The sequence below is a fragment of the Phyllostomus discolor genome, chromosome 13, assembly GCF_004126475.2.
Source record: "Phyllostomus discolor isolate MPI-MPIP mPhyDis1 chromosome 13, mPhyDis1.pri.v3, whole genome shotgun sequence".
In the NCBI taxonomy this organism is placed as follows: Eukaryota; Metazoa; Chordata; class Mammalia; order Chiroptera; family Phyllostomidae; genus Phyllostomus; species Phyllostomus discolor.
This window is the reverse complement of record NC_040915.2, coordinates 14,637,425-14,708,693: the sequence shown is the minus strand read 5'-3', so window position 1 is coordinate 14,708,693 and position 71,269 is coordinate 14,637,425. Positions and strand designations below refer to the sequence as shown.

Here is a 71,269-nt window from a genome sequence, read left to right as displayed (position 1 = left end):
AGTTTACATTTCCAGTGACATAGATACTAGTAACAGTATCATCACGCTTACTACCCAGGAACCCAGGTTCCTGAGGGAATTAACACATCAGCAAGGTCACGCAGCTCCGAAGTGCACCGCATGGCTCTCTCTCAAGGACACTGCTCTTGTCGTGAATACTAAGCACAGCTAACCAGGCGCACTGTGGCTCCCGTGGAGCTGAAGCTTCAGAGCCCTCACTTGCACCGGCCCCTTGCAAAGCCCTGGGAAGGGGCCTGGAGAGAAACGTGGTCTCGGGTTTGTCTAAGCTTGGCTGAAGTCAAGTCTTGACCACACCTGGAAAGACCACAGTCTCTCCCCACTCCGGTTTTCCCCCCTCACTCCTGCCCTCCCATTGTGTGATGTTAGGGTGGCCTGGGGCACTCGGGGAACGCCCAAGTGGGAGTCGATTTGGTGGGACACTGAGCTTGAGTCCAGTGGGATGCATTTATGTGGTCCACAGTCACCTCCACATCCAGTGACTGGCCGTTACCCCTCCAGTGCAGGCTCAGCTCCCAGGACGAGCCCGTACCCAGTGCCACCACCCAGTCCCTGCGGCCACAGCAGCAGCTGAGTCACCACACGAACGTGGCCCACGATGCCCAGCACTGAAGTGTGCGGGAGAGAAGGAGGGGAGAGTTTTAAAATGGACAGGGTCAGGCGCCAGCCTGTGAGAAAGGCTCCCAATTCCTGGGCCCGCAAAACTGTAAGTAGAAGATTCAGTTCCTCTAGTCAAAATGGAAGTTCTCTTCTGTCAGAAATATACTGGATGCGTATAATCATAATGGACCATGGTTTCTTTTTCATTTTTGATGGGAATAGTACAGAATAGTATTTACCAAAATTCCTCTGTTTATGGAACATGAACATGGAGTTAATACTGCAAACAGTGTGTGTGACTGTGTGAATTTGCTCATTTTCTGCACGTAAGCCGTCCATAGTAATGAAAAACAAATGTTGATCAACCATACCAGAGAAAAAGCTGAGTTTCTTTTATTCTCTCTATTAAAGTTATTTGAGAAAACCATTATTATAGCAAGCAACGATCAAAGAGTATGAAGCCAGAAAACGTAGGGATAAAAAATACGATACAGGTGGGTCAGGCAATTAAAAAAATGTTCTATTATTCTCCTGGATTTTATAGTGTTTGAGTTATTTGTTGGCTTTTCAGACGTATACATTGTTGGAGTACTTTTCTCCCTCTAAATAAACATTCACTTACACTCCTAATATTTGGATTTATAATTCTGTAGTATTTCTCTTAAAGACGGTCCTCAAATGCACAAGCCTCGGGCCTCCACAAACCCTTCACCGTCCCGGCAGCCGCCGTCTCCCGCGCAGTGGAGACGTCCCAGGAGCTCTGAAAAGTCCCTCCACGTGGGTTATCTAACCCCCAGCCAACTCCCCGAGGTGAACGAAAGCTCGCAGCATGTGTTCCACGCAGTAAGGACAGCTCCTTCTGCAGAGCGGCAGCAACGATACAAAACCGCACAGTGCTCGGGCAGCGCCCTCCACTTAGAATGAGAACTAGTATTCCTGCCTGCTGCATTTCCTCCGCCAGCCCAGGTTCCCTCTACTTAAAGCTGAAGGGGTAAAGACGATGGAAATATTTGTACAGGCACAGGGGGCATCAGTGAAGACACACGGAGCGCTGGCAATGGTGGCTGGCTCTGTGCAGGGGCACTGGAGGCAAGAGGAGGAGGCATACCCCTCCTGTACCCTCACATTTTTAAACAAGTTAATATATGAAAAGTATTTGGCAAGGTGCCTGGCACGTGGTAAGTGCCATTCAATAAATGTTATTTTGTTATTGTTATTGTCAATTACTTAAATAAATTAGTTTAAAACGAAAGGGGTAGGCCCTGATGTCTTAAGTTCCTTCCAGCTGGGTTTTGTTTACTTTAGATAATAGTTCCTACAATTTAGCAGTGCCCAGGGCTCTAATCAACTACTGCATTTAACACTCCCTGCCTCTCTGTGAGGTAAGGACTATTCCCATCCCTGTCTTGCAAATATGGAAACAGAGGCACAGAGAAGTTAAATAACAAACCCCAGGTTACATACCCAATGTAGCAGAGGCTAGGATGAACATTCAGGCCAGATGGCTCTAAAGACCAAATATAGCCCTGGCTGGTATGGCTCAGTGGACTGAGTGCTGGCCTGTGAACCCAAAAGTCACAGGTTCAATTCCCAGTCAGGGCGCACGCCTGGGTTATGGACCAGTTCCCTAGCTGGGGGCATGCAAGAGGCAACTGATTGATGCATCTCTCGCACATTTGTGTTTCTTTCCCCATCTTTCTCCCTCCCTCCCCACTTTCTAAAGGTAAATAAATAAAATCTTTAAAAAAGAGAGAGAGAGAAACTGAACACAGAATAGCCTCACTGGACCCCCTCCTGGTAGGTTGCAGTGCAGCCCCCACATTTTTTCCTTCTCAACGTGCCCACCTCCAGGGAGCTTCACAGATGGCAGGGCAGCCGCCAGGAAGCCCAGTGCGGGGAAGGGAAAGGCTGTCACTGCAGATGTGCGGACAGCGGGAAGCTCCACGGGGCTTATTAACCAGCGAGGAATTCAGAAGGAGGGGAGGCAAAGAGAGATGAGGAAGGAAAGAAACACATCAATCAGCTACTCTACGTCTGAGAGTGGGCTTGGCCATTTCTCCCCTAACGTCCCCAAACTGGGAGGGAGGCGGTATTCCCTGGATGGCACTTCCCAGCCACGCAGACGAGCAGACAAGCAGACGGACTGTGAGAATTCACGAAGCTCACGAAGCTCACCGATCGTAGGTTCTGGAAAACAGAGGCCTAGGTCTCACTGCTCTCTAAGAACAAACAGCAAGCAAGTTCCAGCCCTCCCCCTCCCGCCGCCCTTCCAGAACTTCCTTGGTGGGTGCAGCCTAAACCAAATGTTTGTATTTAAGCACAGCTCGGCTCTAGGTGGCCTCTGTCCTACCGCAAAATCTCTGGGCATGGGAGGTCTCCTGAGTCAGTTTGCCAAAGCAGGGATCCTTCCCCACGGGGAAGGGTGGATGAGCCCGTGAGTTCTGCACGGAAGGCCTAGGACCCAGAAGCCTACGAGTATCTTTCAGGGATACGACTGTTTTGGAATCCCCACGCAGTCCAGAAGCACTAGGTACAGCCTCCGTGTGACCTTTAAGGGCAGCCTTGACCTTCACCTGCCTGGCATGTAGGAATGACGGGGTCCACATAAGTGTCTCAGGCTGCTGAGGACTTCCAGCAACGGCCACCTCGTAAGTCTTATCATGTCAGAGCTGTATGACCTTGAGTTAGTCACTTGACCTCTTTGAGCACAGATTTCTTATCTATAACATGAAGATTACAGATTTAACACGTTTCTGCACAATAAATGATGGCCCCAGCCCACCATAGATGGCAGGTACCTTGAAGAGAGGGAACAGTCTGACTCATCTTGGCATCTTCTTCGATGTGCCTTCATCATATAATAGAACGCCTCACTCCAGAGAAGGGGCTCAGCACAGATTTGCTAATCTAAGGCTGGATTCAAACCAAGTTCCTGCTGGGGAACCTTTAGAGCTTGGTTGTCACTCATAACTGCACCTCCAGGGTCCCCATGTTATAGAACTCCAGGGGAGCTGTTTGTATAGTGCATTCATGCAATGAGGCACACAAGAGCCCTGACTGTTTCAGAGAGGGGTGGTGGGGGTTCAAGGCCACAGTGAGTACAAGGTGGGCCAGCACAGGCTTGGCTCAGAGCAAGGGCAGAGTCTAGGAAAGGCATAAATGAAAAGGAGATGCTCAGCTAATGCAACAGTATACTAAGTCCACAACACACTATTTGAAAGCTTCAAGAAGTTGCTAATATGCAGAGATAATACCACAAGTTTGTATTTTCAGGGACTCATTTTCTGGTTGTTACAGAAGAGGTTTTATGAGCCTTGGTTTTTGGGGTGTATGTGTGTGTTCCATTGTGAATGTGGAAATGGCTCCATTAGCAAAGATATATGAATTCTTAACAACCCACCCCAAAAAAGTCTATTCGCAAAATGAATCTTAATCTTCATTTTATAGTGATAAGCTACAGAGCTGATATAAACAATGTTTCAGTTTGTTTTATCTATTTATTTATTTTTAACTGTCTTGTCATTCTAAGAACTGGATGCTGTTTGCAGATGTCCTTTTAAGGGACTCAGGTCTTTCTACTGGGAAAGAAAGCTGTGCAGCGCCTACTGCTTGGGCTTGGAGAGGTGGTTCTGGCAGCACTGCCCTTCCCCAGGCACAGGCCGAGTGGCCTCTACATCGTGAAGATCTGAAGGAAAACACTTCAGCCGCCACGTCCCTCCTGGGCCAACAAGACAAAGGTAACCCACTTTCTACTAGAGAAGTTCTTAGGAAAGAAGCTCTGGTTTTCTTTGCCAACCACCCCTCCCTTCTTTAGCAAAGGGCTTGACTGCCCTGCTGTAACATCTGTACTGAGTCTGCATTCACACCTATGTGGTTTATTTGGGGGGGCGTCCCCATGTATCAAAAAGAAAAGTAATCTGGGTGAGATGAACCAGAGGGGGAGAAACAAGCATAGGCTGATGGAAGAGAAAGGCACCCAGAGTTAGAATGCCCATGCTCAGTTCTTCATCTGGCCACTTTAGAGCTGGGCTCTGGCAAGTCTCTTGAACTCCCCAAGATTCAGTTTCCTGATCTGTAAAGGGGATATAAAAACCCCTCTTCTGTGTACCTCGAAGGGAGGGATCCTTCCCTGCCACCCTCACCCACACCAAGTCACACAGCTGAAATACTGGCCAAGCGGCACAGGACTACAAACCCGACGCCTAACGTAAAAGCAAGGAAGGTGGGAGCAGCTCAGTGTGCTCCTCGCAGCTGCAGCGTGCCCCTGCTTCCAGCGGCCCAGACCTCCCACACTCCCACGCTGTGCCCCTTTACTGCCGCCACTACTCGGCAGCCCTAAGCCAGTGCCTTGTCCACTGAAGCCCCAAAGGAGAAAATGGTTGCATGATGATGTGTTCAGGGAATCTTTTGTCCCGTTCTTAAAAAGTAATGAGGGACTTCCGGTCAAGATGGAGGTGTAGGTAGACATGCCTCCCCTGCTCACACAATCACAAAAAGAATTACAACTAGATCCCAAAACAAGTAACACCCAGAACCAACAGAAAATCAAGCTGTATGGAAGTCACAGGATTTAAAGAAGCCACAGTCATCCAGGCAGGTAGTACCGGAGGAGTCATGGAGATGTGGTATGGCGGGGTGAGCCATTGGCACCGGAACAGACAGTCCCACATTCACATATGGTGGATAAAAACTGGGAGGGATACCTTGGGAGCAAGAGATCCCAGCCTTAGGCCAGACTGAACAGCCCAGGGTTCCAGTGCTGGGAAGATAAATCCCCATAACTTTTGGCTGTAAAAAACAGTGGAGGCTGGGGCAGCGAAAGAACCTGCTAGATTTTCAGGAGACTCCACTTAAAGGAGTTAGAAATGTGCGCAAACTTAGCTATTCTGGGATTCAGCACCAGAGCAACATCTGGAAAGGTACCAGCAGCACACGCGGAGTAAGTGAAGTGACTGGCAATGGGGCAAGTGCCAGGCAAACCTCGATAGGCCACGCAGCATCATGGTCCCTTCTCTGAGCCCTCCTCCTCCATAGAGCCACAAAGGGGTGAGGTGGGTTGCCCCACCCTGGCGATTCCCTAAGGTTCCACACCACACAATTTATAGGTGCCTTTTCTACAATAGACCATGCTACTGAGGCAGGAGTCAAAGCAGCTCTACGTAATACACAGAAACAAACACAGGGAGGCTGCCAAAAGGAGGAGACAAAAAAAATATGGCCCAAATGAAAGAGCAGAACAAAACCCCAGAAAAAGAACTAAATGAAATGGAGATAAGCAGGTACAAAGTTCAAAACACTGGTGATCAAGATGCTCCAAGAACTAACTGAGTACGGCAACAACATAAGGGAAGAAATGAAGGATACACTAAGTGAAATAAAGAAAAATCAGGGGCTGAAACGGGAGTAGGGGGCAGAAAACTGTACTTGAACAATGATTGAAATAAAAAAAAAATAAAAAAAATAAAGAAAAATCTACAGGGAACCATCAGCAGAGGGGAGGAAGCCGAAATTCAAATCAAAGATTTGGAACATAAAGAAGAAATAAGCATTCAACCAGAACAGCAAAAAGAAACAAGAACTCAAAAAAATGAGGATAGTATAAGAACCTTCTGGGATCTTACATCAATTGTACCAACATCCAAATCATAGAGACATCGGAAGGAGAAGAGGAAGAGCAAGAAATCAAAAACTTATTTGAAAAAATAATGAAAGAAACCTTCCCTAACTTGATGAAGGAAATAGATATACAAGTTCAGGAAGCACCAAGTCCCAAACAAGTTGAACCCAAAGAGGACTATACCAAGATACATCATAATTAAAATGTCAAAGGTTAAAGGTTAAAGATGAAGAGAGAATTTTTTAAAATAATTTTATTTATTTAATTTTTAGAGAGGGGAAGGGAGAGAGATAGAGAGGGAGAGAAACATCAATGAATGGTTGCCTTGTGTGCGCCCCCTAGTGAGAACCTGGCCTGCAACCCAGGCATGTGCCCTGAGTGGGAATGGAACCAACAGCCCTTTGGTTCAAAGGCCAGCTCTCAATCCACTGAGCCACACGAGCCAGGGCAGATAAAGAGAGATCTTAAAAACAGCAAGAGAAAGGCAGACAGTTACCTACAAAGGAGTTCCCATAAGACTATCAGCTAATTTCTCAAAAGAAATTTTGCCATCTAGGAGACATTGGCAAGAAGTATTCAAAGTGATGAAAAGCAAGGACCTACAACCCAAATTACTCTATCTGGCAAAGCTATCATTTAGAATGGAAGGGCAGATAAAGTGCTTCCCAGACAAGGTAAAGCTAAAGGAGTTCATCATTGCCCTGCTATTATTACATGAAATGTTAATGGGACTTATTTCAGAAAAAGAAGATAAAAACTATGAACATTAAAATGGCAACAAATTCACAATAATCAACAACGGAATCTAAAAAAAACAAACTAAGCAATCAACCAGAACAGGAACAGAATGATAGATATGGAGATCATTTGGAGGGTTATCAGTTGGGAGGGGGAAGAGGAAGAGTGGGGGAAAAGGTGCAGGGATTAAGAAGCAAAATTGGTAGGTATAAAATAGACGGGAATGTTAAGAACAGTATACGAAATGGAGAAGCCAACAAACTTATGTGTACGACCCATGGACATGAACTAAGCGGGGGCATAGCTAGAGGGAAGTGGGGTACCAGCTAGAAGGGGACAAAGGGGAGAAAAATGAGACAATTGTAATAGCATAATCAACAGCATTTATTTTTTAAATAAATAAATAAAAATTTAAGAACTAATTAGCAGGACTACAAAAAAACATGGAGGAATGTCTGTAATACTGTGGAAAACATCACAAAAATCGTATCTATCGCTAAGTTTTCAGACTTTGGATGGAGTCAAACCCGGGCTGGAATCTCAGTCCTGCCAACTATGGCCATATGACCCTTCAGAACCTCAGTCTCCTCATCAGAGAAGTGGGGATAATAATTCCTTCCTTCTAGAATTCGTACAAAAATTAGGTGAAAAATATGTAAAAGCTTCAGCACAATCCAGGCCCTGGTAAGAGAACTCACGATATATGTGCCAGTGTGTCTATGTGCAAGGACAAAAATGAAAATGAAGTCCAGGCAAAGGGGCAGGTCCTTTTAGGGATAAGAAAATAGTGTTTTAGTTTTGGGTTTTTGGGGTTTTTTTACCTATTTAAGATTGTTATAATAACTTAACAAAATATGCAAACTTAATCATTCTTTGAACTAGAATAATACAATTAAATAAGGTTCCTCTAAAGCATAACCCTGCCCTTCTTGTTCATGCTGGGAGATGCTGTTCTTATGAGGTCTGCTCTTTAGACAATTTATATAAAAATCAGAAAAACGTGGAGTCTCTGTAGCTTCCACACACCCCCTTTCCCAAGCCCATGCAACTCTTCAGCCCCATCTGTTACCTGTTTCCTTAATGAAAACCTACACCCAACAGGGACAGGGCGTGGCAGTGAAGTGGGGCTGGAGGATAAAGGGTGATTCATAATTGGAGAACATCAGTAACGCCTGGGTAAGTGTTTTGAGGTGCTCTCAGAGCTTCTGTACCTTGATCCAGAACCTTTAGGATGTCAGCCACCCTCAGAACTGCGTCTAGCTTGTGGGCTCCCACTGCCTGGGGTCAGAAACCAGGCTCCAGCAGGGCTGTTTGCAGCAGGCATGGTGTGTTCAGTCAGAGGCAGGGGACTGGGGTGGGGCAGTTATCAGTGGAGATAGGCTCAATTACTCTCTTTCTGTGGAGTCAACAGAGACAGGATGAATAATGGGTCTGAGCCAGAGGAGCAAAAGTGAGGAGGGGAGAGGGAACTGAGGGGGGACCCTCCCAGGCACCATGCCCACTGAACCACGGTGCCAGGGAGGGTGAGCAAGGATGGGAAGACACCAGGTGCTGGTCTGCTCCTGCTCCGCCGGTCCTAGCCTGAACTCCTGCAGTGCTGACATTGCACTGTGTGGCTGACTTTAGATGCCTTGAATGGAGAGCGTAATCAAGACCTCATCTCAATGGGCCAGCATGGGGAGAGGTACAGTAACCTGAGGACCCTCTCACCCTGACTCTTTCACCCAGCATAGCCCCCTTTTCTTCTCCAATAATAGCAGGTCACATGACTAAGGGCTGCCTACTGCCAGACGCAAGAGAAACTTCTGCTCTCCCCAACATTTAACCACCTAGAAGAATTTGAATAAGGAGCCTTACCCATAAGAAATTCAAGATAACCTTTTTCCCCCCTTATCTGTAGAGCAGGGTGAACTTCTAATTACTGGACATCTGTTCTTCTTACTGTCCTGCAATGACCTTCCCGCGCTCTGAAGCCCCAAGGTGATCCTTAGCTCAGAATGTCCCATGTCCTCCTTTTCCCTGTCTGAACCTCTGGTGCACGTCAGGTCCCCGTTATTAGACCTGTTGAAAGAATTTTGAGAAGAGAGGAAAGTTTCTTCCTCCTCCACATTACAAATGAGGAAACTGAGGCTCAGAGAGGGTCGCTGAGGTTCGCCCAAGCTGGTTAAGCAGCAGAGCCACACCAAACCGAGATCTGTGTGACCCGAGTCCAAGTTCTCAACCACTGTACACTCTCTTTCCTTCTCCTTTCTGTCTCCTCTGTTTATGCCAAAGGCTTTCTCTTACGCTCTCCCTCAGCCCCTATCAGACCCAGAATCTTCGGTGGGGTGAGGGGCTGGGGGCTACTCAGGAGACTGACCTTGGAAGAACAAGGCCCCTCAGGTGGGAAAGTTACTGTTTCTAAGACTTCTCAAGAACAGGAAACTTCCCGGGCTGCCTGCAGTAAATTCAAGCCTTCCTTCCTTTGTGATTTCACCCCGGGAGCAACACTCCAGGATGACTCATCTCCAGACCGGCAGGAGATCTCCTCTGGAGACTGGAGGTGACCTTGGCCAGGCGCTCACATCCTGTGCCTGGTTTCCTGATTTGTCGAGTGGGCAGCCCCCAGCCTCCCTGCCAGGCTTGTTGTGGAATACAACAAAAGGGTGAACACAAAGCAGGTCGAAAATAATTTTTGAAAAGAGAATGCAAAATACTGACAATCCTCTAACTCCCACCCACGTCCCACATACCAAGCCATTATCTAAATCCTCTCCGATCTTAATTCTGGCTTCAAGAATGCACCGGCACTCCTGCTTCCTCCTGGGTGTGGGCAAACTGTGATCACTGGAGAAAGGAAAGGTGGCGGGGATAACAACCCTTTTTTCCATCGGTGATGGGTCACCCCTTCAGCTCCCCGTCACCCTCCTAGAACGATGTAATTAATACTAATAACAGCTAACAGTCACGGAGCCCTCATTAAACATGTGTTTTATATATTTTTTCCTCACAGAATCCCTTTGTGTCTGTGACTAGCCCCACTTTACAGATGAGTAGAATGAAATTCAGACCAGTTGATAACATAAATGTAAAGGTCACACAGCTAGTAGAGGTCGAAGCCCAGATTCCAAACCAGATCTGCCCACCTCCACCATGCTGCGGCGCCTTCACTGACTTCATTGTATTTCTACTGTTTTTTTTTTATTATTTTTTCTTCTCTCACTGACTTCACTTTAAAATGACAAGCCCCAGCACTCTCTCACTTAATTTTTCTCCATAGTTCTTACACTCTTTAGCAATGATTTCATTGCCTGCCCCTCCACCATCCAGGTGGACTATAAATCCATGTAGGTAAGGATTTGAGGGGTGTCTTGTCACTTGTGTCCCCTCAGTGCTTACAATGCCTGACACAACGTAGGTACTCAATGCGTGTTTGTCACACAATGAATTTAGCCAAAAAATTCTCATCACTGATTTCCGCCTGCCCTGTCTACCACATTGTAAATTTTGGCAACATTTTGTGCACCTCAGTCCCCCCAGAACCTGTCACCCCCTTCAGAGTCTAGAATGACACTCAGAATATAGTAAAATATTCCATCAATATTTGGGAACAGGATTTAACTCTCTCTATGAGGTTTTGGAATGTGCACTGGGGGGAGTCTGCTGTTTGGGGGATTCGCTCTCTGCTCCCCACAAAAAGGAGGGTGGTTAGAGGAAAACTGAGGAGAGCTGGGAAGCAGGGAGCTTCCTCCCTGTGGCCCTGGATTTGGCCCTCCCTGTCCTGCGCCGAAATGCTGACGGACAGGTGGGTTCCCAGCCTTATGCAAAGGTTTCTGCATTTGGTTGGTCATGCTTCTCTGACTCATCTTCCCTGGGCCATGGGGAGGGTTCAGTATGTGGCTGCACAAACTCTGCTGAGCAACAGGCTTAGTGGGCATTGGAAACGTGTGGGGGGAGGGGGCAAAGGATCTAATTAAGCAGAGTAGGTGACAGTGTCAGGAAGAAAAAGCAAGCAAATGGCAATTTGGATATCTGCCGGAAAATTAAAGAGATGACTGTCGTTTTCTCCTCTGGCTCCTGTTTGCCCTATAAATCTCAGTTCACTAATCCAAGTGTTTTAATTATCGCTGTATAATACAACATGCTGTGTTGGGCCCATCCAGGGGAAATTAAAAGGGAGGAGGGAGGCAGAGGGATTCAGGCTACCCCATTCTTCCATCTCGCTTGTTTACATCAGTCTGAAGGTGTTTTTCCCCCTTCTGCCATAAACACAACATGGGGCTTTCCAGCATCAAACATATTACCTTTCTCAGCTCACCAAAAGGAACTTCTGGCTCAGAGCTTTCTCCCCAAAATTAGGCAACTCATGGACCAGGAGTTACCTTGGCCACCACTGACAATCCACAAAAAATAGAAAGAACCAAATTATGAATTAAACACCAAAAGGAGAGTTCCTCGATGGGAAGCAGCATGATCATTAAGGCTAGCATTCGAATTTCACCTCCTCTACCTGCTAGCTGTGTGGCCTTGGACAAATCACTTAACTTCTCTGAGCCTTGGCTTCTAAAATCAAATACAGCAATAACAATTAAACACGTAACACTTAGCACAGTGTCTGACACACTGTACGTGCTACACAACACATTTCCCTCTCCTAGCCTTGATCTTCGTCATTCCAACTGCCTAAAGGAACTTCCAGAAAGCCATGTGGCTCACTCTTTCCCTTCCTTCTCAAATGCCACCTTATCAGCAAGCCTTCCCTTACCTCCCTAAATAAAATGCTAGCTACCCTGTGCGCACGCATGTACGCACGCGTGCACACACATACTGCTTCCCCCCTACATCCTTTGTTCTTGTCCAAAGCTAGAAGCACTACTTCACATTTTACGTATACATACTTGTTTCAATTTTTTGTCCCCTTCATCTAAAAAGTAAATTCCAAGAAGTTTGTTTTGTTGACTGCTGTATATCCAGCACCTATACAAAAGTGCCTAGCATTTAGTGGTTGTTTAATAAATATTAACTGGATGAATAAACAGAAGCTATTCTCTCTTTTTTTAAAAGATTTTATTCATTTTTAGAGAGAGGAAAAAGGAAGGAAAAAGAGAGGGAAAGAAACATCAATGTGTGGTTGCCTTTTGCGCCCCCCATACTGGGGACCTAGCCCACAACCCAGGCATGTGCCTGACTGAGAATCAAACCCACGACCCTTTGCTTCGTGCAGCCCAAAGTCAACCCACTGAGCCACACCAGCCAGGGCACAGAAGCCATTCTAAAGATGATTGAAAGGCCCATTTGATACCACACAAGCCAAAGTTCCTCATAGGCTAGGAAACTGAGGCAGAGAGACATCAGAGGACACACCCTCTGGTTCCTGCTTCCCCAGAACTATGTGGCGGTGGAGGCTGGGGGCCCCCGACTCCTGCTATCTAACTCAGCCAGGCCAGACCAACAGCTCAGCATGTTGGTCCCCTGTGCTCCTCATCTGGGGAATGGAAACAATCAAGCAGATGGCTTTCCCTCCCAAATGTTTGGGACCTGGATGCCCCAGTGACTGACAATCTATAAAAGCGAAAAGGACAGGTGGAGATACCGCAGCCGCTCTGGAAATCCATCAACAAATGTGCTCACAGATGAGGAAATGCAGACAGCTGCAGCACAGAGGAGCCAAGATCCACCAGCACTGAGGACCCTCGTGGCCTTCTGCACCGGCTGAAGGCAAGCACTGCAGCTTCTGGGGCTTCTGGATGACTTCCTCTTGCACAGACATAGGGGATGCTGGGAGGAGGGATGCAAAGCCCAGTTCCACCACTGGTAGGTGGACAGCCTCTCTGGGAACCAACTTTTCATCTCTTAGGCTCCTTCTTCTAAGGATCAAACGAGAAAGCACATGTACAGCACCTGGCACAGTGCATGGCACACAGCAGGCACGCGATGACATTAACTGCTTTATATGACACTGATGAGGTTCAGAAGCAAACACATCCCTCCCAACCCCACCCCCATCCATGTCACCAGCTTAGAATTAAGTTCTTGCAAAAGAAAAGAGCTATTCACCCTTAGGAATCCAGCACCAGATAATTTTTTTAAAGAATCCCATTTTCCCATTCAAGCAGAGTGGAAAGAACTCGGACTTCACATCAGGTCCCCCTCTTTCTTCAAGCCACCAGGACCTCAAAAGGCTCCACAAGAGAAGATTCCAACCTGCAAGTGTCAGCCAGCCAGGTTCTTTTCACCCAGAAAGTGGGATCTGGCCCAGAGCTCCCTAAAGGCAGAGGTGACCAACACCCTCCACCCCCAATATCCTGCCCTTCCTTCACTACCTACTAGTCAGGTTTAAAGTAAGAAAGAGGGACACGACCAGTAATCAGAACGTGGTGACTCAGTGAGGCCCATTCTTCCACTGCAGCGTGTGAGCTGATCGGCTCCCCAACCTGTTTGCCCATCTGCACATAGGGATAGCAGTGCCTACCATGTGTGAGACTATCGTAAGGATTAAATGAAAGAAGGCAGCTACACACAGTGACTGGCATATTAGCTGCTTTGAATATTCAAACCTAGAAGCCCAGGGCAGCCGCTGGGAATTACCAGCATTAATTGCTCCAAAACAACACCCTGTACTCCAAAAGACAGCCCTTCCCTAGACCACAGATCAGGGTGGACCACTCTGCCATGGGCTGCAGATTCCTTCTAATAAAGAGTATTAACTGCACGAGAGGCTTCCAGAAATCTTACCAAGGGCGGGGGTGGGGGGCGGGGGAGGGAGAAGTAAGGATGCAGAAAGACACAGGTGAAACAGATTCAAGCAGCTTCTGAAAGACGGTGCCTGGCTGGAAATGATAGGGAACACTCTTCATTAAATAATTGTGGCTTTGGTCTTCCCAATGCAAACTGCCACTTTAGATGACTGGGGACTCTGAGTAGGTTTCCCAGGCAGTATGGCTCCATGGTTACCAACATTAACTTCTAGGGAGAACCAAATCTAACTAAGGTGTTCCAAAAGCCTCCAGGGGGTCCAGGAGGTGGTGACTTTTGGCTACTTGTGTAACTTCCCTGGGCCTCAGTTTCCCCACCTTCACTGGAGCTGATGATTACAGCCTCTGCAGGGAGGTTACAAGGCTCAAGGGTGCGCACTCAGGCGCTTCCTGGGTATAGCCGAAGGGGCGGTGCGCGGGTCCCAGCTGTTCTAGAGGGAAAAGGCCGAGTACGGACGGGAGTACACAGGTCCACACAAGCTGAGGTCCTTTCTCTGCCGCAGCTGTTGAAAAAATAATCAGAAGAAAGCAACTGGAACGCGATCCGGGGCGCGGCGGGGGCAGGGGACTCCCCCCGCAGGGGCCCCGGAGCCGCCCCGGGCCTGTGGCCTGGCCGGGGAGGCCGGAGGCCAGGAGCGGGCGCCCCGCGGGAGCGCAGAGGCCCCGCTGTGCGGGGCCGGGCGGGGGCGGCGGAGGCGGAAGCCGGGGCGGCCGGAGCGCGGTGGGGATGTTTAAAGGAAATTTACAATCATTTCCTCTCTGTGGTTTGGTGACAAATCAACAACATCCTGTTCTTTTGTGAGGCTCCGGGCGCCTGCGAGGCGGGGGCAGCGCTCCGGCTCTTAAAGAGACACACACCGGCCCCCTTCGCCTCTACCACTCCCCTGCGGCTCCAAAATAAAAACTAAAAAAGGCACAGCCTCCCCTAGGCGCCACCTCCGGGGGTGCGCGCGACCGGAATGCGGAGGCGTCTGTCCGAACCGCCCGCGGGCCGCGACCTGGATCGCTTCGCGTCCCCACCCCCGCGGCGTCCCCCCACCGGGGACAGAAGGAGGAGACGGCGGCGCTCCCCTCTGATGGATGTCGCAGCCCAGGGCCATCTCCCGCCGAGGGGGCCAGCAAGGGCTGGAGGGGCGCCCGCCCAATGCTTCCCCTCCCAACCCCCAGCTAGGGCAGCGCCGCCCCGGCTTCTGACCTCCGGCTTGCTTTATCCCTTCCCGAATCCCCTCGCCTCGAATTTTCCAGCCCCAAAATGCCGGATTTATGGTTAAAATGTCGACGTACGCACACGAGGTTTATAAAACGCCAAAGAAGAAGGAGGCTTCCCCAGTAATGAGAATCAGATGGCTAGGACCAGAAAAATAAAAAACACTGAACTGCCCTCCTGGGATTTCGGCCATTCAGTCATTTAATGAGCATGTTTTACTAAGCGCTGGTCACCATTCTAGGCGCTGGTACAGCAGGAACAAACCAGACGCCGTCCCTACTCCCAGGGGGCTTAGATTCTGAATGAATGAATGCATGAACGAACGAACGAGCTAGATCAGTTCACATGCTGTAGCGCTTTGATAAAAGGGTCATATTCTAGAAAGGGCTTTCTATGGGGAGGACCCGCAGGGCAGGTGACCAGCTGACTTGGGAACTGAAGGGTGAAGAAGCAGCCCCAACCCTGCAAAGAATTGGTTGAGGAGTCCCTGGGACCACCTGAAGAACACTCAGGGGCTTACCTCTTGGATACACTTATTACCGCTATTATCATTCCCTGTTTATTTGCCTGTGTCCTTTACTGGTCGGTGAGCACGAAGGCTGAAAAGACAGAGCCACAGTGACATCCAAGATAGAGACCTGGGTCCTTCTGCTGTAATAACCAGGGCAAGCTCCTTCCCCGCCCCACGCCTCAGTTTCCTCATCTGGAAAATGAGAACACTGAAAGAAATTCAGTAGTTTGCACTCTGGGCTATGCTAGGATTACCCAGGGAGGCTTTCAAAAACACTCCTCCCCGATCCCGCCTCAGACTAAGAGTATCCAACTCTGGTCATGGAGTCTGGGCGCTGGCATTTTTTTAAACTTTTTTTTTTTTACTTTTATTGATTCTTAGAGAGAAAGGCAGAAAAAGGGAGAGAGAGAGAAGCACTGATTTGTTGTTCCATTTACTTATGCACCCATTGGTTGATTCTTGTATGTTCTCTGATCAGACTGAACCCACAGTTTTGGCATAATGGGATGACACTCCAACTGACTGACCTACCTGCCCAGGGCTTGAGCATTGGCATTTTTTAAAGATTTCATTTACTTATTTTTAGACAGAGTGGGAGGGAGAGAGAAAGAGATGAAGAGAAACATCAGTGTGTGATTGCCTCTCACGGGTCCCCCATCGCAGACCTGGCCCACAACCCAGGTATGTGCCCTGACTGGGAATCGAACTGGCGACCCTTTGGTTTGCAGGCTGGCACTCAGTCCACTGAGCCACACCAGCCAGGGCTAGCATTGGCATTTTTTTAAAGGATCTCTGGGTGAGTTTAGTGTACAGTCAGGGTTAAAAGCCAGTGACCTAAGTGACCTGTAAAGTGTGAGTTTAAAGCGCCATGAGAGCTACTTGGGTTCAGGGTATAATCAGCACATAATCTTGTGCTTAGCATCCACTAACTGTATCATAAACCAAATATGCTATGTTTATATTTTATTTTATAACATTTAAGTCACAAAGAAAACCCCTGCCAAATTATATAGGTACTACTATTCCTTTTTATGGATGAGAAAACTAAGTTACAAAGAAGATACAAAATTTGGTCAAGGGTATGCAGCTAGCTAACAAATGGTCTTGCCTGAATCCTCTAAGCTGCAGTGCCTCTCCAGCGACAAGGAGCAAACTTTTACCTAACAGACTTGTATATCACACCAGTAGCTTCCAAGAGAAAATAATGAGGTGCTTTAGGACCGCTCATACATCTTGGATGGAGGCAGGCAGCTGGCCTGGATGACCTCTGGGCATTCTGACAGCCCCAAAGTATGCCTGGCCAGAGTGCAGGTCCCGTGTGAGAGGCTGTAACTCTAAGAGGACAGACTTCTAAATTTCTCTGCATTGATCCTCTTGGTCATTTTCAAAAATGGTTCCCCCAAAATGTGCAGTTTTGCTTTAACCAGATGGAAGAATGATTTGGCTGGGTGAGAAGGAGAGAACTGCACCCCAGCATGGCCAGGGTAGCCTATAATCACCCATGCCCACATTCTCATGTATGGGACCCGCCACTGCCCTATTCACCTTGACCGTCTTCACATTGAAGCAGGTCCTGAGGCAGGACCCAGAGGAGGCATGGTAAGTGGGAGCTGAAACCAGTTCCCCAGGGAAGTAAAAGCCCTGTTAAAACAGATAATAAAAGAAAAGAGGATCTAGTTTTACAGTGGAACATTATGCTGCTGTTAAAAAAGAGAAGAGAGCTGCACAGACAAACTAGAGAGATGCCTGTGGTGTACAAGGTACACAATAGGACCTCCTTACTGATATTTATGTGAGCACCACACACATGGGCAGAGGGACAAAGAGGAGAAACGAGCAGAACCATTGGGAAGGACAGACTCCATACTGTTGCTGATGATACCTGGGCCAACACCTGGGGGTGGCAGGGGAGGAGGCACTGTGATGGAATGTGTTATATTAATGGTGTGCTTTCATTTCTCTATATTAATGATAACAATCATGTATTATTTTTTAAGATAAAACTACTTCTATATAAATAACAACAATAAATATTAAAAGGGAAAGTATAAAAACCCACCCTGGGAACAGTCTCCAGGGTTGACTCCTGGCAATGCCATCTTTGCAGATTTTCCCAGTGGGGGTGAGCGGTCCCACCGCTCTTCCACAGTTGTCTTCTCCTCAGTGTGGCACTCTTGTGGCCGTCTCGTACCTGGTCAGCTGCCTCTGCTCTCATCAGTGAGTGCCCCACAGAAGGTGGATCTGAGAGCTGCCAGCTCCAACTGATGTAAGAAATGACAAAGCTCATCTGAGAGGGAAAAACTGCCAGAGGTGCTACTTGGCAGTAGAGGGGGGTACAGAGAGTGGCATTGGTATTCCAGGGCTCTGGCTTCTCTGTGTGTCTACCTGTTGTTCTGGAAGCTGAGAAATGGGCCTGACAGACCAAGACCTGATGAGAAACAACAGTGCTTTGCGGTGAGAACCTTACTCCAGAAATCCCCAAAGTTGGGGCAGTGGTCCACTTGCAACCCAGAACTGTCTCTGCTAGTGAGGGCTTGGTAACTCAGCAAATTTGTGGCTGGTGTGACCAGCACAAGGTCATCCTCTAAGGAGGAATTGTTGGGCAGTTCTATACTTTCTTTTATTCATGTTTTCTTAGATCTTTGCCGTTTATAAATAGCGTGATGTCCTGGTGAAGAACATGAGGTAAAGGACAGAGAACCCAGTGAATTCTCAGCACTAGCACCCTCACTAAGCCTCAGTTTCCTCTGCTCTAAAATGGGAATAATAATAATACTATTTACCTCAAAGAGTTTTTTAGTAAAAATTAACTGAGATAATACAGGAAAAGTCTCTAACTCTGCACCTGGCACACATAGTTATGGTAATCCTTGGCTTTATAACTAACAGTAACGAGATTCAAGGCAGTTATTAACTGTACCTTTCAAGTGAGAATAAGGTAGGTACCTGAGCATTGTGGCTTATCAGCCTTCACACACTTACTAGCTTAAAACATCTCAGACATAAGTCTGAGTGTTGGCCTCTAGAATTAAAGGTGTTTCAGAAGACCTGTATCTTGCATGGTTGAGCTATTACTGCATTCAAAAATTATCATCTTCAGCCCTGGCTGGAGTGGCTCAGTGAACTGAGTGCTGGCTTGTGAACCAAAGGTTCACCAGTTCGATTCCCAGTCTAGGGCACATGCCTCGGTTGCAGGCAGGTCTTTGGTGGGGAGAGCATGAGAGGCAAGCGCACATTGATGTTTCCCTCTCTCTCTTCTTCCTCCTCTGTCTAAATATAAATAAATACAATCTTTAAAAAAATTATCACCTTCAGCTGCAGTCATTCAGTAAGGCCCTGTGTACATAGGCCCTCGTGCCAGATACATACAGATAAAGAGAAATTATATTCCTTCCTTCCCTTCACCTAGGCCTGATGATCTTCGAGTCTTCCCAAATCCCTTAGAATTAGGAATCCTTTCATTTTCTAACTTCTGCTCCTGCCTTCCTCCGTCTACGTAGGAGAAAGAAAGTTTCTAGAGTAGGAGGCTTAAACTAACTGATGGGCCATTAGCAGCATAACAAAGCAAAAGGAATTTTCCAGGTCACCAGCCAACAACTTTAGATAAGTATTTAAAATTCACTCACTTAGTGGGAGACAAAGAGGTTGATCAGGAGTGGGCGGGGAAGGGTTTCTCCCAGCTGATGAACTGAGCAATGCCCTTTCTGATGGCCAGCAAAACCAGTGAACACCACAACACGCTGCTTGGCTTCTGTTATCATTGTAGTTGGAACGCAGGTATGAAAAAGAAAACAACCATCTGTCTGCTGAATTCATAAATAAAAGGTTCTGCTTGGCTTCACATTTAGGGAACACCTGGATCCCTGCTCTGGCTTTGACCATGATTTGCTAAAATATTATAACATACCCATAAATTTCTTCTGAGCTCTCTGAACAATCCCTCTCCCTCTCCATCGCTCTCTCTCCCGTGCACACTCACACACCCATAACCGGCCTTATTCCAGCTGTGACAAGTTCAGCAGGAGAGGAGCCACGCTCATGCTGTGCTTCCCCCATCCCATGCTTGCATTTAAAAAATTTATTTCTTCGTAGTCTGGAAGTCATTGGTGAAGGCAGTTTCAGCACTTAATTGGAAAGCAGACCTGTTCTAGTAGAATATTCTTCCAGGGATCACCTTTGCTGCTGAAGGAAGAATGACCGGCAGAGTCATGATGAAACTTCACCGCTGGGCCGCACATCCCCTCCCTACACGACTCTCCCCTCCCCCACAGCACGCTGCCCCAGAACCGTTCCTTGCCATAGGCCTTAAGTTCCTACAAATTCTTGACCCTGGGGGCCCCACCAAATTGCACAAGGCTGCTTAAGTAGTAGTTATACACATTTCTAGACATTTCTGGACTCTTTTCAAAGGAACGCAAAATATGAAAAAGAGAGTAAAACTGTTGTTTCTTATTGAAGCCAATCAAAATGTTGCTCAAAAGGGTCCCTAAGATTCAATGTTTGAAAAAATTTCTATTTTAGAATATCATCCTATTATTCATCTAAGGAACTCTGGTGATATAATGATGTCCAACTCCTTGCTGTGCATGTAGAAGACTTTTTGATCCAACCCCCCCTACCTGAACGCCATTCGGTTACTCCCATGGTGTCTCCTCGCTGGATTTGCTCTTCCGTTTTGTTGGGGCAGGTCCTCTACCGGCTTCCTGGGAAGAGATACATGGGAAGCACATTTTTTGAGACCTTGCATATCTGAACACCTCTTTCCTTTATTCTTTTTTCACATTTTGATTGGTAGTTTCACTAGGTATAAAATTCTAGGTTGTAAATCATTCCCCAACAAGTCTAGGCCTCTCTAGTGTCCAGGTCTTTGAATGAGAAACATCCTTTTGCATGGAAGACATAGCCCCGCCCAACCCCCTGCCCTTATGTAGCTTAACACCTCCTCATTCTTGTCAAGGAAACTTCCCTGCCCAGCCACCTGCCCCTCCTAGTTGGGCAGATATCCCTCTTAGTCCCTCCCACAACACCTGGGTATTCTCCCTCGATACACTTATCACGCCCTCTTAACCTCACCTGTTTATTTGTCTGTGTCCTTTACTAGGTTGTGCACATGAAAGCTAAAAATATAGAGCCACAGTGACACTCAGTGAATATTTGTAGAATAAAGGAATAAATCAAAGGTTGTAATCGTAATTTTTATTACAATATACAATTGCTAATAAAATATTTGACAAATGCCCTTCCCAGTTGGTGCATGCTCTGGATTTGTGGGGTAAAGAACAGGATTAGTCTGGGGGAAGAAATGCCTCCTTGGTACTAGGAGCATAGAAAGGACCCTTATAATTTCTCGTTCAATATTTGCTTTCCATGAGGACAGGGACCAGGTCTGCCCTACTCACTTCTGTGTTCCCAACAACTAGACCATAATGACAGTTTAATAAAGAGCTGCTGAATGAATGAACTTGTCCAAAGGGAGTCCTATGCATTGTACCGCCGAGAAAACTAAGAGAGAAAAAGTCTCTACGCTGTCTTACAGTCTTGGGAAATGTGTAGTTTGGGATAAAAACTCAATTCATCATCTCTTCCCACCTCACCTCAAAAGAAAACCAGAACCTTCCCCCAGTTCCCTGTTCCAGATACAGGCATTCCCTTCTTAACCACCTGGATTTGAAGCCCCAGAATTATTTAGCTTGGACCCTCTTCTCCGTAGTCTGTTTCTTTTCAATCATCAAGTCCCATGCCTCCTCCCTCTTTACAGCAATTTTCACACTGAGTCTCCTTTTTCATTCCCCTTGCTATTATCCCCATTGAGGCCCCCAACACCCACACCTAAGTTTTCACATGGCTCCCTCCTTCGCTCCGAGTCGCTTTGACTCCTCTGTGAGATTAATGTCTCGGAAGCATCACTTTTCCGTGTCTCTTTACCACCCAAAACACCTTCAGAGGCTCTTCATTTCCTTCCACATTAAGTCACAACTTCTCTGCCAGTTTTTAACCTTCAGAATTACTCCTAATGCTTTGTTTTTCCCTCCCGACGCACACCAGCTCACGTATCACACATATACAACTCACTCGGACCAGAGAGATGTTTCACTGTCTCAGAGCAGACTTGATGCAGTTCGCGCCTTCTCTTCTCTGGAGTATTCTCCTCACCCTTCTCTTAATTCAATCCATCCTTCCAGACCTGGTTTAAATCTTTCCTCCTCCAACATGCCTTCACTGACAACTTCAAGCCTTGCTGATGTCCCCAACTTTAAAATCCAAATAGTATTTAATCATCTTTGCAGCCCAATTAAACCCAGATACATACCTTAAATAAGACTATACAGTCTACATTGGTTAGTGTGGTTTTCCCAACTACCTGGCAGCTCACAGATGGCAAAGATATAAGGATGCCCTGTTCCTGCACCTAAGGGCCGCTTAAAGGTCAACATATAATAGTATTCAGGAGGTAATAAGAGGGCTGCCTCCAGAAACAGACAGACCTGGGTTAATCCCAGTCCTAGCAATTACTGTGTACATTTGGGCAAATATTTGTGTCGCTTAGTACTGGCTAAGGGATTAGACCCTCTGAGCCTCTGTATCTTCATCTGTAAAAATAGAACGATAACACTGCTACCTCCTAGGGTTGCTGTGAAGATTAAATGAGATAATGCTAAGTAAAGAAATTTGCACTTTGCTTTGATACATGTACTCAATATGCTAGCTATTGTTATAAAAGACTCGAATCCCTGCTCTTGGAGTTGAATTTTGGCCTTGAGTTTGCTTAAGACTTTCTGTCACCGACTCAGCCTTGCACACAGTGATTTCCTTCCACTCCCTACCTCTGTGTCTGCCCTTTTCTGATGAAAGCACATCTCTGCAAGCAGTGGCTGGGGGCAAGTCCCACCATTCCAGGGCATCTCCGGCCCCACTTCTTCATCCCTCCTGCCCTCAGCATTCTTGGATTCATTGCAGAATTCTTTGGGTGGGAGCCTGTGATCTGTGAACCTTCTGAAGCTGTTCTTTCTTCCACTTTGTCTTTATTATTGTCATTGTATTATAAAAGCAATGCATGCTTATCATTTTAAAAAGAAAGTACAGAAGAGTGTAAAGAACCAAAGTCTCACTCCCCACCCCCACCTCCATTCCTACTCTCCGGAAGTAACCAGTTAGCAGTTTCTCCTGTGTATTCGCAGACAGCATCCCTGGCCATACAAACAAACATACGCAGGCACAGACACTGGTCTGTGGCTTGCTTTCTTCACTGAACAACCAGTCTTGAACACCTTGCTGTATCCACACCTGACAGATCCACCACACACTGTGCAATGGCAACTTAGATTTCTTTTGTAGAAAGCAGCTATCATTGATTTCATGATGGGTTTTCATACCCCCCCCCCCATGTGGGTATGCTACTGCTAAGATACTTGGATGAACACCCTTGCATAGATATCTCTGTGGACCACTTCAGTCTCTAAGGCTTCTGATGGCCAGATCAGAAGCAGGCTGGGGGTGAGTCTTCAAGTTTGGCTCTAACTCCTGAGTTCTCCATCCACACACACAACATTCAGTTCTGAGACCCACTGACTCACTGGTCAGCAGCATGAGCACCTTCCTCCTGACCTCAAAATAGAAGAAAGAGGTCACTGGACTGTTTCTTCTTGAGCCTGCATAATAGGAGTTCACAGAATCCATGTTTCTCCCTTTTTCTGGGAGCAAAGAGGAAACCCCGAGCATCAGGGAACAGCACTGTAGAACCCAGCTGTGTTCCCAGGTAGCCCTGAGGAGGCCCCCACCCCCACCCCCACCCTGCACCGCCTCAGAGGAAGGAAACACATCTTTGGTTCATGAGACACAACCCCAGCTGTTTTTCTCAGTGGGGCTGGGAGGGATGTTGATGTAACAACAAGGACAGTAGCTGAGACAGGCTTCAGGTGGTGGCTGGGAGGAGGTGAACACACAGGGCTTTCATCAGCAGTGACTCGGCATTATTATCCCAACCCACATCCGTCCCTTGACTCCGTGTCCTTTCTCAGGCCAAGGACAGGATGGAATGGCAGGAACTGGGACTTCTTATCTGTTGCTCAGCATGACTCATGGAGGACCCCAAGCCAGACACTTACTGTACTCTGGGAGAAGCCTCAGGGGCCTGAGGGAACTGGGGCTGGAAAAAGGTGCAACTGGGCTATGTCCAAGTTGCTTACTTATAGCTCTGGGGCCCACAGTGAGTTACCAAACCTTCCTAAGCCTCAGTTAGCCCATGCCCCTACCTGTAAAAAAGCAAAAGCAACACCAGCAGTCTCTGTCTTCTTCTGTCCTTGAGAGCAGGAGGTACCCCAAGTACTTAACACAGGACATGGCGTTACAAAAGCAGTCAATAAATCTTTGATATTTGCTTCACTGGTATCTCCCTCTTGCCTAGTATAGTAGTGCCCAATTCAGAGTAGGTGCTTAATTAAGACATTTTTTTTTCAATGAACGAATGAATGTCTTCATTTCTGGAGAGCAGACAGGAAAATTGCAAAATGACCCCCAAGGTCTCTCCAACCTCACATCACCCCATTCTGTTCTTTAGAACTGTGGTAGCTCAGTGATAATGTGGTCTGGTTTTTCACTTGATTTTCCTCTGTCTCTCTCCCTCTTTCCCTTTCTGGCTTCCTAGGAGAAAAGATGTTCTATTCTTCCTAGCTTGTCCTGAAGGGCCAGCTACATAAGACAAAGAAGCTCAGCGCAACGGTCCTGGAATGCAGGCTCACCTTAGAGTTTTAAAGAGAAACCGAGCCCTGGGACCATGGAATATCAGAGGAAGGAGGAAAGGAGATTCATGTACGCATTCAATAAATATGTACCTGGAGTGTCTCCTCTGTTTGGAAGGGAAACCGAAACCCTGCTCCCTGGCCCTGGCCTCCACTCTCTCACCATGCTGCATTCGCCTCGACCCTGAACACCCAGCCTCCACCTCCGCTGAAGGGGCTTCTGTGTAGGCGATCCCCAGGAGTTCCCACTGCTAATCCAGGTGCTCCTTCCACCATTTTTGTTCCTCACTAGCTCTTTCTGCACCTTTCTCCTCCTTCGGTTTCCCTGGGAGAAACTATTCTTCTGTTGTCTTCCTGTCTCCTTTCTCAGTCCCTAATTCTTACCTTCTATTATGGGATGAATCGTGTCCTCCACCCAAATCCACGTGTTGAAGCCCTAATCCCTTGCACCTCAGAATGTAACTACTGGGTGATAGGGTCTTTAAAAAGTAATTAATGAGGTGCTCAGGGTGGCCCCAACCCACTGTGACTGCTGTCCTCATAGGAGGAGATGAGGACATTGGCAGAAGGCGGGTCCTGGGGAGACAGAGAGGAGCCCGTCTACAAGCCAAGGAGAGAGACCTCGGAAGAAGCCAACCCTGTCAGAATTTTGATCTCTGACTTCTAGACTCCAGAATGGTGAGAAAATAAATTTTTCTTGCTTAGGCCGCCCAGTCTGAGGAACTTTGTTACGGTAAACCTGGCAAACTAACACATCCCCTGTATTGTGGGACACAGTCATTCCCCCCGCACAGGCCATTCTCCTCCATAAACCCATCTCCACAGCTCAAACTATCGTGCCTGCCCTCCCCAGTCTCCCATTCAAGTCAACACGCCCACACCGGGACCCGCACACATCCAGAGTCCAGCTCTGAGTTCCAACTGCTCGCCAGACAAGTCCTCCTGAACAGTTTGGCCAATTCTCAAACCTCCAGAGTTCTAGAACCACAGAATGTCTGAAGGCGGTCTGTCCGACTACCTTGTGTTACAGATTAGGAAACTGGGGCACTAAACAAAACAAACAGAAAACAAATTGCTTTCTCTCTCTGACTTCCCTATTCCTAAGAACACCCTCCATCTGGTCCGCACTCAGAAATGTGGAGGCATGGGTGGTGAACCCACGACATAATATACAGATGATGTATTATGGAATGGTGCCCCTGAAACCTTGCATGTGATTATTTCATTAACCAATGTCACTCCAACTAGTTCAGTTGTTAAAAATGTAGAGTCACCTTTTATTCCGCCCTCTCTTTCACCCCTCATAGCCAACTGAGGAACTTCCACTGAATTCTAAAGCCACTGTTGTCCATTGTTCTGGTTTTACCTCGCCCCAGATGGACTGTTGCAGCACAGGCTCATTTAAGGAAGTACTGAGATCTTAGGCCTCGGTCGTCTGCGCTGTTAGGAAGGTGGAATAGCATTGAGCGTAAGAGCATAAGCACTAGACACTCGCGTGGGTTCGGGTCTTGGTTTCATCCTGTGGACTTAGGCAAGTTTCCTGAGCTCCAAAATGAAGACAAAAACTGTAACTATATCCCAGGGTTTTTGCAAAAATTCAACATGGATCTGAATCCAGTGTGGTCTGGCCTCACAACTCTTTGTATTCCATCATGCTACCTCTTTCTCTGGGAATGTAAAGGAATCGGTTCACTTTCTGACAGTTTTCTGACAGTTTTCTGACAGTATGGCGGCCAAAACACCCTGGATGACCTTCCCAATAAAAACAGTTCCAAACGTTGAATAACATTTACATAATGTTTAATTTTTTTTCAAAAATGCCTGCTGAATAGGCAAAATAGTAAGGAGTATACAGAGGCCAAAAAAAGAAATGAAAAGGGAACTCTGGAACATAAGTGAGTGCCCAAGACAGCTTAGACCGAGGATATCTGCCAAGTTTGGTGATCTGAAGCTTCCATTTCGATGGCTACAAAGAATGAGGGGGACAGGAGGTAGAGCTGGAACTCGCAAACAGTCAGAAGGCTAAGAGAAGCCCCTCCAAAGGGTCTACAAAGAGTTACAACCTCTGTGTGCGAGGAGTGAGAGGGAAATTCATGGTATAGAAGGGGCATCAAGGAAACCTGTTTGACCAACTTTGATACCTGATGAGGGAATGAAAAAATCTCCCCTGAAAGTTCACATAACTGAGCCTGCCTTCATGCCGTCCATGAGTTTTTAGACTGAATTCATTCTACCTGTACCCTATGCAATCTGAAAAACCTGAAGCAGAAAATTATTCCTACTTTGAGCTTGAAGGAGCTCAAGGTAGGAATAAACCCTAGTAACAGGTAAAAGCAAATAAAAATCCCCTCTTAAGGGCCTGCAATTTCAACCTATGTCTCAAGAAATGCCCACTAAATTCCAAGAAATCGGACCTTAAGTTAAAAATCACAAAACACACCAAGAAACAGGTGCCATAGGTGAGAACTAGCAGAAACAACAGAGACCATAATCAGACCCACAAAAATATGAGATGTAGAATTATCAAGTATAGAATATGAATAGGCGTATTAATATATTTTAGGAAATAAATGTGAGCTTTAAATATATTAGCCAGGAGCTAAAGACTATAAAAGGCAATCAAGCCAATTTGAAAAATAAAATAAAATAAAATAAAATAAAATAAAAACGAGATTGGATTAAATAGCAGACTAGATATTGTTAAAGGCAGAATATGTTTATTGGAAGACAGTTAGGAAGAAATCCAGAAGGTGATCCAGAGATACAAAGAGATAATGAACTATATATATGAATAATTCTTCATATAAAGAATTGTGTACATGACACTGGAGGGTACAATGAGGTGGTCTTTCAGCAGCCACAATGGAAGCCAGAAGGGTCTCTTTAATGTGCTGACAAAATAAGTGGCAATCAGAATTTTATTCAAGAATTTTAAATATGAGGGTGAAAGACAGTCATTTTCAAACCAAAAAAAAAAAATGGAGAGAATTTAGTTCCAACAGAACCTTACTTCAGGAAATTCTAAAGGATTAATTTCAGACAGGAGGATGGCAATTGACTGTATAAAGAAGCAATAATAATCTCACCTGTCCTGAGAAAACAAAAAGAATGAAAACATGAACTACAACAGAATATAAATGGGGGAGCAGGTGGGAGGCATAGACTTAAGGGTTAAAGTTAAAGTAGTTTAAAGTCCATGTACTGCATTAAGAGGGTAAAAATTGTAATTAATTTTTAAATATGAGGTGTGTCCAGAAAGTATTCAGCCATGTACTATGAAAAATAGATACATGGATTGAAGAAGATACAAGAAATATCGTACACAGGACAATGACCCTCAGTCCCCTTCAAAGTAAGCACCTTGGGACCTGACATATTTCTCCCAATCGCCATTAGCTTCTCTGTGGGACTTTCTTGAATCTCATTAATGGTCTAAAATCTCTTCCCTTCCAAAAGTGATTTTCATTTTGGGAAAAGCCAGTAGTTGCAGGGTGCCAAATCTGGGCTGCAGGGGGACTGCGTCACCTGGGTGATTTGATGTTTCACCAAAAAACACTGCACGAGATGTGATGTATGAGCGGGCGCATTGTTGTGATGAAGCTGCCAACCACCAGTTGCCCACAGCTGTGGCCTTCTGAATCATTTGAACAGTATCCACAGAGGCATGTTCAAGCTTATGCAAAATTCGATGTACATTCATTGCTCTACTCACTCAGCCATTTTGAATGTAATGGCCACACCGTACACATGCTCACTCAACAGTGTCTACTGCTCCCACTGACTAGTACAGTGAGTTGTCATTGTTCACGCTTGCGCATTCCAGTCCACCCTCCTTGGCTGCCAGGTTACAGTGATATATCACACAAACCATTCTCATTATATCAACAATGGCTGGACTTTTTCTGGATCTAGGGGATCCATTAAAAGAATAGACAGAAAGACAGTAACTTTCAAGGCAATCGATGGGGAAAAAATGGGGTGCATTTAAAAACAAACAAACAAAAAAAACCTTTGATCCATAAGACAAAAAAGTAGAAGGGCAAACAAAAAAATTCCCAGAGCACAGGAGAGGTCGGTACACATGTGCAAGGGGAGGGGTACATGAAATCCCTGCACCTTTGCACCTTCCTCTCAGCTTTATTACAATGTAATCTAAAACTTCTTGGAAACAAACAAACAAACCAGTCTTACACACACACACACACACACACACACACACACACACACACAGGACAAACACCACAAAATGAAATACAAAAAAACCCCTAACTATTTCAGGAACTGTCAATTCTTATATAAATGCATGCAAACTGAAATATACTGCTCTGCATTGGAAAAAAAAAACAACAAAGCTTGTCAGACTGGCTAGAAAAAAAATCCAGTTAAAAATGTGCTTGTTATGAGTAAAACAAATGAGTTAGGTTAAGTAGCTGCTAAAGTCTGCTTCTGCTTTGTCCAGCCAATGTGATTTCTCCATCAAGTCAAATAGAACAAATTCGATCATTTGAGGAGACTCTGATAAAGGAATGGTTTGCAAACGTGGGGAGAGTGCATAGAAACCAGAGGGAGCATGCAACACCCTAAAACCGGGAAAACCAGCATTCCATTGTCACCTCCGGGGCTGAAGGGCCAAAGAAGGCTGGGAAGTTATCAGAACCTACCCTGGCTCCTTCTGATCTACTTTCCGCACTGCAGCCAGAATAACACACTCCCTTGAATACACTCATCTACAGCTTCAAGCCTTTTCGTGGCAACCCGTAGTCCTCGAGAAGGATTAAATTATATATCCTACCATAGCCCTCAAAACTTTTAGTGATCTGTCCCCTCTGCCATATCTCTGGCTTTCTCTCAGACCAGAGTCCACCTCATTTTCAGCCCTGCAGTCACAGCGGCTTTCTCCGACATCCCTGGATTACCATGCATACTCCCTCCCACCTCAGGACCTTTGCATTTGCTGTTTACTGCCTGGAATACTTTTCATCCCACTCTTCAAACCCATTTTGTCACCACTCATCCTCTTATGCTGAGCTCAAGTGTCATGTACTAGAGGAATTTTCCCAGAGTCACAGCCTTCATTACATGCCTTCAGGGTGTCAATACATCTCCTGCAGACCTAGTACCATCCACAGATGTAAAGTCAATCAAATCAGAGAACAGGATGTAGATTTTATTAATCAAAGGAAATACGCTTGATTTAATTCCCATTGTAATTTTTAAGATTTTTTTATTTTTAGAAAGAGGGGAAGGGAGGGAGAAAGAGAGAGAGAGAGAGAAACACATTGATGTGTGGTTGCCTCCTGTGTGCAGACAGTTCCTGCAGCATCAAATTTCTTTCTGTGGCTCACATATACCACTGGGGACCCACCCACAACCCAGGCACGTGCCCTAAACTGGGAATTGAACTGGCGACCCTTTGGTTCCCAGGCCAGTGCTCAGTCCACAGAGCCACACCAGCCAGGGCCCATTGTTGTCATTTTCTATTTATATTTGTGCAATTGTTTGATTGATGTATGTCCCACTAGACTGGAAGCGCCATGAGGGCAAAAATGGCATCTTTTTTGCTCACTGCTGTATAGTGCCTGGCACCTAACAGAAGTTTAATAAATTTCAATAAAGAAATGAAAACATCCTTACTAAGAGAAGGGCACTTGGCCCAGAAACAAGTGTTATATACCCTAAGAAGCTTTGCCCAGTTTCATTACTCAATTTGCATTCATTCACTCACAGATCGTTAACATGACATTACTCTGTATCAGACAGAATTAAAGGCAGCTCCTACAAAGGCCTTTCCTGAATGGAAAAACACTCCCTGGGCTGCCTGCACGCCCAGAACGGGGTGAGAGAACGGGGTGGGAGAGCCTCCAAGCCAGGATAGTGGATGGTATCTCAGTGAATCTAGCGGGCATCAAGGCGGAGGACAGGCAGTGCCGCCCCATTCCTGGCCCACCAGATGCACGGAGGAAGCAGATGAGTCTTTCCAAGGGCCCCAAATGGCAGCAGGACCAAACCAGTGGCACCCAAACGACTGAACTGTGGGCATTTTGGTAAAGTGGGGCTGAAAGAGCTGAGTTTGGTTGGCTCCAGACAATTGCTAACACAGAGAAAATCCTCTGTCTTGAAGGTCCCATTTGGGAAAGGAACCAAAAGCATTTCCTTTGATTAATAAAATCTACATCCTGTTCTCTGATGTGACTGACTTTACACGTGGATGGTAATGGCTCTGCGCTTTGGCTTTCTCGTCCTCATTGAGGAGGAACATTTTTAGATTCTTTAAGAGCATCAATAATAACAATAATAGCAGTAGCAGCAACTAACATTTATTGAACATCACTCTATGCCAGACTCTCTGCTAAGTTTTATATATGTATGTATGTTTTAAAGATTTTATTTATTTATTTTTGGAAAGAGGGTAAAGAAGGGGAGAAATGGAGGAAGAGAAACATCCACGCGAGAAAGAAACATCAACTGGTTGCCTCTCATATGTACCCCAACCAGGGACTGAACCCCCAACCCAGGCATGTGTCCTGACCAGGGATCAAACTGGCGACCTTTTGCTTTGTGACATAATTCTGAACCGACTGAGCCACAGCAGAGTGTGCATATATATTATTTTAATCCTCATGTAAATTAGCTCCCATTGCTTACAACTCTCCAATGACTTCCACTGATGCTAAAATAAAATGGAAACCCTTTACCACGGTCTTCAAGGCCCTACAGGACCTGGCCCGGGCCTATTTCTGCCACCTTTTCTCAAATAGCCCTTCTGCTCAGACAGTTCCTGCAGCATCCAATTTCTTTCTGCAGCTCACATATACCAAGCTTGCTCCTGCCTGGTGGCCACTGCACCAGCCACCCCTTCTGCCTGGAGTGCTCTTCCCTCAGATCCATCCATGGCTGCCTCCTTCTGGTCATCTGGGCCACAGCTCCGTTACTGCCTCCCTGCTTCCCCTACCACCCCTAAAGCCATGGCCTCACCACAGCTCCCTGTTGTATCGTCTCCACAGCACGTATCTGAAATTACCTTCATGACTTGTTTGCTCTGTTATTACCTGTCTCCCCTAACTAGAACATACATTCCATGTGGGCAAAGCCTCTTTTGTCCTGTTCATGCCAGAATTCTCAGTACCCAGAACAGTGTCTAACATGCACTAGGCATTCTACAAACAACATAAAGGAACAGGTGAAAGACCCTGTGAGATAAGAGCTACTCTACTTACACTTACTTTATAGATGAAGGACCTGAGGCTCAGTGACAGTGCAGGTGACTTGGCCAAGGTCATGGAGGTGACAGGTAAACAGAGGACCAAATCCAGGCCTAGCTGGCTATAAAGACTTATCCTCTCAATTGCTGCACAGACTTGAGATTCATCCCATGAATCATGTCATGCACCCCACCCCATATCTATCCTTTGCACAGAACTGGTCCAAGAGCTAGGCAGCAAGGAGGCATTGATTAAGGCAGTGCAGAGTGTGAATTAGTGCAACCATTCTGGATAACTGTTTAGAAATACCTACTAAAGCTGAATCAGGCCTCAGTATATATCCACAGATGTACAAACATGTATCCAACAAAAGCCATGTAAAAGAATGTTCACAGAAGCAGTATTATTAAAAGCAAACACTGGAGCCCTGTTCGAGGCGGCTTAGTGGTTAGAGTGTTGTCCCATAAACCTAAAGGTGGTGGGTTTGATTCCTGGCCAGGGTACATGCTAAGGTTGTGGGTTTGGCTCCTGGTTGGGGCTCATGTGATAGGCAACCAATCAATGTTTCTCTTTCACATCAATATTTCTGTCATTCTCCCTCACCCCCTCCCTCTCTCTCTAAAAGCAATGTAAAAATGTCCTTGGGTAAGGATAAAAAAGAAAACAAACAAACAAACAAACAAACATAGGAGATAATCTAAATGCCCGTAAGTACTAAAATGAATAAGTATACAGTAGCATAGCCATTATAATGGAATATTATACAGCAATGAAAAAGAAAGTTCAACTACATGTAATACTGTGAATAAATTTCACCAAAAAAAGTATCTACTGTATAATTCCATTTATAGAAAGACAAAAAAAGTGGGCTAAATTTAGTGCTAAAAATCAAGATAGTGATCATCTTTATGTGTAGAGGCAGGGTATGCGGTAGTTGACAGCCACAGTAGCATGAGTGAGGCCTACAAAATGCTGGTAATGTTTCTTCTTGGCCCAGAGGCTCTTTCCACAGTTGTGTTCACTTTGTGAAAATTCATTGAGTTGTACACTTCTCACTTACACACTTTTCTGAATGTACTTATGTTGAATCACATGAAATTGTCATCTTCATACAACCATGAAAAGTGGTTGAATATCAGCAGTTTCATATTGTTCAACTAATGTTATACTTCAATAAAAAGATTAATTAAGAAAAAAAATCCCACTCAGTTGAATTGCTTTGCACATGACTGTAAAAACTAGTTTTGAGAAAGAGCCTGTGCCTTCTGAGAGCTCCCTGGCAGGTGGTAAACAGGCTCAGCATGGTTGTAAATTCCTCCCCAGTGCCTGAGGCTGGTGCACTTGGCTGTGTGCTCCAGAGTCCAGAGCCTGGGCCAGCCCCAGTGTGGTGCAAGTCGGTTGGAAGAGGCCAGCATGTCTTCAAGCAGAGACGAGCAAATGCATTCTCAGACCCGAGGAGTCAGGGTTCCTGGAACATACCAGTCTGTGCCTGCCCTGGTCTTTGCGCCTCACCATGCCCTCCTTCCTGGGCATTGGCCTGGCTCTCATTCTTCAGACTTTAGATTGCCCAGAGAGGCTTTCCTCGACTTCCCTAAGGAGACAGCTCCTTCCTACAATCGCTGTTACATCCCTTTATGTCACAATCCTCTGGTGGATTTGACCAATGTCTGAAATTACATTATTACTTGAGTGTTTGCTTTTAATTATCTGCTCCCCTCATTAAACTAATTAGGGATTTCTATAACTTATTTGCTGTTTTTTGTTGTATTTTTTTAAATTGATTTGAGGGAGAGAGAGAGAAACCCTGATTTGTTATTCCACCCACCTATGCATTTACTGGTTGCTTCTTGTATGTAAGTGCCCTGACCAGGGGTCGAACCCACAGCCTTGGTGTATTGGACGATGCCCTAACTAACTGAGCTACCCAGCCAGGGCACTTATCTGCTGTTTTATCCTCAGGGCCTGGCATGGTCCCTGGCATCTAGAAGGTGCTTAACTATTGGTTGAATGAATGAATGAATGAATGACTAAATGAGATAGTATCAATGAAGCCCAGGGGAGAAAGGTGGCCCAAGCATACCTGTTAAGTCAGGAAGAAGGGAACAGACCCCATCTGTCTCATGCAGTATGAAAACCAAGACTGGACTCTAGAAAGTCACTGACTCTCCAGAGGCCACACATCCAACTCCTTATCCCCTGGTACTTCTCCCAGGGTCCCCATCCTGGTTACCAGGGAATTGCTATGATTTGCAAGCAAGGACCAAAGGGGCTACTTACTATTGGCTGTTTTTTTCTTCTCTCCTGTTCTATGCTCACACTGGTTGTCCTGGATCGAGCTTCCACATCTGAAATGGACAGAGTACTTGCATTTTATGTGCATTTGAACTGGGCCATACATTCATAAAAATCTTGATTCTGTTGCCAAAGCTGATACTATGCAAATCTGATTTTACATTCAAGCTGATGAAGAAATCACTCTTGAATTACGTAAGGTCAGGAATGCTTCTTTTGTAATATATTCCATTGCCCTGTTCAGCAGAATGAAAACAAGTGTCTTGGAGGAAGGATGGAGAAGAGGAAGCTAGTGATCTGTACTATCATAACCAAGTTAAAATCTTTACAATTTCCCTTTTACACAGAACAATGAGAGGACCACAAAAATAGCTATGCACCTGGCTCTGAGCTAAGGCACTTGAAAAACGTCATGTGTTTAGTGCTCACAACAATCCTTAGAAGCAGATACTATGACTATCCCTTTTACAGCAGAACCCTGAAGACATGAAGAATTATGCAAACTCACCAAGTGTGTAATATCCTCTTCCCTGATACCGAAACACCATCATTCAGCATATAGTCAGCATTATGTTATATTCTCTGCTACCACGGATATTCAAGCATCTATGTTGGCCATGGTTAAACTCAACTCTTTGGTGAACCAAATATACCTAGCCACACAGCTGAAAATACCACAGCTTTCGCCCTGCAAATGTTGTACTAGTTAAAGCGGCAATGATGGTCATACTACTATCATTTTACCTATTCCTTAATAAAGAAAACTTGGCACTTTAGATTGTTTTTTTCTTTCTGAGGGTTTTAAAAATATATATATTTTATTTATTTATTTTTAGAGAGGGGAAGGGAAGAAGAGAGGAAGAGAAACATCAACGTGTGGTTGCCTCTCGCATGCCCCCTGCTAGGGACCTGGCCTGCAATCCAGGCATGTGCCCTGACTGGGAATCAAACCAACAGCCTTTTGGTTTGCAGGCCAGAGCTGAATCCAATGAGCCACACCAGCCAAGGCATCTTTCTGTGGTTTTGATGCACCCAGATAAATGGGTTCCTCTTAGAATTCTAACTTATTCCTTACATCAAAATGGCTGGCTATATCAAATAATCATCTAAATGTGTGTTCGGCATTTACAGTGTGCCAGAAGCTGTTCTAAGGGCTTTATGTGCATTATTCCATTCAAGTTCTACTCAACTCTTGGTGGTAAGTATACTATCAGCTATCATAGTACAAAGGAGGAAACTGAGGCATGCAAGATTTGAGTAACTTGTCCATAGCTACAGAGCTTAAAAGGGTAGTGCTGAAGCCCAGCAGTCTGCAGTCAGTGCATGCCCATGTGTCTTTCAGGCTCTCCGGCCTCCAACACTGAAACAGCTGAACACACTGGTCCAGACAGCCTAGGGGCTACTGCCACAACAGAGTTCTAAACTGGGGCCTGATGCACCCTCACTTACTCACAGGACCAGGGTCCCCCTGGCTATCTTCAGCTGCTCTGGCTTTCCCCACAGCTCCTCCCAGCTTCTGGGCCTTCTACCACTGAGCCCAGCCTGGCTGAGTCTGTGTTCTGCCAGATCTGAGCTACAGAGAAACGGCCAGGACTCCCAGGCTGTGCCCCCTCCTTTTTCTCTCTGTACTCTCTAATGCGCCATTGCCGTTAACTGTGATCAAATCATTCTTTGATCAACTTTTCTTTAATGCCTATTTCCTCTACTTCACTATAAACAGAGGTGGTCCCAGAATTTCCATGTAGGTGGGGGGTAAGTAATCTGGGTTGGGGGACTTGGCTTTCAGTGTTTCGTACCTGACAGAAGGCTGAGAAACATCAATTGACTATAGAAATGAACGAAGGTGCTGCACCCCACCCCTGCTGCCACCACGGTGTCATCACTAATTGTGAGTTCAATGAGGGCAACAATAGTGTTCATCTCTTTTATCACTGTAACCCCAACACCTTGGCACTGTGTGTGACACACAGGAAGTGAGCAATAACTTTTTTGTGACATTAATAAATATTAAAACAGAGCCTCTGACTTCTTATCTGAAAAAGAGCAATGATAAGGCCCAGAACACAGCTTTTTAAAGCAGCAGTATGTAGGAAAACACGCGGGGCACAGGTCTGGGGCACAGGTCTGGCGCACAGTAAGTACTCCATAAGTGTCTGTCATTGAATTGGAATTCCTGCCTCTCCTCACTCACACTAACTCAGCTCCCAGGTCCTGACCAGGCCAGGAGCTTAATAAGAGGGCAAAGCCCAGAACTAAACCCACTCTACTTTCCTTGCCTCAGTCTGGTGGGGGTGAAGACATCTACACTGAAGTTGGGGTGAAAAACTGTAATTAGCAGGGGCAGGAATGCAAGGTTGTTAGGATTTGCCTGCAGCAGAAAAGTTATACCTGGGGAAGAGACTGAGCCGGTTTGGAATGAACAAAGTCAGATGAAGTAGCAAAAAAAAAAAAAAAATCCAGCACAGGTCTACTGGCTGCCCAATCCAAAAGAATGGATGTGGTACCTTAAACCTGTTAGGGAAAAAATGTTTTGCATTCCCCCACCATTTGCTATTCTGTCCCCTCACCCACTAGGGTTTGGACTGTTAGAGGGGCTTAAAACACAAATCAGACTGTGTCGCAACCCTTCTCAAAACCCATTAAGATGATCATATCTGAACTCCTCAGTGGGCCAACTTCAACCTTGCTCATCAGGCATGGCCACAGAGGCCTCTGGTCAGCACCTCCAGGCCATGCTTGCCCCACACAGCCACTCCACTCAGGCTCCCTCTGCCTGACATGTCTCCTCAACCACCCTCAGGCTCACTCTTTTGTTTTCTGGACTCAAGTCATAACCCCAAGCTCTCTCTTGGAAAGATACTCTTTGGTGCCCAAATTAAAATCAGGTCCTTCTGCCCATTCACCCACAGCCCAGGACCGCATTTACTTTTCCCTCCTAGCACTTGTCTGGCCTCAGATCTCTGTCTGTCCCTCTAAAAGACTATGAGCTCCTCAAGGGCAGGGAGGGCTGTCTGTCTCTCACCAGTGAGTCCCCAGAATCAGGGCAGGTGCTAGCACAGAATATATCAATGAATGAATGAATGAATGAATGAATTTCTTTTTCATAACAATTGCCCCAGATCTCTCCTCCCTTTAGCTCCCAAGTAAGAGCCGAATATGGTCCCCAGTACCCTCCTAGACACTGAATCACACTGGCCTCAGGCATCACAGGCTCCTCCCAGCTCAAAACTGGGGGCTCATTCATCTTCTCACCATCCTACCAGGCCTAAGGTCTCCTTACCTCCTCCTTCAGGAAAGCTGAGCAAGACCAGAAATGGAAGGAACACTACCTCTTGGATAATTTCTCTAATAAAAGACACAGAACAGTGAATCCCCCAGTACCCCGACTTTCTTCCACAGTTTAGAAAGGATTTATTTATTCCCATCCTTTTTGATTGTTTGAGCAAGGCCCACGTGTGAGCACTGGATGGAAAATTACTGCTCCAACCTTCCTTTCTTAACATGCTTGAATGCCTTGCAAGAAACAGGTTTTTAGGTTTGTGATGCTGAGAGGGGTAGTAGCAAAGTAGAAAGAACAAAATTGCAGAGGTCTGGAAAATCAGCACTAGAATTTACTAGATCTTCCATTTAGGAGGTGCAGATATCTTGGCCTCAATTTCTGTATCTGATGAACGGGAATAATGATACTGAACTTTAATTAAGACCTTTAAAGGGAAGACCTGAACAACTATAAAATACTCTGTTGTCCTCGTATAGAGTTTTTCTTCTTGGCTTTAAGGAAGGTCTTGGCCCTGAAGGATGACTGAGGTTCCCCTAGGGAGGGCCTGCTCTCCCAGTAGATGAGTGAGTCAATCGCACTGTAAAGCTGCATCTGAGTAGGGAAAAAAGCATTTTAGACCGGGGCTCGGTGACCTTGGGTTCTGCTCTGGGTTTGCAAAATGTTCCTCGGTTGCCTGTCTCCAGAGCCCCAGCCCAAGGCCTGTCATCGGCTCCTCTGACAAGAGCCAAGCACAGTCCTATGGTGGCGTAGTTAGAAAAAGACAGCCTCACAACCTTCCGGTGAAGCCAGAATACCAGCAAGACAAATCGCACTGGGGATTCGGGCCTCGGCCCAGCTCTTATCCCCGCATCAAAGCGACCCCCTACCCCTGACTCCCCTGAGGCTACAGCCTCCTCGGTTCCTGGGCGGAGCTGGGCCTGCTGCGAGGGCTCCCCACCTTGCCTGGGTTAGGCCTAATGGCGGGACCTTTTCTTTTCACTGATACGCTCTTCTGCTGATACGTTCCCCACCCTCCCCACCCCCCGCCCCGGCCCCCTACATTAACTGCAAAGAAAAGATTCCTGGCCATTTCCATTTCCTCTGCGGCTCAAGAGCCCTGTTATTTAATCTCGCGGCCACCCCGGCAGCATCCTCTGCGCGGCCGGCCCCACCCATCCACCTGGCCAACTCGCCGCCGCTCCCGTTTCTCCGGAGGGGAGTTGGTGGGGGTGGTTAGGGAAAGGCGACTACTGCAGCGGAGGGCAGTGGCCGTCGGTAGACAGAGGCTCTCAGCCCCGCATCCTGAGGGCTGGGAAACGTACGGGGATGCACAGGGGGGCAGCTAGTCAGTGCAGCAAAGATCGGACGGCCGCCGGGGCACTGCGGACCTTACATTGGGGCGAAGCGAAAATGTTGCTGCGAGAAGAGAGCCAGGTCTCCTCCGCGGAGTAGCCACCATGGCCCTTGGGGGGTATTGGGGCCGGAAGAGGCCTCGGCCCTGTCACTGTCCACACCCAAGAAAAGGGGGGAGGGGTGGTCTGCACTCCAGGGAGACTCAGCCTCAGGAAAGGAACTAGATTCACTCTGTAACCCCCACTCCGCCCCTGTTTGATATGGGCGTTTGACGTTTTCTTAATTTCGAGTAAGCGCGCTTCAAGACCCCTCCCCCGACGCCGCTAGTCTAGAGAAAGAGAAGGCCCCCACCAGGGGCCTTCCCGTTCCCCGCCCCCAAGACTGCCTGCGGCGGGTAGAGATCTCTAAATTTAGGTGTGTCCTCACCCGCCCAACTCTCGGCCTAAGACCCAGAGGCCGCAGCGCCCCCGCCCCCCCTCCCCCCGAGACACTGACGGTTCTGGCCCTGGCCCGCAGTGGCGTGAAGGTGGCCTTTACCTCCTCTCGCAGGCTGGGAGGGGGCACAGTTCGCGCAGCTGAGCCAGCTGCGGCAGTTGCCGCCGCCCTCCATTCATTTAATTAAAAAAAAAAAAAAAAAAAAGGCAACAACCTCCACCCCTCTGTAAAAAACGACGGCCCCTGGAGGAGCGAGAGTCAGCCCCAGCAATCACGGGTTAAGTTCTTTTCCGGCCCCCCATTCATAAAAAAAAAAAAAAGCGCAGCGCATGCGCGCGCGGGGGTCTCTTGTGCCCACCCATTCATAGAATCGCGAACGGCGCGCGTGCGCACTGGAGCTTCTTTCCCTCCCATTCATAAAAAAGCCATTTTCCCAGGCAGTGGTTGCAACACCGCCGCGGAGGCAGCTAGAGAAGCTGACAGCGCGGAGCTCGCGGTGCAGAGCTCAGGAAGCAGTGCCGGTTTCTTCGGCCGGCGTCCGCGAGGACAGCGCCGTCTGAACCACTCTGGTTAGGGGATTTGCACAGACGTGGAGAAATGCTTGTGACTCTGCGGCTCCTCAAAGTAAGTCCCTGGCCGGTTTCGGGATCCGAAAGTGTCCCGCTCTGAGCCGCGACGCGACTGCCCCTCGGGCTGGGGCAAATGGTGCGCTATTTCTAGGCGCGCCTCAATGTTCCTTCTCTCTCCCAGCGCCTCCTGGAGCCGCTGCGGTGCGCCGCAGCTCCCAGACGCCCTGGGCTGGGCCGGCACGGCGCCGGGGGTGTTCACAGCCTGGCACCGGCGTTTCCAACCCCCGAGCATTGCCAAGCCCGGCTTCCTCGCACTCTACGACTCGGGAAGCCCCGTGCGTGTCCCGGGAGTTTGCCTTTGGTCTGGCCCCTTTCCTCCTGCCACCACCCGGCTCGGGCGCTGGAAAAGGAGGCTTTGGGATCCTTTAAAGGAGGCACCTTTTGAGTCCGGCGGGCGCCCTCGCCCTGGGCGGCTCGCCCACCCCGGGCTCGGTGCCCACGATGCCAGTTATTCCGTAGATCTCCCCAGCCCGCAGCAGCGGCCTATGCCCGACGTAGGGTTTTCATTCCCCATCGGAGATGTGACGGGCAGGCTTTTCTATCCTTCTCTGCCTCTCCCCTCGATGGTCAGCGCTGGGCTGGCTCGGGACTGGGCATTTCTGCTCCCTCATTTTGGCGAAGCGACTCCTCGCCGTCTGACCTTTGCTCTGCTGCCTCATTTTATGCTGTGCAACTGCCTTGCAATTGCCTTTCCCTTTCTCGGCCTCTGCAGGGCCTGAGGCACCTCGGCCTCCCTGTCCCTGGGCACCGAGCTGTGCCAGGCGCCGGGCGCTCTGGGGCTGTGGTGGGGGCTGAAGGTGCGTTTACATAACGCCGGGCGTGTGGGAGCTGGAGGAAGAGGTTGCGTGCGTAGGAGAGATAAGGCTCCCGCTTTCCCTCCTTCCTTCTTGGTGGTACCAGGCTTGACATCACCGAGAGAGGATAGAGACGGTACGTTCTGTAAAATCTGAATCGCCAAGGCCATGGGGGGCAGAGAAGGGGGGCGAGGGCGGATTTGGCCAGTTAGGGCAGCTGGAGCTTGGCTCCATCACTGGGGCCAGGGCTGCGCCCAGTTCCCCATCTATGCAGACGATCAAAAAGCATTTAGACAGTAGCTGCTCTTGTGCAAGAAGACGGTTTCTCAATTCTCTGACTAGGGGCTGGGGGTTGTGGGCAGAGGAGACAAGAGAGGCGGAAAATGGTTGCATGGCTGAGCAATGGACGGGAGAAACGTACTGGGCTGGAGGGGCTGGATGGTGGGAGAGGGGAGAGCTGCTACCTGCCTCATTTCACCAGCTGCTGGATGGGCATCCATATTGCCAGGCCTGCGTGAGGGCAGGAGGCTTTGGGAGTCCCCCAGTATGGTTAGTGCTGAAAGGAAAGGTGTGGGTTCGGTGAAGTGGCCAGACCCAGTGGGAACCCCCTCTTTCCTCCCTCCAAATCAGTGGCGTGATTGTCTCAAGTTTGGGGAGGGGTGGGAGCAAGTGCATGTCGTCTGTCGGGATTGCTGATCAACGTTCTCCAGTCTCTCTGGTGAGCCTCTGGGAGATACAAAGCTTTAAGGTGAAGGCCCAGAGTATTTAAGAAATGTAGGTTTATCAACCTGAATAAGATTGGTCTGGCTTGAGGCCCTACCCAATATCGCACTGGTGATTTCACAATGTTTAGAGTTCTCTGGATCTTCACACAAATGGAGCATAAACATCTGACATTTTTAGGCTTTTTCCCCTTTCATGTGTGGGTGTGGGGCAACTAGGAAAGGAAGGCTGCAGTTGGTCTCCTCTCAGCAGAAGGGTGGGAAAGTTGCAGACATGTCCTGTGTGAAATTGAATTTCCTTTTTCCCAGCCCTTGGGAGGGTCCTCACTTGCCAACAGGCTCCAGGCAAATCCTAACTGAGCAATGCACACACTGACCCGCTGAGCTGTGTGGCCAGTGCCAGGTAGGGGGCTTTTGAGGGGTGGGCTTCTGAAATTTTGATGGACACACATTGGTCAGCTAAGGTGAGGAACACTTTAAAGACATCTCTTGATTGTCTTCCTTTTTAGATCCTAAACTCAGGAGTTATTCCCCTTTTTGTGGCTGTAAATGTTCTTCTCATTCCCACGACCTTTTCCAGATTACCCTCTGAAATGGCAAGGTCTTCCTTAAAGCTTTGGCTGGGCTTGGTGGGAGGAGACAGGACACACAGAAGAGAACGATTCCTGGTTCAAGCAGGGCAGAAGCTAGGGGCTGGTGGCCATTTGGAGACCTCAGATAATATTTTTGTTTTCTCCTTCCAAAATAGGTGGAGAGACAAGGCTCTTTGGAATTGCACCCTAAGTCCTGTTCACACCCAGTTCCTACTCTTTTACTCCCCCCACCACCCGCCCATAAACTTGATGGTGTCCCTGCCCAGAGTTTCACTGATCTGAATAACAAGGCAGCTTTTCAGTGCAAGATTTGATAGTCAGTAATTTAAAAATTAAGGGTGGAAAAAAACACCCATTAACACCCTCAGAAATGGCCCTCGAGGGGTTGCTACTCTGGGGCTTAATACTTGGGGATCACATATGGGGACTTCTTTTCCAATTGCTGATGTTAAAAGTCTTTTGGGTGTGACATCTTTCAGCCCCCAGTTTGGGGCCACCACAAGCCATCTCGGTCTTGGTACAAGGAGGCTTGGAAAGGAGCCCCCTCCCTTTCTTCAGAGAAGTTTTTCGTTCTTAGAGTTATAGCAGTTACAGCATTTAGGTAATTCTGAGTCCACAATGCCTGTCATCCCGTCCCTATTGAAGTGGAAGTTCCCTTGTGAGGACAACTTGGGCAAGGATTCTTGCACACATCTCTGGATCCAGCTGGAAATTTGGATGTGGGGTGTAGATGAAGCAGTGCTGTTAAGGAAGGAGAATGGCAAGAGTGGAGAAGTTTCCTTCTCTTGGCCAACCTGGATCTCCCTGACAGGAGGGAAAGCAGTGACTCGTTGGAATAGAGTTTTGCTCTTTCAAAAGAGCCACAGAAAGAAGGTGATAAAGAGCAACCTAATGAAAACCGTTTTACTCCTTCCAGATCAAGGCAGGAGCTAGGTCAAAACAGATGGTAGCTAGGAAACCCGCTGAGCTCTGGGCCTTAGTCTCCCCGTCTGCAGAATGGGGAGAAGGAACTCCTCCCATGGGGCCAGGGTCAGCTGGGCAGCTAGCAAGTGGGCAGGTACTGATATTTGTACTACTGGGCGCCTAGTTAGAGGGCCTGGTTGTGAGGGAGCCCCTCCTACACAGGAGGTATGGGGTGTTACATGATGTAAGAGGCAGCATATTCTTGGCTTTCATGGGTCTGGGGCCACCCTGCAGATCCGGACAGCTGACAAGGCTAGGGATGTATCCGGGACATGTGGCAGGGCTTAAGAAGCTCCAATGCTCAGCTGTGATCACGATTGTTCTTTCCAAGGACAGTCAGTAGAGGAAGCAAGGGCACTGGGGAGGGAGCACAGATGTGCTGGATGTAGTGGAGGAGGAAAGAGGCCCTTCTGGGGGCAGGTGGCCATTTGCAGAAGAGTGGCTTCCCTTGTCAGGTAGTCTTTCTTTTTCTGCTTAAGGGGCAGGGGGAGCCATTTCCTGCCCCTCCCAGAAGTAAGCTGAAATCTATTCTAAGTTCACTGGTTCCTGGAGGGTGGTGAGATAAGATGATCTTGGCGGTAAGAGGAGGCCCTTCCCTGAGGCAACTAGGTTTCTGTGCCGCCACCCCCCCTCCCCCTTTGATGTGGGCCAGTTGTTCAGTGTTAACAGGCTGCTTCTAGCCCCATTCGACTCTGACTCTTGATTTCTGGTCCCTCTCTAAGGGCATCTGAGCAGACAACAATTAGGGGGGTAACACATTGAAGCCAAAATCTGAAGCCGGTTAGACTAGCTCTGAGCCCCAAACCCTCTCCCACTCCTGGGGCTGGATCTTTGGAGCTCAATTGATAGGTTGTGGAAGAGGAAGAGAAGAGGGTTGGGAACTGATAACCGGTGATGGAGCTGTGTGATGAAAAGCAGCTGTTTTCTTTTGTGATGTTAGCAGATTACGGCCAGAGGTAAGCTCCCTAGTGCTGGGCCAGAGGTGAGCTCCCTAGTGCTGGCGCAGGAGTGGGAGGTAGGGCGGGGAGCAAGGATTCTCAGACAAATCCAGCTGCTTAAATGTGCTTTTTTCTCCCAACGGGCTATTCTCAGCACAGATGCAGAGATTGTCCTCCTCAGTAGGGTGTAGGGCAGGCAAGTCCCTGGCTTCCCTCCCCCTCCTCTTTAAAGTCTTTTTGAAGCAATAAGTCATTATTTGGTTGGAACTTAATTAACTTAAACTGGGATGTTGTCACAAAGAACCCCGCGATAGGGGTGGATAGTGGTGGGCGGGCTCTCTGGCAGCCTAGAGACCTTTTTCCTGAGCTGTGAAAGGGTTAAACAACCTTCACTGAAAGAACCTGCTGAGACTGAATGGGGCGGTGCAGAAACTGCCCATTCATTCAGATCCTCTTGCCAGTTTGTGTCGCACTGACCCGTAGTTTTCAAAGCACAACTGTCACCTTTTCCTAATATTTCCCAACTCCTCTCCCCAGGGTAAGTCAAGGGGAAAGGGTAGGGGTGGGTGGGTGGTGCCGACATTTGCCAGGTCACTTGATTCTTTTTAGCTAGCCTGTGCTGAGGGGCCCGAGGCTCAGCTCCTCCCCTCAGGTACAAATGCAGTGTCAGGCTCACAGCCGGCCAAGCCGCAAGTACAGGGCTGTGTGCTCCGTGCTTTCCAGTCTCCTGCTGATTCAGTGTTCTAGGACTCTCTTTTTCTGGCCTCTCCTCCTTCTCCACAGCCCTGGGCTAAGATGTCCTGCCCATGAACAAGCCCTTGGACCCTGAAGTTCAGCGTTACAGGTGGGAAGAGAGGGGATTCCCTTCCATTCCTGGGTTTCCTTTTAGGGACTCCTTGGTGGGGAGGGTCCTACAAGTGAGACCCATTCAATTTTAAGAAAACTAGAAATGAAAAGGCATAGTAAGCTGGGGGAGGGGTGACAAAGTGACAGAAGGGAGAGCGAAGAAAACAATTGGAAGTGAAGATAGAAAGTGGAGACAGTAAGAGATCTCTGAGCCTTCTTTAATGGCAGATTTCAAACCCCGCACCTCCACTTTCCACACTGAAAATTCCCCGACCTGGAGGCCAGTCTCACGCCAGCCCTGCATGGCTTCATTTCCCTGTTGGTTTGGTTAAAAGGGCACAGATGGCCTGATGTCCCTCCCAGAGGGCTGGTGGCAGACTGGAGAGACAGGTAGAGTTCACGGCTGTTGTGAAAGTGACTGACACTTAAATGCGCTTCCGTGAATAACCAGAAGTTGTTGGAAGTCAGGGCCGAGGTGGCAGCCTCTGAAGCATTTGCCATCTGGGTTTGAACCCTTCCCTGATGACTTGCCAGCTCTGTGACCCTTAGTTCTAATGTTTCTTCCTCCGCAAAATGGGTGTTATCCTCATAGGTGATGGTGAGGATTAAATGAGAAAATCACTGAGGGCTTAGCATAGAGCCTAACACCAAGAAATGTTGCATAAATATTAGCTACTTCCATAATGAGTATTTATTCGTACTAGAAGGTTGGAGTGGAGTGAAAGTTTTCTTTCCTCGTGCTAATCCATCAGACCACCACCTAAAACGCGGCAGAGGTGCTTCTGGCTAAGTGGAGTGCTGGCTTTGTTTCTCTGTCCACAGTCTTCCAGATTGGCCATCAGTCTTCCGAGCAGCCTAAATGAGGCAAAGCCTCCTCTCTCCTATTTATATTATAAATATCTTCCTTCCTTGCAGGGGAAGCAGAGTACATATTAAACTGCACTTAAGTTCATCAGCGTTGCTTAGACTCTGGAGGGTGGGTGTGTCCCTGGGAGTTGAGATTGATCTTTGAAACCAGTGGAGGGTTGGGGATTTTTTTTCCCTGAGACTTCATTTAACTGTGCTGAGGGGTTATCAAACAGGCTGTTCCAGAAGTTGTTTTTCTTTGTCAGACAAATGAATTCAGCCCTCCTGTGGAGGCTCCCTGCTAATGGGGAGGTGAGGCCTGGAGGCCTCAGAAGGTTTGTGCAGTGCAGCTTTGAGCCAGCAGATAGTTTTCGCTGAGCTGGTGGCCAGAAGGACTACTATGTCTGGGTTATGATAGGAAAAGATACATTTATATTTTTAACAAGAAAAAAGCTCTTTGTCATAAACTTTTTTATTTTATGTTTTAATTACAGTTGCCATGCAATGTTTGTTTTGGGTGTACAACATAGTGATTAGACATTTATGTACCTTATGAAGTGATCCCCCTGGGAAGTCACCCATCTGATGGCCCGCATAGCCACACACAGTTATTGACTAGACTACTGATGCTGCATACGCCCCCGGGACTACTTTTATAAGTGGTGGTCTATCCCTTTCACCTTTTTTACTACCCATTCGCCTAGTCCCCCTTCTATCTGGCAACCATCGTTTTATTTTATTTTTTGGTATTTGTTTTTTGTCAGACTTATTTAATTTATAATACCTTCTATGTCTATCCATGTTGCCACGAATGGTAAGATTTCATTCTTTTTTATGACCGAGCAATATTCCATTGTAAACATGTACCACATCTTAATTCTTTAGTCTGATGGACACTGAGGTTGCTTCCGTATCTTGGTTATTTTAAACAATGCTGCAATTAACATGGGGGGGGGGCATATGTGTTTTGAATTAGTGTTTTGGGTTTCGGGGAAGATGCATTTTAGGATGTGCCTGCTGGAGCCATCTTGGATACAGCCTGTCCCCAGAGAGCTTAGTCATTGTGGACCGCGCTCCCACCCCCACGTCTGGTTCCAGCTGCAGGCCCAGATGCTGACAGCTGCCTTTGGAGGGTGATGGGAGCCTTCAGATGCCGATATGCCCGTTCCCTGCAGGCCCAGCTCCCACCCTTGCTTCCTGGTGGGGCTTTTCCATGGGACTTTTTCTGTGAATCTGCCTTCTGATTCCAGAGCCTCTTAAAATCCCTGAGCATGGCTCGTACTTTTTGCTTCATCCACAGAAAGTGGTTGTTTTTAAAAGAACCCCAGGAATAGAATTGGGGAAAGAAGAGTGGATCATCTGCTTGGGAGAGGGAGCACCCACCCTTTTCCCCACAGCATGGCAGGCCCCAATCCTGGTCCTAGGACACAAAAAGCCCACCGGCATGGGGCAATACAGCCTTCGAACCACCACAGACATTTCGTTGGCAGGACCGTGAGTGTTCGTGACCTGCGCTTCTGAAATAAGGGACTCATGTTGTCTTTGCCTGGGGTGGTGGTTCTGGCTGAGGCACTTCTTGGCTGATGCCAGTGTTATCCTGTGCCTCTGCCAGCATTTCCCATTCTTCTGCCTAGTCACACCTTTTCCTCCAGGCAAAGGACATAGGGCTCCTAACTCTCTTCTGTTGACCCCAAACCCATTCATGCTAGAAGCAGGAATCCCTGTGAAGGCTAAGTGAGCTTGGGCAGCATTTCCTGAAGTTCCTCCCCCATGGCCAGCTTGATCCTTGGGAAAACTCCTCTCGTGGAGCTTACTTGCCATCCCCCCATCTGGCCCTGACCACAAGAGGCCACCTTGGCAAATGACTCCTTGGTGGCAGACCTGCCAGACACTTAGAGCTAACTCTGCCGTGGGGGTGTCTCCCAGTTGAAGACGATGCTGTCTTCTCATCTGGAGGGAACATGAAGGCAGATGACAGGCACTGCCACTAAGCAGATTTTCTCCAAGATGGAGAAAACTTAGAACAGAAATACTAGCGTGTTTTAGGCGCGTAGGGCTATGGGAGCAAAGCCAACAGTTCGTGCCCTGTGCAAATGGGCAAGGTCAGCTGACTGCACACTGAACATTGCAGAAAAGGTTTTTTTGTGTTTGGCGGTATAGGTGATGTACAGATGAGAATCCTGCAGACAAGCTCCCTTCTATCCTCTTCGGGAACTTCGCATCTAGAGCTAGCACTTTCTCTTGGATGGGCTGGAGCTCATCTAAGGAAGCCCTTTCTCAACGATTGAACCATTCCCGATCAAACTGTTGTTCCAAGTGGAGGAAGTGTAAGACTGAGTTGCCTTGAATGCCCTTTTTGTTTCTCCTTCCTTCCTTACTCTAGACGTCGAGAAGTATGGACGAGTCCCCCAGGCAAGGAAGGTGTCGTTCTCCTGTACCTGGAATATTGCGGTGGACCAACTATGTCCCGAGTCTGGAGCGACACTGTGGGGACGTGGAAATGCACCCACACCCCCTTCTTACACGTCACCTTTGTGAGAAGATGAACCTAATAGCTGAGGCACAGGGTGTGCTCTTCTAGTTACAACCTCATTAGCATCTTGAAAAAGCATTTGTTGAAACCCCACCCCATAACACATTGTTCCAGCGGCTTCTTTTTTTTTTTTAAGACGGTATCTTCCCCTTCTATCCACACAGCCTGTTTTGTCCCCCACCCCACCCCCACCCCTGGTAGAATCTTCCCAGAGTCTAATCTTTCTCTTGGATTCCAAATCATGTCCCCTTGGGCAGAGGTCTTGGCCTTCTGCTGCTATTTCTTTAAATTGATCTCCAGCCGAATTCCGAATGTAAAGGTCAGCAGGCGAGGAAATGGCACTTCTAATAGAAAACAATGTGCACTTTCTAAATTTGAACCAAGCCATTTCCGCTCTTTGATTTAAGTGACTTCCTGGGGTTCCGTGTCAGGCACTGCAGTTGAATCTCTGGCGGGATTCCAACTTAAAATTGCACTCTCTCGGTGAAATTAGAAACTGATCCAGGGTTGGCTTAGCTATTCTAGTAAATAGCATTTAGGCTGAATGTTCAGCTCAGCACTTGGAAATGGGCAATGTGAGTGCCCCTCGAGAGGATTTCCCATCCAACTTGTCAGAAGCGCACCTACCCATGGGTTATTAGCCACTGGAGGTTGCTGCTCTTAGAAGTGCTGGTAATAAGTTAATATCCTGGACGTGCTGGCATCAGCTACAGCCCTTCCTTCTCTTGTGACTCTCTGAAATAAAGGCTTTTGTTTATCCAGCTGATAAGCTTTATGGGAGCATACAGGGGCTGTCTCTTGTGGTCACCACATCCTCAGCACAATGCTTGGCATGTAGCACTCATTAGGGCTCAGGAAATGCAGACTGTGTCTCTCGGGGATGGCGATGGATCACAGAGCACTCGCTGTCACCAGGCAAGATGTTAGGGACTGGATATATACTTTCTCGTGTAATCCGCACAAGAACCCATTTTACTGTTGACGATGCTGAAGCGTAGAGACTACAGAAAAGAACCTCATTCACAGCAGTGCTGCTAGGGAAAGGGAGAATTCGAACTTAGATCTGGTCCCAGAGCCTGTGTTTATCACCATTGAGCTCCCTATCTTAAATAAGCAGCGGGTCTCAGAGGTTACAAGAATGAACTCAGAGAGCCCAGGTTTGAGTCCTGGTTCTGTTACTGACAGTTTCGTGTGAACCACTTACTATTACTGTTCTTGTCATTATTGACCAGCTAAGCCTTAATGCTGGAGAGTCCACCAATGGGGAAACCAGTTCCCACTTCACTTGGGCTCATGAGGACCAGATGGGGGTAGGGGGTAGGTTACTGACAGGCCAAATACTGATGCCTGGAATCCATTCTCTCTTCTTCTCCCCACCCCCAGGGTCCCTAGAAGCCTGTTTCCTCAGCACAGCCCAGGACCGCCAGCCCCATGGAGCCCCCGATTCCACAGAGCGTCCCTTTGACTCCCAGCTCAGTCATGGTCCAGCCCCTTCTTGATGGCCGAATGCCCCATAGCCGGCTCCAACACCCACTCACCATCCTCCCCATCGACCAGATGAAGACCAGCCACGTGGAGAACGACTACATAGACAACCCTGGCCTGGCACCCCAAAGTGGCCCTAAGCGGACCCGGGGTGGGGCCCCGGAGCTGGCCCCTACCCCTGTCCGCTGTGACCAGGATGTCACCCACCACTGGATCTCCTTCAGTGGGCGCCCCAGCTCTGTGAGCAGCAGCAGCAGCACGTCCTCTGACCAGCGGCTCTTAGATCACATGGCACCACCGCCTGTGGCTGACCAGGCCTCCCCCAGGGCTGTGCGCATCCAGCCCAAGGTGGTTCACTGCAAGCCACTGGACCTGAAGGGCCCAGCAATCCCACCAGAGCTGGACAAGCACTTCTTGCTGTGTGAGGCCTGTGGCAAGTGTAAGTGCAAGGAGTGTGCATCGCCCCGGACGTTGCCCTCCTGCTGGGTCTGCAACCAGGAGTGCCTATGCTCAGCCCAGACGCTGGTCAACTACGGCACCTGCATGTGCCTGGTGCAGGGCGTCTTCTACCACTGCACCAACGAGGACGATGAGGGCTCCTGCGCTGACCACCCCTGCTCCTGCTCCCGCTCCAACTGCTGCGCCCGCTGGTCCTTCATGGGCGCCCTCTCCCTGGTGCTGCCCTGCCTGCTCTGCTACCTGCCCGCCACCGGCTGTGTAAAGCTGGCCCAGCGCGGCTACGACCACCTGCGTCGCCCTGGCTGCCGCTGCAAGCACACGAACAGTGTCATCTGCAAGGCAGCCACCAGTGAGGCCAAGGCTGGCAGACCCGACAAGCCTTTCTGACACTTCGGGTCGAAGCCCCCTGCATTCCACCTGGCGTCTTTGTTCCCTTCTGCCACCTGAGAAGACTGCAGCAAGGCCAGGGGTTCCAGCATCCTGAGACTGACCTTGCCAGTCTGCCCACCTCAGCTTCTGAAGAAACAAGACAGCCCCCCACCCCCAACGCCTACTCTCTTCCTCAAAAGGATGAAGAAGCACTTGGGCTTTTTTCAAGGTCCTGGAACTTTGTGTGAAACAGAGTGGCAGGGGTGTGGTGTGGTTTTGGGGGGATTTTTCTTTTTCAGAAGACGGAACACAGATGTGGCCACGTATCCGGAAGTTGCAGCTGCTTGAATGCCTTCCCAGTTCTCCCTCCTCCCTCCCTTTCTCCCCCCCCTTTTTCCATTCTCTGTGACTGCCTGGGAGGAACCACTAACTGAGTGGCCAGGGGACCTTTGAAGAAGACCCTGGAGTCTTGATGACTATTCTTTTTCTCCTCCCTCTCCCCAATTTGCCTGACATCTCGGGGAAGGTGTAGACCCTGGCCGCCCTTGTTGTATATACTTGGGAGCCCCTGAGAACAGAGGCCGGTGAGTCCAGGCCTTGCTCCTCGCTGTCTCCCTGGAGCCACGGATGGATTTAGGAGCCACTACACAGAGCACCTCTCCCCTCCAGCTCCACCACTCTGGGGGAGTTGCACTCCTAACGCCGTCCTCCAGTTCTTACTGAGTCACAGACTCACCTGCCCGCTAACTTGTCCCGAGTTCTCTCTACCCAGATCTTCTCCAGAAACTATGGGTCGAGAAGCCCAGCGCGGCAAATGCGAGACCAAATACCATTTTGCCAATGAGTCTGAGGCTGTGGTCTCTGGATCCAGTCATTATGTTTTTATAGAATAATTAAACCAGATGCTAACGGTGTTTTAGAAAATAATAAAACACTTGCTTCCTTTTGGGCCACCCCCAGGAAGGGCTGATTTCAAAATCTGGGGGGCGAGCAACCTCAAGGAACACAATCCCCCTCCCCGCCAAGAAGAGGATTTTAACAGCAAAGAAGAGAGGCAGCACCTCCCGTTGGCAGTGACAGTGGAGCCGAGATGGGTGCCGGTTTCTTCTCTTCCGATTCTGCTGCTTGCTGCCGTAGCCTTTCATGTACAGTGATGTGTCTGTACCTTTCATGTAAATAGACAGATGATGGGAAAAGAGTCTATTTTAGTGTTAGGAAGCCCTGGTGGGGAAGTCAGAAGAATGCGGGTGGGGGAAAGATTCTCCGGGGGCTCCTTGGGGGTTGAGCCCTGCTTCTGTGCATGGCCACACTACCTGCTGGACAGCCCCCAGAGATGTAGCAACTCTTCCTTTCAAGGTGCTAAAGAATTCAGAAAGTGCAGCACGTCCAGTGGGTAGGTACTTGTTGCATGCAAACGCTGTAGTGTGTCTGGTCCTTCTCCCCAGCTGTTGTGTGTGGGGATATTGCTTCACGTGGTATTTTGTGACCCCTGTCCCCTCTCCCCTCAACCAGAGGAAGTGGCCTGCATCAGGAAAGTGCGCCCCCCACCATGGGGGAAATGGGAAGTGCATTAACTGTAAAGCGTCTGTGGCATTTCCAGTTTGTCCTGTAGGCACAGAACTGCCTCCAGAAGGAGGTAGGGCACTATGATAGGCATAGGCCCAGTGGTTCTCAAGAACTTCCTTTTCCCCCTTCTTGAAGACTAGTAACAACATCTTATGATTCACAGTAAGTTCATTGTAACCATAGGTATTTATTGATTGGAGGAAAGGAGGGGAGGGTCTTATTATTTCAGGCTTTATTTATATAACACTTGCTAGCTTGTAAAAGGCAAATATGAAATACTGCATCTGCGTTGTCCATGGCTGATTCACATAGCTAACCTTGCCACAGTTGTGATGGATGTATGGATGTTCTTGCACAAATGGAGGGGCTGGTAGGAGAAAACACATTCAGCCAACCACTTACACTAATTGAATGTATCAGATGTGTACTGAAGGGACTGAGATGTTCTCAGAATAGGTGTGCAGAGGCTACCCCCAAAACCAGAGGGCACGAGTCCACTCTCGGGGAGGCCTCAGGACGCCCCCAGAGCCCCTCCCTCGGATGTCTCCGCGGGAGACCTGACCCCATGGTGAGGTGCACTTGGCGATGGAGCCCTGCACACCTGTTCTGTGGGGAATTGACTCACATAAGCTGTGTATACACATGCTCCTGCCTGCCCACCCTCTACCCACATTGACCCCGTTTCCGGCAAACAGCCTCCTGAACCTGACTTTTTGTGTACATAGTTGTAAACGGATTTTTCTGGGTTTTGGTTTTCTTTTCCCTTTTTTTTTTTCCTCTCCTGTTTTGGCTTGTTCTTTTTAGTTTGCGTTCAACCTGCTCATGGATGTCTGCAGAGCCCCTGGGTGTCCTGTGTGCTCAGTGGTGAAGGAGGGGAGTGGAGGGCTTGGATCCTCCCCCCAGCTCCGCCGCATAACAGTCCCTCTGCATGTGAAGACTGGCTTGCCTGGGAACCAGTCAGGGGCCACTGAGGGACCAAGCTCTCCGTAATACAACACATTTCTGTGGCTGCTCTGGCTGATTGTGTTTACTGTCACCAGTGGCTTGCTTGGCTGAGCTAGTCCTCATCTTGACCTTTTTTGAAAAGTATCAGCTGGTTCCCACTTCTCTTCAACCCGGAGTGGGTGGTGGTTCTGTTCTGCCTGGAACTGGGGGTGGGCCCACAAGCTTTTGTCCAGGGCACTTGTCGTAGGGGGCTGGGCTGCTCCCCGCCACACACAGTGTGGGTCTGTGAAAGCCCAACACTCCAGCAAGCTCCCTGGGAGCAGTGCAGGGTAGTCAAGCCCTCCCAGGTAGAAGACGAGTCACAGCCAAGGCTTCTGACAGTCCCTGCTGACAAAGATGGAAGACCTCTATGTGACACATCCAGGCCATTCAGCATCCTGCATTCTGCCAGGACCCTATGAGGGTCCTTGTTGCACGTTGAGTGAGACCCAGGCAGACAGTGACTTGTCCAGGGCTGCACGACACGGAAAGCGTCGGTTGGGGCTGGCACCGGGAATTCAGTCACCCAGAAGCTTCATGTCCTCCCGTGCTGCCCCAGACGTCCGACGGGGTGTGGGCGGCACGACTTTGCACTGTGCGATGTGGCCCTGCTCACTAGGGCGTCCGCAAGCTTCACCGGCCCTCTGGTCCATGCCTCCGGTAAGCGTCTTCATGCCCTCTGCTGTGACAGCTGGTGACAATTCTTGCGCTGCCGGATTTTTTGCTGTGGGTAATTCCGTGTGGTGTCCTACCTTGCTTTCTCTTCTCACTGCCCCCAGTTAGGCAATTGCAACAGGAAAAGCCGTCACAGGTTCCCACCCCGCCACATCTCTCCCTTACGTTTCCCCTCTTCACTGTAGTCCCTTCTCCCCCACAACACAAGTTACCCAGAAGGTTCCCTTTGTATAGAATATTTATTTTGAAGCTCTATTTTAATAGTATTTATTTTAGAAAGTCTACTATTGTAAGAGTTCTTCTGTTTGTGAAGAAAAAAACAAGTTAAAACTGAATGTACTGATCTAGAAAATATATATAAATATATATTGTTAAATATACACAGGACTGCTGTTTCTTGTGTGTTGTGTGTTCATGATCCCTTACATCTATCTCTCCCAGTGAGGAAGGCCTCATGTTTGTCAAAGAACACTCACTAAATGGAAGTGTGTGCCCGAGCTCTGGCGGGACAAGGGGACAGGAGAGAGGGCCTCCCGGGCCAGGGCAGGGCCTTCCCTTTCTCTGCCTCTAGAATGATCAGAGAACCGCTGGAGGAAAGTTTCACTTACTCAGGAAGCTGAATCCTGCCAGGTGCTGCTATTTCCCCCTCTGGCAAGCTCTCCTATACACAGACAAGTATGTGTAACAGACAGTCAACCAAATTCAAACAGGGAAGAGTGTTGGGAGGTGGGGAAGGGTCATCTGACCTGTGTAGTTTACAAGGTTCTACAGTTTGTATGCCCTAGTCTAGCCCCCAAAACAGGTTCCCATGAATTTACACACTTTCAGGTGCAAATGTGCACCTGAGCCAGATTGGCAGACATTGCCCCAAACCAGTCCCACCCACCGAGTGTCTTGCCTTTACCCCTTTGCCCTCCTAATAATGCACCTTCCATCAGCTCACTGGTATGCTCAAATGTGGTAGAGACTGGCCACTTGTCAGTTTGTGTAGCTGGGGGAATGTTTTCATTTTAACTCGCATGCCAATTACAATGAAAGGTGGGCTTACTTTGAACATGTGTACATATGCTTCCTGTTTTCTGAAAGAAAAGGAACTGAGATAGATAGATAGATAGATAGATAGATATTAACTCCAATAAGTAGAGGCAGACAACAGTGTGGGCAGGTAGGGCACAGGGATGAAGGGAGAGAGGACCCCTAGGTCCAGTTTTGGTTTCTCTGGGGTCACCAGTCATGGTGCCTTCCAGCTCTGAAAGCCTCAGGTTCTTCGACAAGAAGCCCCTGGTCACTGCCCAAGAAGGCACAAAGGATGTTCCTCAGTGTGGTCTTGTCTGCTCTATAAACTTGAGAATAAAGATCGGCCGACTTCCCTTGGCCAGACAGTGTGGCCTGTTCCATTCCCGCAGGGTGGATAGGGGGTAATTGGTGCTCTGGTATCTTACTTTGCTGTTGAGGTAAGTACCTGGCACTGAAGGATGCCTTTTAACTGGCTCAGTGCCAATTACAGGTAACCCCTCCTTTCAGAAAGTGTTCCTTACAGCAGCACTTTGTAAACTACCTGTTTTAGCTAACTGAAAGAAATCAGAAGAGGATTTTTGCTTTTGTGAAAAAAGGTGAAAAGTGAATAAAAACTAAAGTTCCGTGTTTGTTTTGTAGTGAACTGACAGAGGCAGCCTACTCCCTGCACAGTGAGAGGTACCGAACAGGCGGAGTGGCCTAAGCTCCTTCAGGGAACTACACTCAGCATCTCGGCATCAAGTTGCCATAGTTTGGGGCACCTGTGCAGTTCTCTTAGTTTTGTGCATCCATTAGTAAGACATGTCCTAAGGTATCTGAAAAGTCCTAAGAAAACTCGTAAGAGTGTTTTGCTTGGCATAAAATTGGACATAATTAAGTGTATTTGGTATGATTTAGTAGGTTATATTTTGGGTCTGAGAGCACTAAAAAATTTTTCCATATAAATGAATGGTAATTGCTGCTTCACTTTATGCCATTTTGGCTGACATGATTCCCAGGAATCATTTCAGGAAGCGGGGGAAGCCTTCACACGCACACCAGGCTTCGGTTCAGTCTCGGGTTTTGGTAGGTGCCCCTGGTTCCATTTCGTTATTGTTTCTAGTGTTTGGGGACTAAAAATAGCAGAAGCCTATACAGGGCAGTGGGCTCTTGGGGGAAACAGGCTTGAGTGGATGTGTGCTTGTTTTTTGTTTTGTTTTGTTTTAATTGGTATCCAGAGAAAATTCCACATGTGCCTTCCTCCTGTCTTTGCTGGGCTGGCCCGTTCCTGGTTCCCAGTTACGCAATGGCTGTTGGGTAATGACAATGCTGAGCCTTTGTTGAACAGATTCCTTTTGCTAGGGACTGAACATATATGCCAGACACCATTGTTCCCAGAGGTACAGCAACTGAGGTTCACAGAAGTTGTCACATGCCTAATAATACACGGTTGAGGGGTAGGCAGGAAAAAGGAAGAGCTGAAGGTTTTAGCACCACACTTTGAAGAAAGCATGGGATGGACTAAAAAGACTCTACCTGGTGACCAAATTGAAAAATAAGGGGGAAGAAGCAGAATTCAACCGTCTCTACACCCACAAACTGCACACCCCCTATCAGGGCACCACAAACCTGGCACTGGGCCCACAAAGAATGGTCTTGGGGGGGGTGGTCCCCACCTCTAGTGGCAGACAACTAGAACCTCCTGGCAACTTTGTCATCTCGCCAGGAGGCCCCCAAACCACTCCTGCAGCTCCCCAGCTGGACCCTCCAGCCTGCTGAACCTGCAACTTGAAATGGACTCAACTTTCCAAAGAACATTTGTGAACTAACCAAATGAACCCCGGCAGACAGCTCCGTGCTGGAGGTGTGTGCCAGATGAAAGCCGAGAGGACATTTTTAAGAGCCTTAAGTTTATTCATCGGAACTTTAATAAAACAATATGTTCATGGCCTAGGGCAGGTATAATTTTCATAATTTATGGGTCTCTGAGACAGGAAGAGCGCTCAGGGTTTTATTGTGTTTTGCACGATAAATGGCATTCCAATTGTCTACATGATGTTCTTTAAGGACTCTTGTCTGGCAGGAACACAGGCCTTCTGGAGCCCACCTGGGCCTCGAGGCCCGAGGCAAGGGATAATTATGAATACATCTGTATCTGTTAAGCAGGAGATGATTGAAAAACTCCCTCGCTTCCTTCTGTCATTAGAAGACACTTCCTATGCCGACACCTATATTAACATTTAAACTGCTGCGAGGTTTGGAACCCTCCCTGTTCCCTTCCTCTCCCACTTCTCCCTTAGGTCTGGCTTCTGTCTTTCCTGTACTAGGAGAGACTGCAGGTCAACCGACTGGCTCCCTTCCCATTGGGCATAGTGAGGGAGGGAGTGGCTTCAGACTCTGAACAAAAAATCCATCATCCATAAAGCAAGAGAGTGGATGGAGTTCCAAGTGATGCTGAAGTTGAAATTACTAGCTGGAATACCTACAGTCTTTTATAAGCATTCACAGGGTAACAGAGGTCAAGTGACCTTATGAAACCTTGTCCAAAGCTTACTCCAAAGTGAAGACTGCATTATCATTTACAATCTTGAAATTAATCAAGTTAGATTAATAGAATGAATCTCATTGTACAGATGGGAAAACAGGCTCAGAGAGGTTAAATCATTTGCCTAAGGCCACACAGCTGATGTATGATGGGCTGGAAGGTCCACACAAAGCCTGTTCACTGCATGGTAAGGTCTGCACTCACTGTGATTACACACACACACACACACACACGCACACTTTTTTAACCTGCCTGGGCTCTGCTGATACAGATTTGTGTCCAGTCTGATTGGCCCTTTTGAGTAGTTCAACCCAAAACATTATGTCCCAACCCCTATCCAGAGGGCCTCCTAAGGATGCCCACCCTGCAGGCATGACCCCACTCAAAGTCATAATCCCAGAAAGGACATCGGAGGTCATGGAGGCCTGTTGTTCTTCGCCAAGGATCTGTGGGGGTTTCAAGGGAACCTTTGACATTGAAGATAAATTTCTGTGTGTTTGTGCCTGAGAGACACTTTCCAGATTCTCAGGGAGGAATGTGACTCCCAAAATTAAGAACCACTGGTCTAATCCATCCATCTGTATATGGATGGGGATGCAAGACCCTGTGAGTGGTGGCTTGTTGAAGGTCACAATGGGTTAGCTGCAAAACCAAAAATAGAAGCCAGGTTTTCTGTCTCCTGGCAAACTAGTTTTCAAGCATTTATGAGCCAATCTATAGTGTCTCCTACCAAAAAGTCCCCCCAAAGTGACACCAGCCATAGTGATGCTATCAGTAATGTCCCAGCCAGTCCCATCTCGACAGACTCATCTGTACGTGGCTCCGTCCTTGCACTCCTGCAACAGGCAATGATCTGCTGACCCATTTACTTGTTCGCAGCCTGTCCCCCACTAGAGCATGAGCTCTATGAGGACATGAAACTCAACCTCTTGTTCATTACTTCAGTGCTGCCTGGCTTTTGTCACAAGCACACAGAAACTGTCCAGGGGCCAACAAGGTCACTGGGCACTCCCTCCCCACACCACACCCACTACCCTGAGCATCCGGGGATCAGTATTTTGATATACCCCACTCCTGCTGGGAAGCTTCCAGCACAGCATCTGGCATATGCATGGCAGTCAATAAATATTTGTTAAATGTATTAACTAATGATATGCTGAAAGGAGAGTCAAGGAGCAATGGATAAGTGGCCTCAGACTTTATTTCTGTCTTAAAGCTAGCCACATGCAAGGATGTAGCATTTTCACTATGTAATCATAATGGACAATAGGACCAGCTTCTCCCTCGTTCGGCCGACACAGAGTATTTGTTACCTGCCAGGCGCAATGTCAACCAAGCACTTTTTACCAGCTACTTCCTTTAATTCTGTGTCAGTACTTTCATGACCCCATTTTTTAGGTGAAGAAACCGAGGTTCTAGAATGTAAAGCCATGGCCCCAGGTTCTGAAGGCCTGACTCCAGGGTCCCTAAGCCATGCATCCACCCACGGGCACTGCAAGAGGCGTGAGCGGGGCATCTGTCCAACAGGCGTGGAGACGGTTGGGTTGTGTGAAGGGCCTGAGCTGGAAGCCCCGGCTGCATCCCTGTGGCATCTATCACTCATGGACCATGAAGGTCCTGGGGCCAGTAGTTTGCAAAACGGAATCTGGCAAATTCCTGGCCCTCAGCTCCCTTCACCACTTGCCTGTGACAGAACATCCCCACAGAGAAAGAAAGGAAGCCAGTTTAGGAATTCATGCCATTGGTTTCCCTGGCCCTTCCAGAACATGTATGGTTATCGGAAACATTTACTAATGGTTGGTATTGGACATTCACCCTTTAGACCAGGCCAGCATAAGAATAATTACTATTATCAGCTTTGGGAAAAAGAATCAGGGTACTATTTAATTTTAAAAAAAAAGTTTTTAAAAGTTGGATTATCTTTTTAGAAAATTACATGATGGTTGCAAAAAGTCAAACAAAGAAGGGGGAAAAAACAAACTCCCACCATATTCCCAGTTTCAGTTTAACATTTTGGTGTATGTGACTCATCCGTTCATTTAACAAATGGCGAGCACCTGCCCTGTGCCAGGGACTGTCCTTCCATCTTTAAAACCACACACGGGATTGCACTGCCCAGAGCTGTTCTGCAACATGCATTTTTCACTCAACAATACACACAGACTTTCCTCCATATCTCTACAGTTCCACTTTCCCCTTAGTAGCTGATATTGGTTGCATAGCATTTCATGTTATGGCCTCACCACCTTCCCTGTGATATGCTCTGTTCTCCAAATCCAGCTGCACGCCTCACCAGGACCCCAGCAGACACACCCTCTGCTTGCCCAGCCCAAGGAGGCCAGTGGTCAAAAACCAGGGGTGTGTGCGTGGCGAGGGCAAGGAAGGGCTGCACACAGGACAGCCTGATGGGGCTGGCAGTGGGGGACACAGGAAATTCCTCTCTCTCCCCAGGAGACCTTCCAAGTGACACATCTCTGACTTAGGGCAAAATCCTACATGGTATGGCATTCACCTTAAAGATGATCACAAAAATGAACAGGAGGGAACAGGAAAGACTCCTTCCTGTCTTTAAGATAAACAACTATCACTGGTCCATCAGCTGACAAGTCTACACTACTTATTTATCCCACCCTTTCTTATCACTGCCCTTTTAAAACCCTCTAGTGCCTCCCTTTCCTTGGGTGTGGGCTGAACTTAGTGACTGGCTTCCAGAGAACAGAGCGTGGAAGAGGGGAAAGGGTGGCTTCATAGCGGCAGAGTCTGGCAGACAGCTCCTGGCCAAGCGGCCAGGGTTAAACGTCACCTGCAGAAGTCACAAGGATGTCGTACACGCTGTGAGGCCACGTGACGAGAAGGGCGTTGCCGCTTCTGTTCTTCCCCCAAATTCCTGGCCTAAATCAAAGCATGAGAAAACAGCAGATATAGCCAAACTGAGGGACACTGGACAGAATGCCCAGCCAGCACCTTCACCAGTGTCACGGCCACGAGAAACAAGCCAAGACTGGGGAGACTGAGGAGACTAAATGCAACGTGGCAGAGAAACTAGCGAAACCCAAACAGTCTGTGTGGCATTGTCGGGTGTTCACGTTCCGGTCTCAGTAAACGTGTCGTGGTCGTGTGAGGTGTTAACCTGAGGGCAAAGTGGGGGGAGAATGTTGGGAATCTCTCTACTATCTTGGCAACTCTTTTATGGAAACCTAAAATGATTTCAAAATAAAAAGGTTCTTTTAAATAAATTTTTAAGACTTCAGCTTCTTCCCATTGACCGTAGAAAGCCGAAGTCCTTACGGAAGTCCTTCGCTGCACGTTCACCTGTGGTGATGTACACGTGCTCATCTGCTCATTTCCCATCTGTCTTTCCCCACCACGGGCAGGTTCACTCACTGCCTTCTCCGCGGGATCTAGACAGTGCCTGACATTGGTCATCGATAATTTATTCCTTCCCTCACCATAAATGAACCCATCTCCTATTGATGGGCATTTAAGTTGCTTCCAAATTTTTGCTCTTGTAGCTAGTGCGGCAGATGCCTTGGTTGATACCCATTCCCTGTTTAGTTAGCTGCCCCAAGTTTCTTCCAGAGTTTGCCTCTTTGCCATGTGATTCATGAAGAAGTAACTCTATTCACAGTTCCAGGGATACATCCTAAGGACAGTAATCAAATCATGTTGGCCCCTTGCTGGCGATTGGTTCAGTGCACGGACATGAAATACAGGTGATAACCAATGGGATGTAAAGGGAAATCTGCTGGGGGCTTTTGGGAAAAGTCACTTTGTCATTTTTTTTTATTTTTAAGATTGTTATTTATTTTTAGAGAGAGGGGGAAGTCAGGGAGAAAGCGAGGGAAAGAAACACCAATCAGTAGCCTCTTGCATGCCCCCAAATAGAGACCTGGCCTGCAGCCCAGGCATGTGCCCTGACCAGGAATCGAACCAGTGACCTTTCAGTTCACAGGCTGGCACTCAGTCTGCTGAGTCACAACAGCCATGGCATCATTCTTAAATGAGAAACAGGGAAGAAAGGAATACACTGTAGTGTCTTGTGATACTGGAACTGCAGCCTTAGTACCACAAAGGGAGCTGGTCTGAGGACAAAGACCAGAGGCTGGATGGCAAAGAGAAAGGGGGGAAGAAACTGGGTCCTTTTGACACTGTTGAGCTACTTAATTAGTCAATCCCAAAGTCATTATACCTGGAGGCTTCTTTTCTGTAAGTGTTTATGATTTAATCTGGTTTGAGCTGGATGATTTTTGTGACTTACAAAGGCTGACAGAGCTGGTGCATTTCCTACTTCTTTACAAGGCCGGAGTTTAGAAATACCAGAGGCTTGGGAGGGGCCTTTCGAAGTCATCTTGACTATAACCTCAAGTGTATATGTATAAGAAGTCACCATTTTCAACCATTTCTGAGATTTTCCTTGGAGCTACTGCCACGAACTCATGTCTTAAGTGGGTCAGTGACTGTTTTGCAGAGGGCCATGTCCTGCTCTGTACATTCATGAGTTTGGCTACTAGGCTTCCCACAGGTAGAGGCTCTTTCTACCCCCAGATAAAGAAATGGAGGAGGAGTTCTGGGTTTTTCAAAGTGTATCCAATTAGTTTATTGCACACACCCCCTTTTTCAAGGTGGGGGTACCCACAGAGTTACAACTCCTACAATCTTCCAAAGTAGATTCCACGGAAGGTTGTCTCTGAAATCAAAATCATGTTTTCCTTGTAATTCCAGGAAAGAGGGGGGAAGTCAGATCTTCAATAAGTCCCGAATTAGAAACAGCCTCCCCCAACCCACCCCAGCTAAGGCTACGCAGCTGGACAAGTGTCTCTTGCGGACTTTCAGATTGGAGCACCGCCAAAAATGTGAGCAAGAATTTGGCCCATTGTTACTTTAAATATCCTGTGTCGCAGGCCATCTAGGAATGTCTAAGTATGGGAATTTTCCTTCTGAGGTCTGGGATGTAGATATAAATAACTCGTTTGTTAGATTCTGTCTCCATCCTGCCTCTCCTAGCTTCAGTGGCCGTGAATAAGCCAGCCTTGTAAATAACGGTTACCAGCTCACTCGATGGGTGAGGCCAGTAGTGTAATGTATTAGGTGCATTTTTTTCCCCTCTCTAACAATAACTTCTCCGTGCCAGGCAAGCTGGAGAGTAGCTGTTTCCAAGACTATCCCAAACTGGTCTTGAAAATGCAGTCTGGGAGGTCATGGTTGAGGCTGACCCATCCAAGCCTTTCTACCCCCGCCATGTTGAAGTTTGAAGAGCTCCTATTAGTTTGTTTGAAAAGGAAGAGACTTTTATTCCCGTTCTTCTCACTATTTCTTTCCAAAGGAGGATCTGCTGGAATTAGTCTTCTGCTTGCATCTGTCACAGAACTGGTAGAGACATCCTGTAGTTGCCTCTTTCCTTCCAGCTCTAACTTCCCTAAATTTCTTTGGCCCTGAGGTTACAAAGAAACCAAACAGGCAGCACCTGGGCTAAGACCAAAGCGGAGCCCCGCTCCTCAGGCAGGAGGGCTCAACAAGGCAGAGTGTGCGTGGAGGGTGACCACAGGGTGTGGCCTCACAAGCCCATCCAGCCTCATCTCCCCTCACACCGTGTCCTCACCAGATACCATTTGTCTTCTCTCTGACCCATGGCCCAGCATACAGTGTAAGCGTCAGGGGACCTGGGTTCAAATTCTGCCTGCACTACACACTAGCGGGGTGAACAGGCACAGAGTCACAGAGTCACAGAGTCCCCCTAAGCCTCCGTTTCCCCTCTGAACAGTGCGGACAGTAACGACCCATCCCATGTGGACTCCGGTCAGGGACTGGCAGGAGTCTGTGTTTACGGCATATGCCAGAGGGAAGGGCTCTGTAAAGGAAAGAAAACAGCACAGAGGGAAAGGGAGAGCAAGAGGGAAGAAGAGAGACGGAGAGGCAGATGGAAACAGAGAAAACAGATGGCAGGGAGAGTCACAGAGAGACAGGGGGGCTTGGGGACGGGGGACAGACAGAGCCCAGATCCAGAGAGAGACACCAGAAGTGGGGTCTCTGGGGTGGCTGGGGAGGTCCTGAGGGAAAAGAGGGACAGAATGCTTTCCCCTCCTGGTGGGGGTGGGGGGCAAATCTGTAAATCTCCACTCCTGGGAGGTGAGCAAGATGTTCATCTCAGAGCCCCCCGAGATGGGTAACAAAGGTTCTACTGTCCAAAAAGGAAAAATTATAACTTGGGGTCCTCTCACAGAGATCAGAAACCCCCAAAGGGGCAGGGGAAGCGTTCAGCCTGGCTCTCACCCAGGCCCCTGCTGCTCACCAAGCCGACAAGGGGCCTCACGTGTGCCAGGCGCAGGCCTCGGCTCCGGGGTGCTTGCATCCCAGAGTGAAGGACACAGACGAGGACCACATAAGAAACAGACGTTCGGGAGAGCTTTAGAGAGGGACAGCTGCGGTGAGGAAGAGAAATCAGGTGACCTGGTGGGAATGAACCAGGTGGTGGTCAGGGAAGCCTCTCCGAGGAAGTGGTGTTTGAGACGAAACCGGTGAGAAAGGCGAAGGATAAAGACACAGCCCTCCCCGCAAAGCAGGCCCCTCCCAGGGCCTGGTGCGAGCGAGCACACACGTGACAAAGAAGCCAAAGGAAGATCTGCGGGGACTGCTGAAGTAAAACATGACCGAGATGAACTGAATTGTCAGTTCTTCAGAAATTGGTCCTTCCCCCTAACAAGCAAAAGCTGGAAGAGGCTGCCCGGCCCTCAGGAGGCCCTCCATGGGAAGGGGTGGGGGTGCAGACAAATGGCCACACAGCGATGTCCCCACGGTGGGCTATCTTCCTTCCTAAGGATAGCAAGGATAGCGCCTCAGCTCAGGGAGCATCCGGCTTCCTCTGACAGCCAGCGGGGTGGGGGCCGGGTTCACACTTCCCAGCCCCACAGGCCCCAGCCCACCACCCCCTTCCCTGGGGCCACTAGGACTATAATTTACATACAAAAATGCTTAGGAGCTGGGGGCCGGGGGAGCCAGGGAGAGTTCAAGGCAGGATGCCTCCCCTTGACCCCAGGAGAGCTGAGTTGAAACTGCTCTCTTTGGGTCAAAGCTGCCAAAACAAAGTTAAAGGTGTAAAAACAAAGTGAGAGGTCACCCAGGAGCGGGCCTCTCTCTCTGGAACCCCGGGGTAGGGCAGGGTGTGAAACGGCCTTGACTGAAAAGCACTTTTCAACCATTTTAACTACAGAAGCCCCTCAACTGCCATCAAAAGAGTGTGGGAAGGGTGGGTATGCAGCACCCACAGCCAATTCCATCCACCCAGTAAACACATATTTTTATGTGTTTTAAACAAGCCAAAGTCTCAACTTTCTCTCCCAACCTGCTCTTCCAGCAGCTTTCCCCATCTCAGTAAATATTTAATTTACCCAGTAGTTTAAGCCAAAAATCTCAGGCTCATTCTTCGCTTCTCTATTTCCCACCCTTCCTGTGATCCAGCAGCAAACTGTATTGGTTTACGTTTGAAGATATCCAGAATCTGACTGAGAGTCACCACCTCCACTAACACCAACACCGTTCAAGCCACCCAACATTTTCTCTCATCCGGGTTACTGCACCGGTCTCACTGCTGCCCCCTATAGTCCTTCCGGTTAATTGACCCTCGGAGCAGTGGCGAGAGGGAATTTACTGAGAATGGCCTTGGGCAGGTTGTTTCACTCCCTTGCACTTCAGTCTCTGCAGCTAAACAAGGGAAAATAATAGTAGCTGCCTCATGAGACCGTTATGGAGATTAAATGAAATCAAGTAAGAGCTCCTGGCATGGAGTAACTTCTAGTATTGTGACTCGTCTGACATGTCACTAACCATGCTGTGTCCTAACTAGGTTTTTGAGTCATCTCTTCCCACTAGATTGTGCATGGCTGGAAGGCATGGACCATGACACCTAACACTTAGCACAAAGTCAGAAGTCAGTTCCCTGCTCAGGGGCTTCTCATTTCACTTAAAACAATATATAAAGGCCCCATTGTGGCCCAAAAGACACCATACAACCCATCGCTGGCTGCATCTCCTCTGATTCTCCTTCCTCTGACTCACTTCCTTCCTGCCACACGGCCTTCCTTGAGGCTCTTCCATCACCACAGGCATGTTCGGCCTCTGGGTCTTTGCATTTGCTGGTCCCTTGGTCTGGACAGCTCTTTGCCCTAAGAGTTCCATGGCTCATTTCCTTCCTTCATGTTAAGTCCTTCAAGACTTAACAAGTCTTGGCTTCATTGTTACCTCTTCGGAAGGCCCACTCTGGCTTCCCCTCGGCCTATTTTATATTTGGCCACCACCTGCTTTTATGTTACATGTACATTTTTTGCTTACTTGTTTATTGTCTGTTTTGCCCACTAGAATGTAAGGTCTATGAGGTCAAGGAGATTGTCTTTTTTACCATTGTATTCCCAGTGCTCAGCATGGTGCCTGGCTCATCATAGGTACCTAATAAAAATCTGTTAGCTGAGCCCTGGCTGGTGTGGCTCAGTGGATTGAGTGCTGGCCTGCAAACCAAAAGATTGCTGGTTTGATCCTTGGTCAGGGTGCATGCCTGGGTAGTGAGCCAGGTCCCCAGTTGGGGGCGTGTGCGAGGCAACTGATTGATGTTTCTGTCCCCACTTTCTCCTCCCTTCCCCTTCTGTCTAAAAAACACACACTTAAAGAATGTATTGGATGAATGAATGAATGAATGAAGCACTCTGCACCCTGGCATGTGAAAAGCTCCTTACATACTGCACATGCTTTTGTTCAGTCCTCACTGTTAACATGCTACCAAGTGGGACTCCTATCTTAAAGATGAAGGAAACCAGGTCAAACCCTCAGCCTCCCACAGCAGGGTGAGCCCCAAGTACAGGGGTCCCCACATGCTGCCCCTTTGTCCCTGCTCACTCCTGCCAGGCTTTTTTTGCCTATTGGACCTTCAAGGTCACCTCAGACATTGTTGCTTCTATGTAGCTTCTCCTGCCCCGGGCTGGCCAGGTACCCCTCTGCTGCCCAGCATAGTCTGCCTGGCTTTCCGTCCCACCTCCAACAGTTAGGTGGCCTTGGGCAGATTACTTCACCCCTCTAAAGAGTATCTGCATCTAAAAAAGCAGAGAAAATAATAGTACCAGCCTCATGAGACTGTTGAGAAGATTAAATGAACTAAGATAAATAATGACCTTTGAAGATTGCCTGTCAAGTAGTAATTTCTAATATTATGTTTCAGTCTTTCATGTCACTCACCAGGCTGTGCTGTAACTGCGCCAGCTCCTCCTGCTACCTGAGTGTTACTGAAAGGTACAGACCATAGCTGACACCTAGCATAATGCATGGCTCACAGTAAGTTGGCAATCACTTTTTGCTAAGTCAATAAAAATAATAGTGAAAGCTTTACATTTAGTATGTCCTTTTTATGTGCTGGGCCAGCTGCTAAACACTTAAAATGGATTCACTCATCGAAACCTTACAACAAGCCTATGAGATGCTATAATTTTTGCCATTTAACAGATAAGGAAACTGAGGTTTTCAAAGTTTAAGCAAATTGCCACCCAAATAGTTAGTGAAGCCAGCATTCAAACTAGAAGGAAGGAAGGAATGAAACAAATCAACTTGACCTTACTATTGGCTTAGCCAACCCAGGGCTCAGGGAGATTAGCATACACTTGTGTGTAAAAAGGAAGAGGAGAGCTAATAAACTTGCAAATCTCCCACCCTGAGTCCCTCACCCCCCTCTGGCTCCAGCCTAAATAACACAATGGCAGCTGATTGTTTCCTGCTGCCCGGATGCTATCACTTTGGCAATCAAGCACCCAGCTTGGGGCGGGGGCGGATCTGGAGCGTTGTCATTGTCCACCTCTGGGTGAGGGCTGAGGGGCAGAGGGGGACTGGAGCTCCCTGGGCTTCCTTGAATCTCCATGTCCCTCTACCACCAATTCCCGAGGAGGAAATCATCAAGCCCCAAGGGGCCCAGCCCAGACTGCAGCCCCGATCCTGCTGACTGTTTCAAAATGGGGAGAGAGAGGAAAAAAAAAAGTCCACCTCTGAACACAACACTGGGGGAGGTTTCCACTTGCCCTGAGTTTTAACCCCCTCCAGGGACTGTCGGAAGCGTGCAGCTGAGGGCTGCCAGCACCCAGCATGCAGAGCAGTTTGGGCTTGTCCGAGGCTGGAAACAAACTCCGGTGAGTGTGTCTGGTCTTCCAGGAGTGGTCCTGCCGGCCGGGGAAGTGTGTGCGGAGGAAAGAATGACAGGTGTGCAGTCTGAGAGCCCAGCTGGCTAACCTGGCCTGGGTCTGAAGTTTGGGGTAGTCCAATGAGCACGGGTTTGGGGCCAGCCCTGGGTTCAACGTCAGCTCCACCACCCGCTGTTTTTTCTTTGCCTCATTTTCTTCATTTGTAGAATGAGGAACATAAATCTCACTTCACACTGTCATTGGGATTAAGAGGGACGATGGTTGTAAAATACCAGGGACAGAGGACATGGTAGGCACACAGCAACACCTCAGTTCACTTCCCCAAAGGGAGAGGGGCCCCTCAGCCAGAGGCCCAGAGGGGCTGAGGACAGCTGCTCACAGAGGGACACCCTTCCTGATGGCAAGCATGCCACTGTTGCTGCCCAGGCCCCATGGCTGTGACTTAGCTGCTGCTTCCAAGCCACCATCACACTCAAGAGCATGAGTTGACTTTCAGGGGACTCTGAGATTCCTGGCTCATGTCATAAGCCTGTCTCCTGGACAGTGACCACAGTGTCCAAGGCTTCTCGTCAATAATTAACTCATCCAATTAATTGTATTGAGCACTGACTGACTGTCAGACCAGGATCCGAAGTGAGCGACACAGACTTGGAGACCCCCCTCCGGAAGCCTGGTCACCTGGGTGGGAGATGCAGCACAGGCATGGTGGGAAAGCTGAATGCAGGCCCCTCGTTGTGTAAGCTCTGCTGGGGAGCCCCTTGACTATAAGTTTTTAGCAAAACCCCTTTTAAATATGTGAGATGAATATGCTATTTGTTGAAGCAAAGAAAAGGAAATGCACTGAAGAAGCACCCACACGTGTTGTCGCAGCGCTGGCCTCAGAGCAGCCGGCAGAGGAGGCCCCCTTATAGGTAAGGCTGCTGGGACTCAGAGGCCAGGTGTACACAGGGACCACTCCCGGCCAAGGCCAGGATCCGAGCACTGGCTCTCTTGACCCCCAAGCTGGTGTTCTTCCCACTCTGTCAGAGTGGGACACGGCACGTCCCCGTCCTCTGAGGATCTCAGACTCTCTGAAGATGGGCCGGCTGCACAGGAGTTCAGGACCAGACCTTAGGGAAACTTGTGTGCCAAAATCCCACGTTCAGGCCTGGCTTTCTGAGCAGGCAAATAGCAAGTTAGGGGCTGTCCTGGAGAAAGAGGAGCACCGACGGGGAGCGACGATCACAGAAAGAACACAGCACCCACTATTGCTGTTGAGCCCTGTGTGTGCCCCAGTCCCACTGTGACCCAGGTCCTGTTGGAGGTGGGGAAAAGGAGGGTCAGAGAGGTTGCACCATCTGCCCAGAGTCTCTTGGCCAATCAGAGGAATTTGAACTCACAGCCCTTGTTCCTGACCACTGCCCTTCTCCGTGAAAAGTTAGGAACTGGAGAAAAGGTTGTGGGGAAGGAGAGGCTGGTGGTCAATGGAAGAGACCTACAGAGAAATATCAGGAGGTTTGTGCCTGCCCAAGCCCTGGTTCAGCCCTGTGTCACTGTCCCATGACAGGCTTTGCCTTTTCTGCTGGATCCCTTCCTAGAAGGCCCTTCCCCTTCTTCTGGTCTTTTGAAAGCTGACCTGCCTGTCCCAAAGGCCACTCCCTTTCCTGAGCTCCAGTCATTCTTGGTGCTTCTGAGCACCAACCCAGCATCTGAAGCCAAGATCAAAATCTGAACCTGTCCCCTCTTGGCTATGCAATCTGGGCATGTCTCTGCCTCAGTTTCCTCATATGTCACAAGAACTAATTCACTGGGGTTCTGTAAGAATTAAGGGCAACAGAGAATATGCACGTGCTCTAAAAATGAAAGAGTGACATTTTTATCTGAAAAATTACTTCTTAACTTTGCCACATTGCCCCACTAGATTATGAGATTATGAACCAAGGGTGTTTTCTCGTCTTGTCTATCCCTCTGCAGCTGACTCCACAGCGGACCAGTGACCTGAGGCCTCCACTCTGGGTGTCTTGCTGGGGAAAGGCCCTGGGAACCTTCCCACCACCCGCCAGCCCCTTCCTGAGTCTGGACTGGCCTCTGGCTTCCGAAGGCAGCTGCAGCCCCACACAATCCACCTCCTTCCTGAGTAACCCTCTTCAGCATTAGCCAGCCAGGAGGTCGTAAAATGCAAAACAGTGGGAGCATCCCACAATTGTAGCAACCTGGAATCCAAGGGAAGTAACCTGTCTGTTGGTCTATCTGCCTCTGGGGAAGTGGGCCATAAATCCTTGCCTTAAGGGCTGGTGAAAGGATTCCAGCTATTTATAAAAAGTCTAGGGCTTTTGAACTCTTCAAAAAGGCAATAGCCTCCTCTCAGGTAATTGGGGTTTGGTATCAAGAGCTCAAATGCTTCAGCAAACAAAGCAGCCAGTGCCCATGGGGAGCATGAGGTGGACATTGTATCTAAGCGCGCACAGGTTAGCTTAGGCCTGAGACCTGCTCGCTCCCGCAGAGGAGAGGCGGCCATGGCACAATAAGTGTCCCTCCAGGTTTGCGTGACATGCCATGTGACTTTGCACTTGCTATTTCTTCCACCTTGAATACTCTCCCCCCTGGTCCCTTCTTCAATGTCAGCTCCTCTGAGAACCCTTTGCTGACCATGCTGGCATCTTCCACTGCATGAGTCTGCTGTATGTTCTTCAAGGAACTTTCAACCACCCGAGAGCTGGGCTTCATGGCCACGTGCCCCCACCAGACCCTCAGCACCAGCATGCTGCTGGGCATGGAGAAGGTGCTGCCTTAATATCTGTTGCCTGGATAATTAAATGAGCATACAAACCACACCAGGAAAGGGGCCCATACTGTGCTGGGGGGTGTACTGGACTGCGAAAGGCTTCCAACAGACGGTGACATGTGAGTACGCGCTGCTGGACGAGCAGCCCGAAGGTGCAGGCCGGGTGGGCACTGCCTGCCTGCGATGTTTGAGAAAGCAGGAGTGATATGGCGTGGCCGGAGTACGGGGGGCAGGAGGCAAGGCAATAAAGAGGGTTGCAAGTAAGTTATAAGGGTTCTAAAAGCTGAAATACAAGTAACTTTGGTTAGGAAAAACTACGGAGGAAGGGAGGAGTGAAGAGGCAGAACACAGGGGACTTGTAGATCCATGAAACTATTCTGTATGCCACTATAATAACGGATAAATGTCATTATACTAACTTGTCAAAATCTATGGAATGTACAAGACAAGACAGTGAACCCTAATGTAGACTATGGACTTGTTAATAATAATGTATCAGTATTGGCTCATCACTTGTAACAAATGTATTACACTAATGCAAGATGTTAATAATAGGGGAAACTGGGGAGGAAGGGGTAAAATAGGAACTCTGTACTTTCTGCTCATTTTCCTGTAAACCTAAAACTGCTTTAAAAAATAAAGTCTATTCATTGAAAAAGAAAAACTGTGTGTCTACCAATAGGATATCGCGTGAACACATGGTGACAGAAACACAAGCGGAGAACTAGGCAGCCCTCAAAGTCACACAGCAACCCGGAACAATCTCCGAGTGCTGCTCGGTGAGGGCGGCGCGACCCCGCGCAGTAACCACTCACATGTGCTTGGCTGCGGCTGGACCTACCTGAAGCGACACGGAATCACTCCATCACTCGCAGGTAACACTTATTTTAAAAATGACACAGTTTAAAATTTATCTGTAAATTTCAAAGCCTTTTGTCCTTCAGGTCCAGCTCATAGGTACAGCAGAAAAGAAAAACCCAGGGCATAGTCCCTGTCTTCCAGCAGCTGACGGCCCCCAGCACCGTCTGCTCAGCACCGATCACACTCACAGTGACTAGTTAATTACTCCTAAGCATATACCATTATCTGTCCTCCCTGTTAAAGTGCAAACTGCTTGAAGGGATCGGCAGTACCTGTCATACACACTGCCATATCTCCGGTGCCTGCTGAAAAAGACCTTTTCGTTACTATGTTGACCTATTAATAGCTTAAACTCAGCCTCTTCCATAAAGACTTTCCTGATTGTCCTATGGGAATACCTCCTAAATGTTAATGTCTGCCTGATTTTCTTTCTTTGATTCATTCAATAAATACTTACTGAGTGCCTACCTTGTATTTCCTTCCCCCTCCATTTGAACACTGGTTAGGTGCCGGGTCTTTGTATCTCCTCGTACAACCTAGAATGTTACCTTGCACATACACATGCCTATATGCATGAGTGGATAAATTAATTCATGTCCTAATGGAATGGGTTGACGTAAGTAACTAACATAGACACCTATAAGCATTGGTTTCCCATTCAATCCTCACAGCAGGCTGCTGAGATCAGCCCACCTTTGCGGATGAGGAAGCTGAGGCTGGAGACATTCAGTGACTTGCTCACTCAGAGACCAGCGAGAAGTAGAGCCCAGTCCTGGCCTACCTTTGGGAATCAGTATAGTGGAGGGAGGTGCCACGTTACTTCCCTGC

General features: G+C 48.2%; 1 protein-coding gene and 1 long non-coding RNA gene across 4 annotated transcripts; one reads left to right on the top strand and one right to left on the bottom strand.

The window, feature by feature from the left end:
- Positions 1–19,961: 19,961 nt before the first annotated feature.
- On the bottom strand, positions 19,962–38,991 carry LOC118498058. 2 transcript variants are annotated; one of them, XR_004900583.1, is made up of 3 exons: positions 38,807–38,991; positions 33,643–33,710; positions 19,962–20,128 (listed from the first exon to the last, which is right to left on the bottom strand). It is a non-coding gene; the product is annotated as an uncharacterized LOC118498058 (long non-coding RNA). The 2 variants fall into 2 exon arrangements; XR_004900582.1 differs by lacking the exon at positions 19,962–20,128 and adding an exon at positions 27,243–27,254.
- Positions 38,992–39,098: 107 nt separating this feature from the next.
- Positions 39,099–53,488, top strand: SPRY4 (sprouty RTK signaling antagonist 4). 2 transcript variants are annotated; one of them, XM_028528638.2, is made up of 2 exons: positions 39,099–39,328; positions 48,952–53,488. In XM_028528638.2, the coding sequence occupies exon 2, from the start codon at positions 49,000–49,002 to the stop codon at positions 49,897–49,899; it is 900 nt and encodes a 299-aa protein (XP_028384439.1). In that variant the 5' UTR covers positions 39,099–39,328; positions 48,952–48,999; the 3' UTR covers positions 49,900–53,488. The 2 variants fall into 2 exon arrangements, with proteins under 2 accessions (XP_028384439.1, XP_035870737.1); XM_036014844.1 differs by lacking the exon at positions 39,099–39,328 and adding an exon at positions 39,342–40,263.
- Positions 53,489–71,269: the final 17,781 nt, after the last annotated feature.

Bases quoted from the DNA above. Each gene is read 5' to 3' on its own strand.
- SPRY4 (XM_028528638.2), top strand. From the start codon at position 49,000: ATGGAGCCCCCGATTCCACAGAGCGTCCCTTTGACTCCCAGCTCAGTC.